Genomic DNA, 72,089 nt, shown 5'->3' with positions numbered 1-72,089 from the left:
TTTCTGTGTTTCATCAACACTATGGTAGTCGACAGACTACAGAATGCCTCCAGAGGTGCATCGGAGACTACTACTGGTCTTCCAGGAAACGATCAAAGCGTAGACTGTATGAGACATTACTCCCACGGAGGAATGTGCGCATGGTGACTGTTGTATTCAATCGCGATGCAATTTCTGTGTTTCATCAACACTCTGATAGTCCACAGACTACAGAATGACTCCAGATGTGCATCGGAAACTACTACTGGTCTTCCAGGGAACGATGAAAGCGTATACTGTTTGAGACATTACTCCCATGGAGGTAAGGGCGCATGGTGACTGTTGTATTCAATCCCGATGCAATTTTGTTTTCATCAACACTCTGATAGTCCACAGATTACAGAATGCCTCCAGATGTGCATCGGAAACTACTACTGGTCTTTCAGGAAACGACCAAAGCGTAAACTGTTTGAGACATTACTCCCATGGAGGAAAGTGCGCATGGTGACTGTTGTATTCAATCCCGATGCAACTTCGGTGTTTCATCAACACTCTGATAGTCCACAGATTACAGAATGCCACCAGATGTGCATCGGAAACTACTACTGGTCTTCCAGGGAACGATCAAAGCGTAAACTCTTTGAGACATTACTCCCATGCAGGGCAGTGCGCATAGTGACTGTTGTATTCAATCCCGATTCGATTTCTGTGTTTCATCAACACTCTGATAGTCCACAGATTACAGAATGCCTCCAGATGTGCATCGGAAACTACTACTGGTCTTCCAGGGAACGATCAAAGAGTAAAGTGTTTGAGACATTACTTTCATGGAGGAAAGTGCGCATAATGACTGTTGTGTTCAATCCCGAAGCAATTTCTGTGTTTCATCAACACTCTGATAGTCCACAGATTATATAATGCCTCCAGATGTGCATCGGAAACTACTACTGGTCTTACAGGGAACGATCAAAGCGTGGACAATTAGAGACATTAATCCCATGGAGGAAAGTGCGCATGGTGACTGTTGTATTCAATCCCGAAGCAATTTCTGTGTTTCATCAACACTCTGATAGTCCACAGATTACAGAATGCCTCCAGATGTGCATCGGAAACTACTACTGGTCCCCCAGGGAACGATCAAAGCATAGACTGTTTGAGACATTACTCCCATGTTGGAAAATGCGCATGGTGACTGTTGTATTCAATCCCGATTAGATTTCTGTGTTTCATCAACACTCTGATAGTCCGCAGATTACAGAATTCTTCCAGATGTGCATCGGAAACTACTACTGGTCTTCCAGGGAACGATCAAAGCGTAAACTGTTTGAGACATTACTCCCATGGAGGAAAGTGCGCATGGTGACTGTTGTATTCAATCCCGAAGCAATTTCTGTGTTTCGTCAACACTCTGATAGTCCACAGATTAAAGAAAGCTCCAGATGAGCATCGGAAACTACTACTGGTCTTCCAGGGAACGATCAAAGCGTAGACTGTTTGAGACATTACTCCCTTGGAGGAAAGTGCGCATGGTGACTGTTGTATTCAATTCCGATGCAAATTCTGTTCTTGAACAACACTCTGATAGTCCACAGATTACAGAATGGCTCCAGATGTGCAATGGAAACTACCACTGGTCTTCTAGGAAACGATCAAAGCGTAGACTGTTTGAGACATTACTCCCATGGAGGAAAGTGCGCATGGTGACTGTTGTATTCAATCCCGATTCGATTTCTGTGTTTCATCAACACTCTGATAGTCCACAGATTACACAATTCCTTCAGATGTGCATCGGAAACTACTACTTGTCTTCCAGGGAACGATCAATGCGTAAACTCTTTGAGACATTACTCCCATGGAGGGAAGTGCGCATGGTGACTTTTGTATTCAATCTTGATGCAATTTCTGTGTTTCATCAACAATCTAATAGTCAACAGATTACAGAATGCCCCCAGATGTGCATCGGAAACTGCTACTGGTCTTCCAGGAAACGATCAAAGCGTAGACTGTTTGAGACATTACTCCCATGGAGGAAAGTGCGCATGGTGACTGTTGTATTCAATCCCGATGCAATTTCTGTGTTTCATCAACACTATGGTAGTCGACAGACTACAGAATGCCTCCAGATGTGCATCGGAGACTACTACTGGTCTTCCAGGAAACGATCAAAGCGTAGACTGTATGAGACATTACTCCCACGGAGGAATGTGCGCATGGTGACTGTTGTATTCAATCGCGATGCAATTTCTGTGTTTCATCAACACTCTGATAGTCCACAGACTACAGAATGACTCCAGATGTGCATCGGAAACTACTACTGGTCTTCCAGGGAACGATGAAAGCGTATACTGTTTGAGACATTACTCCCATGGAGGTAAGGGCGCATGGTGACTGTTGTATTCAATCCCGATGCAATTTTGTTTTCATCAACACTCTGATAGTCCACAGATTACAGAATGCCTCCAGATGTGCATCGGAAACTACTACTGGTCTTTCAGGAAATGACCAAAGCGTAAACTGTTTGAGACATTACTCCCATGGAGGAAAGTGCGCATGGTGACTGTTGTATTCAATCCCGATGCAATTTCGGTGTTTCATCAACACTCTGATAGTCCACAGATTACAGAATGCCACCAGATGTGCATCGGAAACTACTACTGGTCTTCCAGGGAACGATCAAAGCGTAAACTCTTTGAGACATTACTCCCATGCAGGGAAGTGCGCATAGTGACTGTTGTATTCAATCCCGATGCAATTTCGGTGTTTCATCAACACTCTGATAGTCCACAGATTACAGAATGACTCCAGATGTGCATCGGAAACTACTACTGGTCTTCTTGGGAACCATCAGAGCGTAGACTGTTTGAGACATTACTCCCATGGAGGAAAGTGAGCATGGTGACTGTTGTATTCAATCCCAACGCAATATCTGTGTTTCTTCAAGACTCCGATAGTCCACAGATTACAGAATGCCTCCAGATGGGCATCGGAACGTACTACTGGTCTTCCAGGGAACGATCAAAGCGTAAACTCTTTGTGACATTACTCCCATGGAGGAAAGTGCATATGGTGACTGTTGTATTCCATCCCGATGCAATTTCTGTGTTTCATCAACACTCTGATAGTCCACAGATTACAGAATGCCTCAAGATGTGCATCGGAAACTGCTACTGGACTTTCAGGACACGATAAAAGCGTAGACTGTTTGAGACATTACTCCCATGGAGGAAAGTGCGCATGGTGACTGTTGTATTCAATCCCGATGCAATTTCTGTGTTTCATCAACCCTCAGATAGTCCACAGATTACAGAATGCCTCCAGATGTGCATCGGAAACTACTACTGGTCTTCCAGGGAGCGATCAAAGCGTAGACTGTTTGCGACATTACTCCCATGGAGGAAAGTGGGCATGTTGACTGTTGTATTCAACCCCGATGCAATTTCTGTGTTTCATCAACACTCTGATAGTAGACAGATTACAGAATGCCTCCAGATGTGCATCGGAAACTACTACTGGTCTACCAGGGAACGATCAAAGCGTAGACTGTTTGATACATTACTCCCATGGAGGAAAGTGCGCATGTTGAAAGTTGTATTCAATCCCGATGCAATTTCTGTGTTTCATGAACACTCTGATAGTCCACAGTTTACAGAATGCTCCAAATGTGAATCGGATCCTACTACTGGTCTTCCAGGGAACCATCAAAGCGTAGACTTTTTGAGACAATACTCCCATGGAGGTAACTGCACATGGTGACTCTTGTATTCAATCCCAATGCAATTTTTGTGTTTCATCAACACTCAGATAGTCCACAGATTACAGAATGCCTCCAGATGTGCATCGGAAACTACTACTGGCCTTCCAGGAAGCGATCAAAGCGTAGACTGTTTGCGACATTACTCCCATGGAGGAAAGTGGGCATGATGACTGTTGTATTCAACCCCGATGCAATTTCTGTGTTTCATCAACACTCTGATAGTCCACAGATTACAGAATGCCTCCAGATGTGCATCGGAAACTACTACTGGTATTCTTGGGAACCATCAGAGCGTAGACTGTTTGAGACATTACTCCCATGGAGGAAAGTGCGCATGGTGACTGTTGTATTCAATCCCGAAGCAATTTCTGTGTTTCATCAACACTCTGATAGTCCACAGATTACAGAATGCCTCCAGATGTGCATCGGAAATTACTACTGGTCTTCCAGGGAACGATCAAAGCGTAGACTGTTTGATACATTACTCCCATGGAGGAAAGTGTGCATGTTGACGGTTGTATTCAATCCCGATGCAATTTCTGTGTTTCATCAACACTCTGATAGTCCACAGATTACAGAATGCTCCAAATGTGAATCGGATACTACTACTGGTCTTCCAGGGAACCATCAAAGCGTAGACTGTTTGAGACAATACTCCCATGGAGGTAACTGCACATGGTGACTGTTGTATTCAATCCCAACGCAATTTCTGTGTTTCTTCAAGACCCCGATAGTCCACAGATTACAGAATGCCTCCAGATGGGCATCGGAAAGTACTACTGGTCTTCCAGGGAACGATCAAAGCGTAAACTCTTTGTGACATTACTCCCATGGAGGAAAGTGTGCATGGTGACTGTTGTATTCAATCCCGATGCAATTTCTGTGTTTCATCAACACTCTGATAGTCCACAGTTTACAGAATGCCTCCAGATGTGCATCGGAAACTGCTACTGCTCTTTCAGGACACGATCAAAGCGTAGACTCTTTGAGACATTACTCCCATGGAGGAAAGTGCGCATGGTGACTGTTGTATTGAATCCCGATGCAATTTTGGTTTCATCAACACTCTGATAGTCCACAGATTACAGAATGCCTCCAGATGTGCATCGGAAACAACTACTGGTCTTCCAGGAAACGATCAAAGCGTAGACTGTTTGAGACATTACTCCCATGGAGGTAAGTGCGTATGGTGACTGTTTTATTCAATCCCGATGCAATTTCTGTGTTTCATCAACACTCAGATAATCCACAGATTACAGAATGCCTCCTGATGTGCATCGGAAATTACTACTGGTCTTCCAGGGAACGATCAAAGCGTAGACTGTTTGAGACATTACTCCCATGGAGGTAAGTGCGCATGGTGACTGTTGTATTAAATCCCGATGCAAATTCTGTGTTTAATCAACACTCTGATAATTAACAGACTACAGAATGCCTCCAGATGTGCATCGGAGACTACTACTGGTCTTCCAGGAAACGATCAAAGCGTAGACTGTATGAGACATTACTCCCACGGAGGAATGTGCGCATGGTGACTGTTTTATTCAATCCCGATGCAATTTCTGTGTTTCATCAACACTCAGATAATCCACAGACTACAGAATGACTCCAGATGTGCATCGGAAACTACTACTGGTCTTCCAGGGAACGATGAAAGCGTATACTGTTTGAGACATTACTCCCATGGAGGTAAGGGAGCATGGTGACTGTTGTATTCAATCCCGATGCAATTTTGTTTTCATCAACACTCTGATAGTCCACAGATTACAGAATGCCTCCAGATGTGCATCGGAAACTACTACTGGTCTTCCAGGAAACGACCAAAGCGTAAACTGTTTGAGACATTACTCCCATGGAGGAAAGTGCGCATGGTGACTGTTGTATTCAATCCCGATGCAATTTCGGTGTTTCATCAACACTCTGATAGTCCACAGATTACAGAATGCCACCAGATGTGCATCGGAAACTACTACTGGTCTTCCAGGGAACGATCAAAGCGTAAACTCTTTGAGACATTACTCCCATGCAGGGAAGTGCGCATAGTGACTGTTGTATTCAATCCCGATGCAATTTCGGTGTTTCATCAACGCTCTGATAGTCCACAGATTACAGAATGCCTCAAGATGTGCATCGGAAACTGCTACTGGAGTTACAGGACACGAGAAAAGCGTAGACTCTTTGAGACATTACTCCCATGGAGGAAAGTGCGCATGGTGACTGTTGTATTCAATCCCGATGCAATTTCTGTGTTTCATCAACACTCAGATAGTCCACAGATTACAGAATGCCTCCAGATGTGCATCGGAAACTACTACTGGTCTTCCAGGGAGCGATCAAAGCGTAGACTGTTTGCGACATTACTCCCATGGAGGAAAGTGGGCATGTTGACTGTTGTATTCAACCCCGATGCAATTTCTGTGTTTCATCAACACTCTGATAGTAGACAGATTACAGAATGCCTCCAGATGTGCATCGGAAACTACTACTGGTCTACCAGGGAACGATCAAAGCGTAGACTGTTTGATACATTACTCCCATGGAGGAAAGTGCGCATGTTGACGGTTGTATTCAATCCCGATGCAATTTCTGTGTTTCATCAACACTCTGATAGTCCACAGGTTACAGAATGCTCCAAATGTGAATCGGATCCTACTACTGGTCTTCCAGGGAACCATCAAAGCGTAGACTTTTTGAGACAATACTCCCATGGAGGTAACTGCACATGGTGACTGTTGTATTCAATCCCAACGCAATTTCTGTGTTTCTTCAAGACCCCGATAGTCCACAGATTACGGAATGCCTCCAGATGGGCATCGGAAAGTACTACTGGTCTTCCAGGGAACGATCAAAGCGTAAACTCTTTGTGACATTACTCCCATGGAGGAAAGTGTGCATGGTGACTGTTGTATTCAATCCCGATGCAAATTCTGTTCTTGAACAACACTCTGATAGTCCACAGATTACAGAATGGCTCCAGATGTGCAATGGAAACTACCACTGGTCTTCCAGGGAACGATCAAAGCGTAGACTGTTTGAGACATTACTCCCTTGGAGGAAAGTGCGCATGGTGACTGTTGTATTCAATCCCGATGCAAATTCTGTTCTTGAACAACACTCTGATAGTCCACAGATTACAGAATGGCTCCAGATGTGCAATGGAAACTACCACTGGTCTTCCAGGAAACGATCAAAGCGTAGACTGTTTGAGACATTACTCCCATGGAGGAAAGTGCGCATGGTGACTTTTGTATTCAATCCCGATTCGATTTCTGTGTTTCATCAACACTCTGATAGTCCACAGATTACACAATTCCTTCAGATGTGCATCGGAAACTACTACTTGTCTTCCAGGGAACGATCAAAGCGTAAACTCTTTGAGACATTACTCCCATGGAGGGAAGTGCGCATGGTGACTTTTGTATTCAATCTTGATGCAATTTCTGTGTTTCATCAACACTCTGATAGTCAACAGATTACAGAATGCCCCCAGATGTGCATCGGAAACTGCTACTGGTCTTCCAGGAAACGATCAAAGCGTAGACTGTTTGAGACATTACTCCCATGGAGGAAAGTGCGCATGGTGACTGTTGTATTCAATCCCGATGCAATTTCTGTGTTTCAACAACACTCTGGTAGTCGACAGATTACAGAATGCCTCCAGATGTGCATCGGAGACTACTACTGGTCTTCCAGGAAACGATCAAAGCGTAGACTGTATGAGACATTACTCCCACGGAGGAATGTGCGCATGGTGACTGTTGTATTAAATCGCGATGCAATTTCTGTGTTTCATCAACACTCTGATAGTCCACAGACTACAGAATGACTCCAGATGTGCATCGGAAACTACTACTGGTCTTCCAGGGAACGATGAAAGCGTATACTGTTTGAGACATTACTCCCATGGAGGTAAGGGCGCATGGTGACTGTTGTATTCAATCCCGATGCAATTTTGTTTTCATCAACACTCTGATAGTCCACAGATTACAGAATGCCTCCAGATGTGCATCGGAAACTACTACTGGTCTTCCAGGAAACGACCAAAGCGTAAACTGTTTGAGACATTACTCCCATGGAGGAAAGTGCGCATGGTGACTGTTGTATTCAATCCCGATGCAATTTCGGTGTTTCATCAACACTCTGATAGTCCACAGATTACAGAATGCCACCAGATGTGCATCGGAAACTACTACTGGTCTTCCAGGGAACGATCAAAGCGTAAACTCTTTGAGACATTACTCCCATGCAGGGAAGTGCGCATAGTGACTGTTGTATTCAATCCCGATGCAATTTCGGTGTTTCATCAACGCTCTGATAGTCCACAGATTACAGAATGCCTCAAGATGTGCATCGGAAACTGCTACTGGAGTTTCAGGACACGAGAAAAGCGTAGACTCTTTGAGACATTACTCCCATGGAGGAAAGTGCGCATGGTGACTGTTGTATTCAATCCCGATGCAATTTCTGTGTTTCATCAACACTCAGATAGTCCACAGATTACAGAATGCCTCCAGATGTGCATCGGAAACTACTACTGGTCTTCCAGGGAGCGATCAAAGCGTAGACTGTTTGCGACATTACTCCCATGGAGGAAAGTGGGCATGTTGACTGTTGTATTCAACCCCGATGCAATTTCTGTGTTTCATCAACACTCTGATAGTAGACAGATTACAGAATGCCTCCAGATGTGCATCGGAAACTACTACTGGTCTACCAGGGAACGATCAAAGCGTAGACTGTTTGATACATTACTCCCATGGAGGAAAGTGCGCATGTTGACGGTTGTATTCAATCCCGATGCAATTTCTGTGTTTCATCAACACTGTGATAGTCCACAGGTTACAGAATGCTCCAAATGTGAATCGGATCCTACTACTGGTCTTCCAGGGAACCATCAAAGCGTAGACTTTTTGAGACAATACTCCCATGGAGGTAACTGCACATGGTGACTGTTGTATTCAATCCCAACGCAATTTCTGTGTTTCTTCAAGACCCCGATAGTCCACAGATTACGGAATGCCTCCAGATGGGCATCGGAAAGTACTACTGGTCTTCCAGGGAACGATCAAAGCGTAAACTCTTTGTGACATTACTCCCATGGAGGAAAGTGTGCATGGTGACTGTTGTATTCAATCCCGATGCAAATTCTGTTCTTGAACAACACTCTGATAGTCCACAGATTACAGAATGGCTCCAGATGTGCAATGGAAACTACCACTGGTCTTCCAGGGAACGATCAAAGCGTAGACTGTTTGAGACATTACTCCCTTGGAGGAAAGTGCGCATGGTGACTGTTGTATTCAATCCCGATGCAAATTCTGTTCTTGAACAACACTCTGATAGTCCACAGATTACAGAATGGCTCCAGATGTGCAATGGAAACTACCACTGGTCTTCCAGGAAACGATCAAAGCGTAGACTGTTTGAGACATTACTCCCATGGAGGAAAGTGCGCATGGTGACTGTTGTATTCAATCCCGATTCGATTTCTGTGTTTCATCAACACTCTGATAGTCCACAGATTACACAATTCCTTCAGATGTGCATCGGAAACTACTACTTGTCTTCCAGGGAACGATCAAAGCGTAAACTCTTTGAGACATTACTCCCATGGAGGGAAGTGCGCATGGTGACTTTTGTATTCAATCTTGATGCAATTTCTGTGTTTCATCAACACTCTGATAGTCAACAGATTACAGAATGCCCCCAGATGTGCATCGGAAACTGCTACTGGTCTTCCAGGAAACGATCAAAGCGTAGACTGTTTGAGACATTACTCCCATGGAGGAAAGTGCGCATGGTGACTGTTGTATTCAATCCCGATGCAATTTCTGTGTTTCAACAACACTCTGGTAGTCGACAGATTACAGAATGCCTCCAGATGTGCATCGGAGACTACTACTGGTCTTCCAGGAAACGATCAAAGCGTAGACTGTATGAGACATTACTCCCACGGAGGTATGTGCGCATGGTGACTGTTGTATTAAATCGCGATGCAATTTCTGTGTTTCATCAACACTCTGATAGTCCACAGACTACAGAATGACTCCAGATGTGCATCGGAAACTACTACTGGTCTTCCAGGGAACGATGAAAGCGTATACTGTTTGAGACATTACTCCCATGGAGGTAAGGGCGCATGGTGACTGTTGTATTCAATCCCGATGCAATTTTGTTTTCATCAACACTCTGATAGTCCACAGATTTCAGAATGCCTCCAGATGTGCATCGGAAACTACTACTGGTCTTCCAGGAAACGACCAAAGCGTAAACTGTTTGAGACATTACTCCCATGGAGGAAAGTGCGCATGGTGACTGTTGTATTCAATCCCGATGCAATTTCGGTGTTTCATCAACACTCTGATAGTGCACAGATTACAGAATGCCACCAGATGTGCATCGGAAACTACTACTGGTCTTCCAGGGAACGATCAAAGCGTAAACTCTTTGAGACATTACTCCCATGCAGGGAAGTGCGCATAGTGACAGTTGTATTCAATCCCGATGCAATTTCGATGTTTCATCAACATTCTGATAGTCCACAGATTACAGAATGACTCCAGATGTGCATCGGAAACTACTACTGGTCTACCAGGAAGCGATCAAAGCATAACTCTTTGAGACATTACTCCCATGCAGGGAAGTGCGCATGGTGACTGTTGTATTCAATCCCGATGCAATTTCGGTGTTTCATCAACACTCTGATAGTCCACAGATTACGGAATGCCTCCAGATTTGCATCGGAAACTGCTACTGGTCTTCCAGGAAACGATCAAAGCGTAGACTGTTTGAGACATTACTCCCATGGAGGAAAGTGCGCATGGTGACTGTTGTATTCAATCCCGATGCAATTTTGGTTTCATCAACACTCTGATAGTCCACAGATTACAGAATGCCTCCAGATGTGCATCGGAAACTACTACTGGTCTTCCAGGAAACAATCAAAGCGTAGACTGTTTGAGACATTACTCCCATGGAGGAAAGTGCGCATGGTGACTGTTGTATTCAATCCCGATGCAATTTCGGTGTTTCATCAACACTCTGATAGTCCACAGATTACAGAATGCCACCAGATGTGCATCGGAAACTACTACTGGTCTTCCAGGGAACGATCAAAGCGTAAACTCTTTGAGACATTACTCCCATGCAGGGAAGTGCGCATAGTGACTGTTGTATTCAATCCCGATGCAATTTCGGTGTTTCATCAACACTCTGATAGTCCACAGATTACAGAATGCCTCAAGATGTGCATCGGAAACTGCTAATGGACTTTCAGGACACGATAAAAGCGTAGACTGTTTGAGACATTACTCCCATGGAGGAAAGTGCGCATGGTGACTGTTGTATTCAATCCCGATGCAATTTCTGTGTTTCATCAACACTCAGATAGTCCACAGATTACAGAATGCCTCCAGATGTGCATCGGAAACTACTACTGGTCTTCCAGGGAGCGATCAAAGCGTAGACTGTTTGCGACATTACTCCCATGGAGGAAAGTGGGCATGTTGACTGTTGTATTCAACCCCGATGCAATTTCTGTGTTTCATCAACACTCTGATAGTAGACAGATTACAGAATGCCTCCAGATGTGCATCGGAAACTACTACTGGTCTACCAGGGAACGATCAAAGCGTAGACTGTTTGATACATTACTCCCATGGAGGAAAGTGCGCATGTTGACGGTTGTATTCAATCCCGATGCAATTTCTGTGTTTCATCAACACTCTGATAGTCCACAGATTACAGAATGCTCCAAATGTGAATCGGATCCTACTACTGGTCTTCCAGGGAACCATCAAAGCGTAGACTTTTTGAGACAATACTCCCATGGAGGTAACTGCACATGGTGACTCTTGTATTCAATCCCGATGCAATTTTTGTGTTTCATCAACACTCAGATAGTCCACAGATTACAGAATGCCTCCAGATGTGCATCGGAAACTCCTACTGGCCTTCCAGGAAGCGATCAAAGCGTAGACTGTTTGCGACATTACTCCCATGGAGGAAAGTGGGCATGATGACTGTTGTATTCAACCCCGATGCAATTTCTCTGTTTCATCAACACTCTGATAGTCCACAGATTACAGAATGCCTCCAGATGTGCATCGGAAACTACTACTGGTATTCTTGGGAACCATCAGAGCGTAGACTGTTTGAGACATTACTCCCATGGAGGAAAGTGCGCATGGTGACTGTTGTATTCAATCCCGATGCAATTTCGGTGTTTCATCAACACTCTGATAGTCCACAGATTACAGAATGCCACCAGATGTGCATCGGAAACTACTACTGGTCTTCCAGGGAACGATCAAAGCGTAAACTCTTTGAGACATTACTCCCATGCAGGGAAGTGCGCATAGTGACTGTTGTATTCAATCCCGATGCAATTTCGGTGTTTCATCAACACTCTGATAGTCCACAGAGTACAGAATGCCTCAAGATGTGCATCGGAAACTGCTAATGGACTTTCAGGACACGATAAAAGCGTAGACTGTTTGAGACATTACTCCCATGGAGGAAAGTGCGCATGGTGACTGTTGTTTTCAATCCCGATGCAATTTCTGTGTTTCATCAACACTCAGATAGTCCACAGATTACAGAATGCCTCCAGATGTGCATCGGAAACTACTACTGGTCTTCCAGGGAGCGATCAAAGCGTAGACTGTTTGCGACATTACTCCCATGGAGGAAAGTGGGCATGTTGACTGTTGTATTCAACCCCGATGCAATTTCTGTGTTTCATCAACACTCTGATAGTAGACAGATTACAGAATGCCTCCAGATGTGCATCGGAAACTACTACTGGTCTACCAGGGAACGATCAAAGAGTAGACTGTTTGATACATTACTCCCATGGAGGAAAGTGCGCATGTTGACGGTTGTATTCAATCCCGATGCAATTTCTGTGTTTCATCAACACTCTGATAGTCCACAGATTACAGAATGCTCCAAATGTGAATCGGATCCTACTACTGGTCTTCCAGGGAACCATCAAAGCGTAGACTTTTTGAGACTATACTCCCATGGAGGTAACTGCACATGGTGACTCTTGTATTCAATCCCGATGCAATTTTTGTGTTTCATCAACACTCAGATAGTCCACAGATTACAGAATGCCTCCAGATGTGCATCGGAAACTCCTACTGGCCCTCCAGGAAGCGATCAAAGCGTAGACTGTTTGCGACATTACTCCCATGGAGGAAAGTGGGCATGATGACTGTTGTATTCAACCCCGATGCAATTTCTGTGTTTCATCAACACTCTGATAGTCCACAGATTACAGAATGCCTCCAGATGTGCATCGGAAACTACTACTGGTATTCTTGGGAACCATCAGAGCGTAGACTGTTTGAGACATTACTCCCATGGAGGAAAGTGCGCATGGTGACTGTTGTATTCAATCCCGAAGCAATTTCTGTGTTTCATCAACACTCTGATAGTCCACAGATTACAGAATGCCTCCAGATGTGCATCGGAAACTACTACTGGTCTTCCAGGGAACGATCAAAGCGTAGATTGTTTGATACATTACTCCCATGGAGGAAAGTGCGCATGTTGACGGTTGTATTCAATCCCGATGCAATTTCTGTGTTTCATCAACACTCTGATAGTCCACAGATTACAGAATGCTCCAAATGTGAATCAGATACTACTACAGGTCTTCCAGGGAACGATCAAAGCGTAAACTGTTTGAGACAATACTCCCATGGAGGTAACTGCACATGGTGACTGTTGTATTCAATCCCAACGCAATTTCTGTGTTTCTTCAAGACCCCGATAGTCCACAGATTACAGAATGCCTCCAGATGGGCATCGGAAAGTACTACTGGTCTTCCAGGGAACGATCAAAGCGTAAACTCTTTGTGACATTACTCCCATGGAGGAAAGTGTGCATGGTGACTGTTGTATTCAATCCCGATGCAATTTCTGTGTTTCATCAACACTCTGATAGTCCACAGATTACAGAATGCTCCAAATGTGAATCGGATCCTACTACTGGTCTTCCAGGGAACCATCAAAGCGTAGACTTTTTGAGACAATACTCCCATGGAGGTAACTGCACATGGTGACTCTTGTATTCAATCCCGATGCAATTTTTGTGTTTCATCAACACTCAGATAGTCCACAGATTACAGAATGCCTCCAGATGTGCATCGGAAACTCCTACTGGCCTTCCAGGAAGCGATCAAAGCGTAGACTGTTTGCGACATTACTCCCATGGAGGAAAGTGGGCATGATGACTGTTGTATTCAACCCCGATGCAATTTCTCTGTTTCATCAACACTCTGATAGTCCACAGATTACAGAATGCCTCCAGATGTGCATCGGAAACTACTACTGGTATTCTTGGGAACCATCAGAGCGTAGACTGTTTGAGACATTACTCCCATGGAGGAAAGTGCGCATGGTGACTGTTGTATTCAATCCCGATGCAATTTCGGTGTTTCATCAACACTCTGATAGTCCACAGATTACAGAATGCCACCAGATGTGCATCGGAAACTACTACTGGTCTTCCAGGGAACGATCAAAGCGTAAACTCTTTGAGACATTACTCCCATGCAGGGAAGTGCGCATAGTGACTGTTGTATTCAATCCCGATGCAATTTCGGTGTTTCATCAACACTCTGATAGTCCACAGAGTACAGAATGCCTCAAGATGTGCATCGGAAACTGCTAATGGACTTTCAGGACACGATAAAAGCGTAGACTGTTTGAGACATTACTCCCATGGAGGAAAGTGCGCATGGTGACTGTTGTTTTCAATCCCGATGCAATTTCTGTGTTTCATCAACACTCAGATAGTCCACAGATTACAGAATGCCTCCAGATGTGCATCGGAAACTACTACTGGTCTTCCAGGGAGCGATCAAAGCGTAGACTGTTTGCGACATTACTCCCATGGAGGAAAGTGGGCATGTTGACTGTTGTATTCAACCCCGATGCAATTTCTGTGTTTCATCAACACTCTGATAGTAGACAGATTACAGAATGCCTCCAGATGTGCATCGGAAACTACTACTGGTCTACCAGGGAACGATCAAAGAGTAGACTGTTTGATACATTACTCCCATGGAGGAAAGTGCGCATGTTGACGGTTGTATTCAATCCCGATGCAATTTCTGTGTTTCATCAACACTCTGATAGTCCACAGATTACAGAATGCTCCAAATGTGAATCGGATCCTACTACTGGTCTTCCAGGGAACCATCAAAGCGTAGACTTTTTGAGACTATACTCCCATGGAGGTAACTGCACATGGTGACTCTTGTATTCAATCCCGATGCAATTTTTGTGTTTCATCAACACTCAGATAGTCCACAGATTACAGAATGCCTCCAGATGTGCATCGGAAACTCCTACTGGCCCTCCAGGAAGCGATCAAAGCGTAGACTGTTTGCGACATTACTCCCATGGAGGAAAGTGGGCATGATGACTGTTGTATTCAACCCCGATGCAATTTCTGTGTTTCATCAACACTCTGATAGTCCACAGATTACAGAATGCCTCCAGATGTGCATCGGAAACTACTACTGGTATTCTTGGGAACCATCAGAGCGTAGACTGTTTGAGACATTACTCCCATGGAGGAAAGTGCGCATGGTGACTGTTGTATTCAATCCCGAAGCAATTTCTGTGTTTCATCAACACTCTGATAGTCCACAGATTACAGAATGCCTCCAGATGTGCATCGGAAACTACTACTGGTCTTCCAGGGAACGATCAAAGCGTAGATTGTTTGATACATTACTCCCATGGAGGAAAGTGCGCATGTTGACGGTTGTATTCAATCCCGATGCAATTTCTGTGTTTCATCAACACTCTGATAGTCCACAGATTACAGAATGCTCCAAATGTGAATCAGATACTACTACCGGTCTTCCAGGGAACGATCAAAGCGTAAACTGTTTGAGACAATACTCCCATGGAGGTAACTGCACATGGTGACTGTTGTATTCAATCCCAACGCAATTTCTGTGTTTCTTCAAGACCCCGATAGTCCACAGATTACAGAATGCCTCCAGATGGGCATCGGAAAGTACTACTGGTCTTCCAGGGAACGATCAAAGCGTAAACTCTTTGTGACATTACTCCCATGGAGGAAAGTGTGCATGGTGACTGTTGTATTCAATCCCGATGCAATTTCTGTGTTTCATCAACACTCTGATAGTCCACAGTTTACAGAATGCCTCCAGATGTGCATCGGAAACTGCTACTGCTCTTTCAGGACACGATCAAAGCGTAGACTGTTTGAGACATTACTCCCATGGAGGAAAGTGCGCATGGTGACTGTTGTATTCAATCCCGAAGCAATTTCTGTGTTTCGTCAACACTCTGATAGTCCACAGATTAAAGAATGCTCCAGATGTGCATCGGAAACTACTACAGGTCTTCCAGGGAACGATCAAAGCGTAGACTGTTTGAGACATTACTCCCTTGGAGGAAAGTGCGCATGGTGACTGTTGTATTCAATCCCGATGCAATTTCGGTGTTTCATCAACATTCTGATAGTCCACAGATTACAGAATGACTCCAGATGTGCATCGGAAACTACTACTGGTCTACCAGGAAGCGATCAAAGCATAACTCTTTGAGACATTACTCCCATGCAGGGAAGTGCGCATGGTGACTGTTGTATTCAATCCCGATGCAATTTCGGTGTTTCATCAACACTCTGATAGTCCACAGATTACGGAATGCCTCCAGATTTGCATCGGAAACTGCTACTGGTCTTCCAGGAAACGATCAAAGCGTAGACTGTTTGAGACATTACTCCCATGGAGGAAAGTGCGCATGGTGACTGTTGTATTCAATCCCGATGCAATTTTGGTTTCATCAACACCTTGATAGTCCACAGATTACAGAATGCCTCCAGATGTGCATCGGAAACTACTACTGGTCTTCCAGGAAACAATCAAAGCGTAGACTGTTTGAGACATTACTCCCATGGAGGAAAGTGCGCATGGTGACTGTTGTATTCAATCCCGATGCAATTTCGGTGTTTCATCAACACTCTGATAGTCCACAGATTACAGAATGCCACCAGATGTGCATCGGAAACTACTACTGGTCTTCCAGGGAACGATCAAAGCGTAAACTCTTTGAGACATTACTCCCATGCAGGGAAGTGCGCATAGTGACTGTTGTATTCAATCCCGATGCAATTTCGGTGTTTCATCAACACTCTGATAGTCCACAGATTACAGAATGCCTCAAGATGTGCATCGGAAACTGCTAATGGACTTTCAGGACACGATAAAAGCGTAGACTGTTTGAGACATTACTCCCATGGAGGAAAGTGCGCATGGTGACTGTTGTATTCAATCCCGATGCAATTTCTGTGTTTCATCAACACTCAGATAGTCCACAGATTACAGAATGCCTCCAGATGTGCATCGGAAACTACTACTGGTCTTCCAGGGAGCGATCAAAGCGTAGACTGTTTGCGACATTACTCCCATGGAGGAAAGTGGGCATGTTGACTGTTGTATTCAACCCCGATGCAATTTCTGTGTTTCATCAACACTCTGATAGTAGACAGATTACAGAATGCCTCCAGATGTGCATCGGAAACTACTACTGGTCTACCAGGGAACGATCAAAGCGTAGACTGTTTGATACATTACTCCCATGGAGGAAAGTGCGCATGTTGACGGTTGTATTCAATCCCGATGCAATTTCTGTGTTTCATCAACACTCTGATAGTCCACAGATTACAGAATGCTCCAAATGTGAATCGGATCCTACTACTGGTCTTCCAGGGAACCATCAAAGCGTAGACTTTTTGAGACAATACTCCCATGGAGGTAACTGCACATGGTGACTCTTGTATTCAATACCGATGCAATTTTTGTGTTTCATCAACACTCAGATAGTCCACAGATTACAGAATGCCTCCAGATGTGCATCGGAAACTCCTACTGGCCTTCCAGGAAGCGATCAAAGCGTAGACTGTTTGCGACATTACTCCCATGGAGGAAAGTGGGCATGATGACTGTTGTATTCAACCCCGATGCAATTTCTCTGTTTCATCAACACTCTGATAGTCCACAGATTACAGAATGCCTCCAGATGTGCATCGGAAACTACTACTGGTATTCTTGGGAACCATCAGAGCGTAGACTGTTTGAGACATTACTCCCATGGAGGAAAGTGCGCATGGTGACTGTTGTATTCAATCCCAATGCAATTTCGGTGTTTCATCAACACTCTGATAGTCCACAGATTACAGAATGCCACCAGATGTGCATCGGAAGCTACTACTGGTCTTCCAGGGAACGATCAAAGCGTAAACTCTTTGAGACATTACTCCCATGCAGGGAAGTGCGCATAGTGACTGTTGTATTCAATCCCGATGCAATTTCGGTGTTTCATCAACACTCTGATAGTCCACAGAGTACAGAATGCCTCAAGATGTGCATCGGAAACTGCTAATGGACTTTCAGGACACGATAAAAGCGTAGACTGTTTGAGACATTACTCCCATGGAGGAAAGTGCGCATGGTGACTGTTGTATTCAATCCCGATGCAATTTCTGTGTTTCATCAACACTCAGATAGTCCACAGATTACAGAATGCCTCCAGATGTGCATCGGAAACTACTACTGGTCTTCCAGGGAGCGATCAAAGCGTAGACTGTTTGCGACATTACTCCCATGGAGGAAAGTGGGCATGTTGACTGTTGTATTCAACCCCGATGCAATTTCTGTGTTTCATCAACACTCTGATAGTAGACAGATTACAGAATGCCTCCAGATGTGCATCGGAAACTACTACTGGTCTACCAGGGAACGATCAAAGAGTAGACTGTTTGATACATTACTCCCATGGAGGAAAGTGCGCATGTTGACGGTTGTATTCAATCCCGATGCAATTTCTGTGTTTCATCAACACTCTGATAGTCCACAGATTACAGAATGCTCCAAATGTGAATCGGATCCTACTACTGGTCTTCCAGGGAACCATCAAAGCGTAGACTTTTTGAGACTATACTCCCATGGAGGTAACTGCACATGGTGACTCTTGTATTCAATCCCGATGCAATTTTTGTGTTTCATCAACACTCAGATAGTCCACAGATTACAGAATGCCTCCAGATGTGCATCGGAAACTCCTACTGGCCCTCCAGGAAGCGATCAAAGCGTAGACTGTTTGCGACATTACTCCCATGGAGGAAAGTGGGCATGATGACTGTTGTATTCAACCCCGATGCAATTTCTGTGTTTCATCAACACTCTGATAGTCCACAGATTACAGAATGCCTCCAGATGTGCATCGGAAACTACTACTGGTATTCTTGGGAACCATCAGAGCGTAGACTGTTTGAGACATTACTCCCATGGAGGAAAGTGCGCATGGTGACTGTTGTATTCAATCCCGAAGCAATTTCTGTGTTTCATCAACACTCTGATAGTCCACAGATTACAGAATGCCTCCAGATGTGCATCGGAAACTACTACTGGTCTTCCAGGGAACGATCAAAGCGTAGATTGTTTGATACATTACTCCCATGGAGGAAAGTGCGCATGTTGACGGTTGTATTCAATCCCGATGCAATTTCTGTGTTTCATCAACACTCTGATAGTCCACAGATTACAGAATGCTCCAAATGTGAATCAGATACTACTACTGGTCTTCCAGGGAACGATCAAAGCGTAAACTGTTTGAGACAATACTCCCATGGAGGTAACTGCACATGGTGACTGTTGTATTCAATCCCAACGCAATTTCTGTGTTTCTTCAAGACCCCGATAGTCCACAGATTACAGAATGCCTCCAGATGGGCATCGGAAAGTACTACTGGTCTTCCAGGGAACGATCAAAGCGTAAACTCTTTGTGACATTACTCCCATGGAGGAAAGTGTGCATGGTGACTGTTGTATTCAATCCCGATGCAATTTCTGTGTTTCATCAACACTCTGATAGTCCACAGTTTACAGAATGCCTCCAGATGTGCATCGGAAACTGCTACTGCTCTTTCAGGACACGATCAAAGCGTAGACTGTTTGAGACATTACTCCCATGGAGGAAAGTGCGCATGGTGACTGTTGTATTCAATCCCGAAGCAATTTCTGTGTTTCGTCAACACTCTGATAGTCCACAGATTAAAGAATGCTCCAGATGTGCATCGGAAACTACTACAGGTCTTCCAGGGAACGATCAAAGCGTAGACTGTTTGAGACATTACTCCCTTGGAGGAAAGTGCGCATGGTGACTGTTGTATTCAATCCCGATGCAAATTCTGTTCTTGAACAACACTCTGATAGTCCACAGATTACAGAATGGCTCCAGATGTGCAATGGAAACTACCACTGGTCTTCCAGGAAAAGATCAAAGCGTAGACTGTTTGAGACATTACTCCCATGGAGGAAAGTGCGCATGGTGACTGTTGTATTCAATCCCGATTCGATTTCTGTGTTTCATCAACACTCTGATAGTCCACAGATTACACAATTCCTTCAGATGTGCATCGGAAACTACTACTTGTCTTCCAGGGAACGATCAAAGCGTAAACTCTTTGAGACATTACTCCCATGGAGGGAAGTGCGCATGGTGACTTTTGTATTCAATCTTGATGCAATTTCTGTGTTTCATCAACACTCTGATAGTCAACGGATTACAGAATGCCCCCAGATGTGCATCGGAAACTGCTACTGGTCTTCCAGGAAACGATCAAAGCGTAGCCTGTTTGAGACATTACTCCCATGGAGGAAAGTGCGCATGGTGACTGTTGTATTCAATCCCGATGCAATTTCTGTGTTTCATCAACACTCTGGTAGTCGACAGATTACAGAATGCCTCCAGATGTGCATCGGAGACTACTACTGGTCTTCCAGGAAACGATCAAAGCGTAGACTGTATGAGACATTACTCCCACGGAGGAATGTGCGCATGGTGACTGTTGTATTCAATCGCGATGCAATTTCTGTGTTTCATCAACACTCTGATAGTCCACAGACTACAGAATGACTCCAGATGTGCATCGGAAACTACTACTGGTCTTCCAGGGAACGATGAAAGCGTATACTGTTTGAGACATTACTCCCATGGAGGTAAGGGCGCATGGTGACTGTTGTATTCAATCCCGATGCAATTTTGTTTTCATCAACACTCTGATAGTCCACAGATTACAGAATGCCTCCAGATGTGCATCGGAAACTACTACTGGTCTTCCAGGAAACGACCAAAGCGTAAACTGTTTGAGACATTACTCCCATGGAGGAAAGTGCGCATGGTGACTGTTGTATTCAATCCCGATGCAATTTCGGTGTTTCAACAACACTCTGATAGTCCACAGATTACAGAATGCCACCAGATGTGCATCGGAAACTACTACTGGTCTTCCAGGGAACGATCAAAGCGTAAACTCTTTGAGACATTACTCCCATGCAGGGAAGTGCGCATAGTGACTGTTGTATTCAATCCCGATGCAATTTCGGGGTTTCATCAACACTCTGATAGTCCACAGATTACAGAATGACTCCAGATGTGCATCGGAAACTACTACTGGTCTACCAGGAAGCGATCAAAGTGTAACTCTTTGAGACATTACTCCCATGCAGGGAAGTGCGCATGGTGACTGTTGTATTCAATCCCGATGCAATTTCGGTGTTTCATCAACACTCTGATAGTCCACAGATTACGGAATGCCTCCAGATTTGCATCGGAAACTGCTACTGGTCTTCCAGGAAACGATCAAAGCGTAGACTGTTTGAGACATTACTCCCATGGAGGAAAGTGCGCATGGTGACTGTTGTATTCAATCCCGATGCAATTTTGGTTTCATCAACACTCTGATAGTCCACCGATTACAGAATGCCTCCAGATGTGCATCGGAAACTACTACTGGTCTTCCAGGAAACGATCAAAGCGTAGACTGTTTGAGACATTACTCCCATGGAGGTAAGTGCACATGGTGACTGTTGTATTCAATCCCGATGCAAATTCTGTGTTTAATCAACACTCTGATAGTCCACAGATTACAGAATGTTTTCAGATGTGCAATGGAAACTGCCACTGGTCTTCCAGGAAACGATCAAAGCGTAGACTGTTTGAGACATTACTCCCATGGAGGAAAGTGCGCATGGTGACTGTAGTATTCAATCCCGATTCGATTTCTGTGTTTCATCAACACTATGATAGTCCACAGATTAGAGAATTCCTCCAGATGTGCATCGGAAACTACTACTGGTCTTCCAGGGAACGATCAAAGCGTAAAGTGTTTGAGACATTAATCCCATGGAGGAAAGTGCGCATGGTGACTGTTGTGTTCAATCCTGATGCAATTTCTGTGTTTCATCAACACTCTGACAGTCCGCAGATTACAGAATGCCTCCAGATGTGCATCGGAAACTACTACTGGTCCCCCAGGGAACGATCAAAGCATAGACTGTTTGAGACATTACTCCCATGTTGGAAAATGCGCATGGTGACTGTTGTATTCAATCCCGATTCGATTTCTGTGTTTCATCAACACTCTGATAGTCCGCAGATTAAAGAATTCTTCCAGATGTGCATCGGAAACTACTACTGGTCTTCCAGGGAACGATCAAAGCGTAAACTGTTTGAGACATTACTCCCATGGAGGAAAGTGCGCATGGTGACTGTTGTATTCAATCCAGAAGCAATTTCTGTGTTTCGTCAACACTCTGATAGTCCACAGATTACAGAATGCTCCAGATGTGCATCGGAAACTACTACTGGTCTTCCAGGGAACGATCAAAGCGTAGACTGTTTGAGACATTACTCCCTTGGAGGAAAGTGTGCATGGTGACTGTTGTATTCAATCCCGATGCAAATTCTGTTTTTGAACAACACTCTGATAGTCCACAGATTACAGAATGGCTCCAGATGTGCAATGGAAACTACCACTGGTCTTCCAGGAAACGATCAAAGCGTAGAGTGTTTGAGACATTACTCCCATGGAGGAAAAAGCGCATGGTGACTGTTGTATTCAATCCCGATTCGATTTCTGTGTTTCATCAACACTCTGATAGTCCACAGATTAGACAATTCCTTCAGATGTGCATCGGAAACTACTACTTCTCTTCCAGGGAACGATCAAAGCGTAAACTCTTTGAGACATTACTCCCATTTAGGGGAGTGCGCATGGTGACTGTTGTATTCAATCCCGATGCAATTTCGGTGTTTCATCAACACTCTGATAGTCCACAGATTACAGAATGCCACCAGATGTGCATCGGAAACAACTACTGGTCATCCAGGGAACGATCAAAGCGTAAACTCTTTGAGACATTACTCCCATGCAGGGAAGTGCGCATAGTGACTGTTGTATTCAATCTTGATGCAATATCTGTGTTTCATCAACACTCTGATAGTCAACAGATTACAGAATGCCCCCAGATGTGCATCGAAAACTGCTACTGGTCTTCCAGGAAACGATCAAAGCGTAGACTGTTTGAGACATTACTCCCATGGAGGAAAGTGCGCATGGTGACTGTTGTATTCAATCCCGATTCCATTTCTGTGTTTCATCAACACTCGGATAGTCCGCAGATTACGGAATTCTTCCAGATGTGCATCGGAAACTACTACTGGTCTTCCAGGGAACGATCAAAGCGTAAACTGTTTGAGACATTACTCCCATGGAGGAAAGTGCGCATGGTGACTGTTGTATTCAATCCCGAAGCAATTTCTGTGTTTCGTCAACACTCTGATAGTCCGCAGATTACAGAATGCTCCAGATGTGCATCGGAAACTACTACTGGTCTTCCAGGGAACGATCAAAGCGTTGACTGTTTCAGACATTACTCCCATGGAGGAAAGTGCGCATGGTGACTTTTCTATTCAATCCCGATGCAAATTCTGTTTTTGAACAACACTCTGATAGTCCACAGATTACTGAATGGCTCCAGGGGTGCAATGGAAACTACCACTGGTCTTCCAGGAAAAGATCAAAGCGTAGACTGTTTGAGACATTACTCCCATGGAGGAAAGTGCGCATGGTGACTGTTGTATTCAATCCCGATGCAATTTCTGTGTTTCATCAACACTCTGGTAGTCGACAGATTACAGAATGCCTCCAGATGTGCATCGGAAACTACTACTGGTCTTCCAGGAAACGGTCAAAGCGTAGACTGTATGAGACATTACTCCCACGGAGGAATGTGCGCATGGTGACTGTTGTATTCAATCGCGATGCAATTTCTGTGTTTCATCAACACTCTGATAGTCCACAGACTACAGAATGACTCCAGATGTGCATCGGAAACTACTACTGGTCTTCCAGGGAACGATGAAAGCGAATACTGTTTGAGACATTACTCCCATGGATGTAAGGGCGCATGGTGACTGTTGTATTCAATCCCGATGCAATTTTGGTTTCATCAACACTCTGATAGTCCACAGATTACAGAATGTCACCAGATGTGCATCGGAAACTACTACTGGTCTTCCAGGGAACGATCAAAGCGTAAACTCTTTGAGACATTACTCCCATGCACGGAAGTGCGCATGGTGAATGTTGTATTCAATCCCGATGCAATTTCGGTGATTCATCAACACTCTGATAGTCCACAGATTACAGAATGCCTCCAGATTTGCATCGGAAAACTGCTACTGGTCTTCCAGGAAACGATCAAAGCGTAGACTGTTTGAGACATTACTCCCTTGGAGGAAAGTGCGCATGGTGACTGTTGTATTCAATCCCGATGCAATTTTGGTTTCATCAACACTCTGATAGTCCACAGATTACAGAATGCCTCCAGATGTGCATCTGAAACAACTACTGGTCTTCCAGGAAACGATCAAAGCGTAGACTGTTTGAGACATTACTCCCATGGAGGTAAGTGCGCATGGTGACTGTTGTATTCAATCCCGATGCAATTTCTGTGTTTCATCAACACTATGGTAGTCGACAGACTACAGAATGCCTCCAGAGGTGCATCGGAGACTACTACTGGTCTTCCAGGAAACGATCAAAGCGTAGACTGTATGAGACATTACTCCCACGGAGGAATGTGCGCATGGTGACTGTTGTATTCAATCGCGATGCAATTTCTGTGTTTCATCAACACTCTGATAGTCCACAGACTACAGAATGACTCCAGATGTGCATCGGAAACTACTACTGGTCTTCCAGGGAACGATGAAAGCGTATACTGTTTGAGACATTACTCCCATGGAGGTAAGGGCGCATGGTGACTGTTGTATTCAATCCCGATGCAATTTTGTTTTCATCAACACTCTGATAGTCCACAGATTACAGAATGCCTCCAGATGTGCATCGGAAACTACTACTGGTCTTCCAGGAAACGACCAAAGCGTAAACTGTTTGAGACATTACTCCCATGGAGGAAAGTGCGCATGGTGACTGTTGTATTCAATCCCGATGCAATTTCGGTGTTTCAACAACACTCTGATAGTCCACAGATTACAGAATGCCACCAGATGTGCATCGGAAACTACTACTGGTCTTCCAGGGAACGATCAAAGCGTAAACTCTTTGAGACATTACTCCCATGCAGGGAAGTGCGCATAGTGACTGTTGTATTCAATCCCGATGCAATTTCGGGGTTTCATCAACACTCTGATAGTCCACAGATTACAGAATGACTCCAGATGTGCATCGGAAACTACTACTGGTCTACCAGGAAGCGATCAAAGTGTAACTCTTTGAGACATTACTCCCATGCAGGGAAGTGCGCATGGTGACTGTTGTATTCAATCCCGATGCAATTTCGGTGTTTCATCAACACTCTGATAGTCCACAGATTACGGAATGCCTCCAGATTTGCATCGGAAACTGCTACTGGTCTTCCAGGAAACGATCAAAGCGTAGACTGTTTGAGACATTACTCCCATGGAGGAAAGTGCGCATGGTGACTGTTGTATTCAATCCCGATGCAATTTTGGTTTCATCAACACTCTGATAGTCCACAGATTACAGAATGCCTCCAGATGTGCATCGGAAACTACTACTGGTCTTCCAGGAAACGATCAAAGCGTAGACTGTTTGAGACATTACTCCCATGGAGGTAAGTGCACATGGTGACTGTTGTATTCAATCCCGATGCAAATTCTGTGTTTAATCAACACTCTGATAGTCCACACATTACAGAATGTTTTCAGATGTGCAATGGAAACTGCCACTGGTCTTCCAGGAAACGATCAAAGCGTAGACTGTTTGAGACATTACTCCCATGGAGGAAAGTGCGCATGGTGACTGTAGTATTCAATCCCGATTCGATTTCTGTGTTTCATCAACACTATGATAGTCCACAGATTAGAGAATTCCTCCAGATGTGCATCGGAAACTACTACTGGTCTTCCAGGGAACGATCAAAGCGTAAAGTGTTTGAGACATTAATCCCATGGAGGAAAGTGCGCATGGTGACTGTTGTGTTCAATCCTGATGCAATTTCTGTGTTTCATCAACACTCTGACAGTCCGCAGATTACAGAATGCCTCCAGATGTGCATCGGAAACTACTACTGGTCCCCCAGGGAACGATCAAAGCATAGACTGTTTGAGACATTACTCCCATGTTGGAAAATGCGCATGGTGACTGTTGTATTCAATCCCGATTCGATTTCTGTGTTTCATCAACACTCTGATAGTCCGCAGATTAAAGAATTCTTCCAGATGTGCATCGGAAACTACTACTGGTCTTCCAGGGAACGATCAAAGCGTAAACTGTTTGAGACATTACTCCCATGGAGGAAAGTGCGCATGGTGACTGTTGTATTCAATCCCGAAGCAATTTCTGTGTTTCGTCAACACTCTGATAGTCCACAGATTACAGAATGCTCCAGATGTGCATCGGAAACTACTACTGGTCTTCCAGGGAACGATCAAAGCGTAGACTGTTTGAGACATTACTCCCTTGGAGGAAAGTGTGCATGGTGACTGTTGTATTCAATCCCGATGCAAATTCTGTTTTTGAACAACACTCTGATAGTCCACAGATTACAGAATGGCTCCAGATGTGCAATGGAAACTACCACTGGTCTTCCAGGAAACGATCAAAGCGTAGAGTGTTTGAGACATTACTCCCATGGAGGAAAAAGCGCATGGTGACTGTTGTATTCAATCCCGATTCGATTTCTGTGTTTCATCAACACTCTGATAGTCCACAGATTAGACAATTCCTTCAGATGTGCATCGGAAACTACTACTTGTCTTCCAGGGAACGATCAAAGCGTAAACTCTTTGAGACATTACTCCCATTTAGGGAAGTGCGCATGGTGACTGTTGTATTCAATCCCGATGCAATTTCGGTGTTTCATCAACACTCTGATAGTCCACAGATTACAGAATGCCACCAGATGTGCATCGGAAACAACTACTGGTCATCCAGGGAACGATCAAAGCGTAAACTCTTTGAGACATTACTCCCATGCAGGGAAGTGCGCATAGTGACTGTTGTATTCAATCTTGATGCAATATCTGTGTTTCATCAACACTCTGATAGTCAACAGATTACAGAATGCCCCCAGATGTGCATCGAAAACTGCTACTGGTCTTCCAGGAAACGATCAAAGCGTAGACTGTTTGAGACATTACTCCCATGGAGGAAAGTGCGCATGGTGACTGTTGTATTCAATCCCGATTCCATTTCTGTGTTTCATCAACACTCGGATAGTCCGCAGATTACAGAATTCTTCCAGATGTGCATCGGAAACTACTACTGGTCTTCCAGGGAACGATCAAAGCGTAAACTGTTTGAGACATTACTCCCATGGAGGAAAGTGCGCATGGTGACTGTTGTATTCAATCCCGAAGCAATTTCTGTGTTTCGTCAACACTCTGATAGTCCGCAGATTACAGAATGCTCCAGATGTGCATCGGAAACTACTACTGGTCTTCCAGGGAACGATCAAAGCGTTGACTGTTTCAGACATTACTCCCATGGAGGAAAGTGCGCATGGTGACTTTTCTATTCAATCCCGATGCAAATTCTGTTTTTGAACAACACTCTGATAGTCCACAGATTACTGAATGGCTCCAGGGGTGCAATGGAAACTACCACTGGTCTTCCAGGAAAAGATCAAAGCGTAGACTGTTTGAGACATTACTCCCATGGAGGAAAGTGCGCATGGTGACTGTTGTATTCAATCCCGATGCAATTTCTGTGTTTCATCAACACTCTGGTAGTCGACAGATTACAGAATGCCTCCAGATGTGCATCGGAAACTACTACTGGTCTTCCAGGAAACGGTCAAAGCGTAGACTGTATGAGACATTACTCCCACGGAGGAATGTGCGCATGGTGACTGTTGTATTCAATCGCGATGCAATTTCTGTGTTTCATCAACACTCTGATAGTCCACAGACTACAGAATGACTCCAGATGTGCATCGGAAACTACTACTGGTCTTCCAGGGAACGATGAAAGCGAATACTGTTTGAGACATTACTCCCATGGATGTAAGGGCGCATGGTGACTGTTGTATTCAATCCCGATGCAATTTTGGTTTCATCAACACTCTGATAGTCCACAGATTACAGAATGTCACCAGATGTGCATCGGAAACTACTACTGGTCTTCCAGGGAACGATCAAAGCGTAACCTCTTTGAGACATTACTCCCATGCACGGAAGTGCGCATGGTGAATGTTGTATTCAATCCCGATGCAATTTCGGTGATTCATCAACACTCTGATAGTCCACAGATTACAGAATGCCTCCAGATTTGCATCGGAAAACTGCTACTGGTCTTCCAGGAAACGATCAAAGCGTAGACTGTTTGAGACATTACTCCCTTGGAGGAAAGTGCGCATGGTGACTGTTGTATTCAATCCCGATGCAATTTTGGTTTCATCAACACTCTGATAGTCCACAGATTACAGAATGCCTCCAGATGTGCATCTGAAACAACTACTGGTCTTCCAGGAAACGATCAAAGCGTAGACTGTTTGAGACATTACTCCCATGGAGGTAAGTGCGCATGGTGACTGTTGTATTCAATCCCGATGCAATTTCTGTGTTTCATCAACACTCAGATAATCCACAGATTACAGAATGCCTCCAGATGTGCAACGGAAATTACTACTGGTCTTCCAGGGAACGATCAAAGCGTAGACTGTTTGAGACATTACTCCCATGGAGGTAAGTGCGCATGGTGACTGTTGTATTAAATCCCGATGCAAATTCTGTGTTTAATCAACACTCTGATAGTCCACAGATTACAGAATGCCTTCAGATGTGCAATGGAAACTCTCACTGGTCTTGCAGGAAACGATCAAAGCGTTGACTGTTTAAGACATTACTCCCATGGAGGAAAGCGCGCATGGTGACTGTTGTATTCATTCCCGATTCGATTTCAGTGTTTCATCAACACTATGATAGTCCACAAATTACAGAATTCCTCGAGATGTGCATCGGAAACTACTACTGGTCTTCCAGGGAACGATCAAAGCGTAAACTGTTTGAGACATTAAACCCATGGAGGAAAGTGCGCATGGTGACTGTTGTGTTCAATCCCGATGCAATTTTGGTTTCATCAACACTCTGATAGTCCACAGATTACAGAATGTCACCAGATGTGCATCGGAAACTACTACTGGTCTTCCAGGGAACGATCAAAGCGTAAACTCTTTGAGACATTACTCCCATGCACGGAAGTGCGCATGGTGAATGTTGTATTCAATCCCGATGCAATTTCGGTGATTCATCAACACTCTGATAGTCCACAGATTACAGACTGCCTCCAGATGTGAATCGGAAACCACTACTGGTCTTCCAGGGTACGATCAAAGCGTAGACTGTTTGCGACATTACTCCCATGGAGGAATGTGGGCATGTTGACTGTTGTATTCAATCCCCATTCGATTTCTGTGTTTCATCAACACTCTGATAGTCCGGAGATTACAGAATGCCTCCAGATGTGCATCGGAAACTACTACTGGTCCCCCAGGGAACGATCAAAGCATAGACTGTTTGAGACATTACTCCCATGTTGGAAAATGCGCATGGTGACTGTTGTATACAATCCCGATTCGATTTCTGTGTTTCATCAACACTCTGATAGTCCGCAGATTACAGAATTCTTCCAGATGTGCATCGGAAACTACTACTGGTCTTCCAGGGAACGATCAAAGCGTAAACTGTTTGAGACATTACTCCCATGGAGGAAAGTGCGCATGGTGACTGTTGTATTCAATCCTGAAGCAATTTCTATGTTTCGTCAACACTCTGATAGTCCACAGATTACAGAATGCTCCAGATGTGCATCGGAAACTACTACTGGTCTTCCAGGGAACGATCAGAGCGTAGACTGTTTGAGACATTACTCCCTTGGAGGAAAGTGCGCATGGTGACTGTTGTATTCAATCCCGATGCAAATTCTGTTTTTGAACAACACTCTGATAGTCCACAGATTACAGAATGGCTCCAGATGTGCAATGGAAACTACCACTGGTCTTCCAGGAAACGATCAAAGCGTAGACTGTTTGAGACATTACTCCCATGGAGGAAAGTGCGCATGGTGACTGATGTATTCAATCCCGATTCGATTTCTGTGTTTCATCAACACTCTGATAGTCCACAGATTACACAATTCCTTCAGATGTGCATCGGAAACTACTACTTGTCTTCCAGGGAACGATCAAAGCGTAAACTCTTTGAGACATTACTCCCATTTAGGGAAGTGCGCATGGTGACTTTTGTATTCAATCCCGATGCAATTTCTGTGTTTCATCAACACTCTGATAGTCAACAGATTACAGAAGGCCCCCAGATGTGCATCGGAAACTGCTACTGGTCTTCCAGGAAACGATCAAAGCGTAGACTGTTTGAGACATTACTCCCATGGAGGAAAGTATGCATGGTGACAGTTGTATTCAATCCCGATGAAATTTCTGTGTTTCATCAACACTCTGGTAGTCGACAGATTACAGAACGCCTCCAGATGTGCATCGGAAACTACTACTGTTCTTCCAGGAAACGATCAAAGGGTAGACTGTATGAGACATTACTCCCACGGAGGATTGTGCGCATGGTGACTGTTGTATTCATTCGCGATGCAATTTCTGTGTTTCATCAACACTCTGATAGTCCACAGACTACAGAATGACTCCAGATGTGCATCGGAAACTACTACTGGTCTTCCAGGGAACGATGAAAGCGTATACTGTTTGAGACATTACTCCCATGGAGGAAAGTGCGCATGGTGACTGTTGTATTCAATCCCGATTCGATTTCTGTGTTTCATCAACACTCGGATAGTCCGCAGATTACAGAATTCTTCCAGATGTGCATCGGAAACTAGTACTGGTCTTCCAGGGAACGATCAAAGCGTAAACTGTTTGAGACATTACTCCCATGGAGGAAAGTGCGCATGGTGACTGTTGTATTCAATCCCGAAGCAATTTCTGTGTTTCGTCAACACTCTGATAGTCCACAGATTACAGAATGCTCCAGATGTGCATCGGAAACTACTACTGGTCTTCCAGGGAACGATCAAAGCGTTGACTGTGTGAGACATTACTCCCATGGAGGAAAATGCGCATGGTTACTGTTCTATTCTATCCCGATGCAAATTCTGTTTTTGAACAACACTCTGATAGTCCACAGATTACTGAATGGCTCCAGATGTGCTATGGAAACTACCACTGGTCTTCCAGGAAAAGATCAAAGCGTAGACTATTTGAGACATTACTCCCATGGAGGAAAGTGCGCATGGTGACTGTTGTATTCAATCCCGATTCGATTTCTGTGTTTCATCAACACTCTGATAGTCCACAGATTACACAATTCCTTCAGATGTGCATCGGAAACTACTACTTGTCTTCCAGGTAACGATCAAAGCGTAAACTCTTTGAAACATTACTCCCATGGTGGGAAGTGCGCATGGTGACTTTTGTATTCAATCTTGATGCAATTTCAGTGTTTCATCAACACTCTGATAGTCAACAGATTACAGAATGCCACCAGATGTGCATCGGAAACTTCTACTGGTCTTCCAGGAAACGATCAAAGCGTAGACTGTTTGAGACATTACTCCCATGGAGGAAAGTGCGCATGGTGACTGTTGTATTCAATCCCGATGCAATTTCTGTGTTTCATCAACACTCTGGTAGTCGACAGATTACAGAATGCCTCCAGATGTGCATCGGAAACTACTACTGGTCTTCCAGGAAACGATCAAAGGGTAGACTGTATGAGACATTAGTCCCACGGAGGAATGTGCGCATGGTGACTGTTGTATTCAATCGCGATGCAATTTCTGTGTTTCATCAACACTCTGATAGTCCACAGACTACAGAATGACTCCAGATGTGCATCGGAAACATCTACTGGTCTTCCAGGGAACGATGAAAGCGTATACTGTTTGAGACATTACTCCCATGGTGGTAAGGGCGCATGGTGACTGTTGTATTCAATCCCGATGCAATTTTGGTTTCATCAACACTCTGATAGTCCACAGATTACAGAATGCCTCCAGATGTGCATCGGAAACTACTACTGGTCTTCCAGGAAACGACCAAAGCGTAAACTGTTTGAGACATTACTCCCATGGAGGAAAGTGCGCATGGTGACTGTTGTATTCAATCCCGATGCAATTTCGGTGTTTCATCAACACTCTGATAGTCCACAGATTACAGAATGCCACCAGATGTGCATCGGAAACTACTACTGGTCTTCCAGGGAACGATCAAAGCGTAAACTCTTTGAGACATTACTCCCATGCAGGGAAGTGCGCATGGTGACTGTTGTATTCAATCCCGATGCAATTTCGGTGTTTCATCAACACTGTGATAGTCCACAGATTACAGAATGCATCCAGATTTGCATCGGAAACTGCTACTGGTCTTCCAGGAAACGATCAAAGCGTAGACTGTTTGAGACATTACTCCCTTGGAGGAAAGTGCGCATGGTGACTGTTGTATTCAATCCCGATGCAATTTTGGTTTCATCAACACTCTGATAGTCCAAAGATTACAGAATGCCTCCAGATGTGCATCGGAAAAAACTACTGGTCTTCCAGGAAACGATCAAAGCGTAGACTGTTTGAGACATTACTCCCATGGAGGTAAGTGCGCATGGTGACTGTTATATTCAATCCCGATGCAATTTCTGTGTTTCATAAACACTCAGATAATCCACAGATTACAGAATGCCTCCAGATGTGCAACGGAAATTACTACTGGTCTTCCAGGGAACGATCAAAGCGTAGACTGTTTCAGACATTACTCCCATTGAGGTAAGTGCGCATGGTGACTGTTGTGTTCAATCCCGATGCAATTTCTGTGTTTCATCAACACTCTGATAGTCCGCAGATTACAGAATGCCTCCAGATGTGCATCGGAAACTACTACTGGTCCCCCAGGGAACGATCAAAGCATAGACTGTTTGAGACATTACTCCCATGTTGGAAAATGCGCATGGTGACTGTTGTATACAATCCCGATTCGATTTCTGTGTTTCATCAACACTCTGATAGTCCGCAGATTACAGAATTCTTCCAGATGTGCATCGGAAACTACTACTGGTCTCCCAGGGAACGATCAAAGCGTAAACTGTTGGAGACATTACTCCCATGGAGTAAAGTGCGCATGGTGACTGTTGTATTCAATCCCGAAGCAATTTCTGTGTTTCGTCAACACTCTGATAGTCCACAGATTACAGAATGCTCCAGATGTGCATCGGAAACTACTACTGGTCTTCCAGGGAACGATCAGAGCGTAGACTGTTTGAGACATTACTCCCTTGGAGGAAAGTGCGCATGATGACTGTTGTATTCAATCCCGATGCAAATTCTGTTTTTGAACAACACTCTGATAGTCCGCAGATTACAGAATTCTTCCAGATGTGCATCGGAAACTACTACTTGTCTTCCAGGGAACGATCAAAGCGTAAACTCTTTGAGACATTACTCCCATTTAGGGAAGTGCGCATGGTGACTTTTGTATTAAATCCCGATGCAATTTCTGTGTTTCATCAACACTCTGATAGTCAACAGATTACAGAAGGCCCCCAGATGTGCATCGGAAACTGCTACTGGTCTTCCAGGAAACGATCAAAGCGTAGACTGTTTGAGACATTACTCCCATGGAGGAAAGTGCGCATGGTGACTGTTGTAATCAATCCCGATGCAATTTCTGTGTTTCATCAACACTCTGGTAGTCGACAGATTACAGAATGCCTCCAGATGTGCATCGGAAACTACTACTGTTCTTCCAGGAATCGATCAAAGGGTAGACTGTATGAGACATTACTCCCACGGAGGAATGTGCGCATGGTGACTGTTATATTCATTCGCGATGCAATTTCTGTGTTTCATCAACACTCTGATAGTCCACAGATTACAGAATGACTCCAGATGTGCATCGGAAACTACTACTGGTCTTCCAGGGAACGATGAATGCGTATACTGTTTGAGACATTACTCCCATGGAGGTAAGGGCGCATGGTGACTGTTGTATTCAATCCCGATGAAATTTTGGTTTCATCAACACTCTGATAGTCCACAGATTACAGAATGACTCCAGATGTGCATCAGAAACTACTACTGGTCTTCCAGGAAACGACCAAAGCGTAAACTGTTTGAGACATTACTCCCATGGAGGAAAGTGTGCATGGTGACTGTTGTATTCAATCCCGATGCAATTTCGGTGTTTCATCAACACTCTGATAGTCCACAGATTACAGAATGCCACCAGTTGTGCATCGGAAACTACTACTGGTCTTCCAGGGAACGATCAAAGCGTAAACTCTTTGAGACATATTGACTGTTGTATTCAATCCCGATGCAATTTCGGTGTTTCATCAACACTCTGATAGTCCACAGATTACAGAATGACTCCAGATGTGCTTCGGAAACCACTACTGGTCTACCAGGAAACGATCAAAGCGTAAACCCTTTGAGACATTACTCCCATGCTGGGAAGTGCGCATGGTGACTGTTGTATTCAATCCCGATGCAATTTCGGTGTTTCATCAACTCTCTGATAGTCCACAGATTACAGAATGCCTCCAGATTTGCATCGGAAACTGCTACTGGTCTTCCAGGAAACGATCAAAGCGTAGACTGTTTGAGACATTACTCCCAAGGAGGAAAGTGCGCATGGTGACTGTTGTATTCAATCAGGATGCAGTTTTGGTTTCATCAACACTCTGATAGTCCACAGATTACAGAATGCCTCCAGATGTGCATCGGAAACTACTACTGGTCTTCCAGAAAACGATCAAAGCGTAGACTGTTTGAGACATAAACCCCATGGAGGAAAGTGCGCATGGTGACTGTTGTATTAAATCCCGATGCAATTTCTGTGTTTCATCAACACTCTGATAGTCAACAGATTACAGAAGGCCCCCAGATGTGCATCGGAAACTGCTACTGGTCTTCCAGGAAACGATCAAAGCGTAGACTGTTTGAGACATTACTCCCATGGAGGAAAGTGCGCATGGTGACTGTTGTAATCAATCCCGATGCAATTTCTGTGTTTCATCAACACTCTGGTAGTCGACAGATTACAGAATGCCTCCAGATGTGCATCGGAAACTACTAGTGTTCTTCCAGGAATCGATCAAAGGGTAGACTGTATGAGACATTACTCCCACGGAGGAATGTGCGCATGGTGACTGTTATATTCATTCGCGATGCAATTTCTGTGTTTCATCAACACTCTGATAGTCCACAGATTACAGAATGACTCCAGATGTGCATCGGAAACTACTACTGGTCTTCCAGGGAACGATGAATGCGTATACTGTTTGAGACATTACTCCCATGGAGGTAAGGGCGCATGGTGACTGTTGTATTCAATCCCGATGAAATTTTGGTTTCATCAACACTCTGATAGTCCACAGATTACAGAATGACTCCAGATGTGCATCAGAAACTACTACTGGTCTTCCAGGAAACGACCAAAGCGTAAACTGTTTGAGACATTACTCCCATGGAGGAAAGTGCGCATGGTGACTGTTGTATTCAATCCCGATGCAATTTCGGTGTTTCATCAACACTCTGATAGTCCACAGATTACAGAATGCCACCAGTTGTGCATCGGAAACTACTACTGGTCTTCCAGGGAACGATCAAAGCGTAAACTCTTTGAGACATTACTCCCATGCAGGGAAGTGCGCATATTGACTGTTGTATTCAATCCCGATGCAATTTCGGTGTTTCATCAACACTCTGATAGTCCACAGATTACAGAATGACTCCAGATGTGCATCGGAAACCACTACTGGTCTACCAGGAAACGATCAAAGCGTAAACCCTTTGAGACATTACTCCCATGCTGGGAAGTGCGCATGGTGACTGTTGTATTCAATCCCGATGCAATTTCGGTGTTTCATCAACTCTCTGATAGTCCACAGATTACAGAATGCCTCCAGATTTGCATCGGAAACTGCTACTGGTCTTCCAGGAAACGATCAAAGCGTAGACTGTTTGAGACATTACTCCCAAGGAGGAAAGTGCGCATGGTGACTGTTGTATTCAATCAGGATGCAGTTTTGGTTTCATCAACACTCTGATAGTCCACAGATTACAGAATGCCTCCAGATGTGCATCGGAAACTACTACTGGTCTTCCAGAAAACGATCAAAGCGTAGACTGTTTGAGACATAAATCCCATGGAGGAAAGTGCGCATGGTGACTGTTGTATTCAATCGCGATGCAATTTCTGTGTTTCATCAACACTCAGATAATCCACAGATTACAGAATGCCTCCAGATGTGCAACGGAAATTACTACTGGTCTTCCAGGGAACGATCAAAGCGTAGACTGTTTGAGACATTACTCCCATTGAGGTAAGTGCGCATGGTGACTGTTGTATTAAATCCCGATGCAAATTCTGTGTTTAATCATCACTCTGATAGTCCACAGATTACAGAATGCCTTCAGATGTGCAATGGAAACTGCCACTGGTCTTCCAGGAAACGATCAAAGCGTTGACTGTTTAAGACATTACTCCCATGGAGGAAAGCGCGCATGGTGACTGTTGTATTCATTCCCGATTCGATTTCTGTGTTTCATCAACACTATGATAGTCCACATATTACAGAATTCCTCCAGATGTGCATCGGAAACTACTACTGGTCTTCCAGGGAACGATCAAAGCGAAAACTGTTTGAGACATTAATCCCATGGAGGAAAGTGCGCATGGGGACTGTTGTGTTCAATCCCGATGCAATTTCTGTGTTTCATCAACACTCTGATAGTCCGCAGATTACAGAATGCCTCCAGATGTGCATCGGAAACTACTACTGTTCTTCCAGGAAACGATCAAAGGGTAGACTGTATGAGACATTACTCCCACGGAGGAATGTGCGCATGGTGACTGTTGTATTCATTCGCGATGCAATTTCTGTGTTTCATCAACACTCTGATAGTCCACAGACTACAGAATGACTCCAGATGTGCATCGGAAACTACTACTGGTCTTAAAGGGAACGATGAAATCGTATACTGTTTGAGACATTACTCCCATGGAGGAAAGTGCGCATGGTGACTGTTGTATTCAATCCCGATTCGATTTCTGTGTTTCATCAACACTCGGATAGTCCGCAGATTACAGAATTCTTCCAGATGTGCATCGGAAACTACCACTGGTCTTCCAGGGAACGATCAAAGCGTAAACTGTTTGAGACATTACTCCCATGGAGGAAAGTGCGCATGGTGACTGTTGTATTCAATCCCGAAGCAATTTCTGTGTTTCGTCAACACTCTGGTAGTCGACAGATTACAGAATGCCTCCAGATGTGCATCGGAAACTACTACTGGTCTTCCAGGAAACGATCAAAGCGTAGACTGTTTGAGACATTACTCCCATTGAGGTAAGTGCGCATGGTGACTGTTGTATTAAATCCCGATGCAAATTCTGTGTTTAATCATCACTCTGATAGTCCACAGATTACAGAATGCTCCAGATGTGCATCGGAAACTACTACTGGTCTTCCAGGGAACGATCAAAGCGTTGACTGTTTGAGACATTACTCCCATGGAGGAAAGTGCGCATGTTGACTGTTCTATTCAATCCCGATGCAAATTCTGTTTTTGAACAACACTCTGATAGTCCACAGATTACTGAATGGCTCCAGATGTGCAATGGAAACTACCACTGGTCTTCCAGGAAAAGATCAAAGCGTAGACTGTTTGAGACATTACTCCCATGGAGGAAAGTGCGCATGGTGACTGTTGTATTCAATCCCGATTCGTTTTCTGTGTTTCATCAACACTCTGATAGTCCACAGATTACACAATTCCTTCAGATGTGCATCGGAAACTACTACTTGTCTTCCAGGGAACGATCAAAGCGTAAACTCTTTGAGACATTACTCCCATGGAGGGAAGTGCGCATGGTGACTTTTGTATTCAACCTTGATGCAATTTCTGTGTTTCATCAACACTCTGATAGTCAACAGATTACAGAATGCCATCAGATGTGCATCGGAAACTGCTACTGGTCTTCCAGGAAACGATCAAAGCGTAGACTGTTTGAGACATTACTCCCATGGAGGAAAGTGCGCATGGTGACTGTTGTATTCAATCCCGATGCAATTTCTGTGTTTTATCAACACTCTGGTAGTCGACAGATTACAGAATGCCTCCAGATGTGCATCGGAAACTACTACTGGTCTTCCAGGAAACGATCAAAGCGTAGACTGTATGAGACATTACTCCCACGGAGGAATTTGGCATGGTGACTGTTGTATTCAATCGCGATGCAATTTCTGTGTTTCATCAACACTCTGATAGTCCACAGACTACAGAATGACTCCAGATGTGCATCGGAAACTACTACTGGTCTTCCAGGGAACGATGAAAGCGTATACTGTTTGAGACATTACTCCCATGGAGGTAAGGGCGCATGGTGACTGTTGTATTCAATCCCGATGCAATTTTGGTTTCATCAACACTCTGATCGTCCACAGATTACAGAATGCCTCCAGATGTGCATCGGAAACTACTACTGGTCTTCCAGGAAACGACCAAAGCGTAAACTGTTTGAGACACTACTCCCATGGAGGAAAGTGCGCATGGTGACTGTTGTATTCAATCCCGATGCAATTTCGGTGTTTCATCAACACTCTGATAGTCCACAGATTACAGAATGACACCAGATGCGCATCGGAAACTACTACTGGTCTTCCAGGGAACGATCAAAGCGTAAACTCTTTGAGACATTACTCCCATGCAGGGAAGTGCGCATGGTGACTGTTGTATTCAATCCCGATGCAATTTCGGTGTTTCATCAACACTCTGATAGTCCACAGATTACAGAATGCATCCAGATTTGCATCGGAAACTGCTACTGGTCTTCCAGGAAACGATCAAAGCGTAGACTGTTTGAGACATTACTCCCTTGGAGGAAAGTGCGCATGGTGACTGTTGTATTCAATCCCGATGCATTTTTGGTTTCATCAACACTCTGATAGTCCACAGATTACAGAATGCCTCCAGATGTGCATCGGAAACAACTACTGGTCTTCCAGGAAACGATCAAAGCGTAGACTGTTTGAGACATTTCTCCCATGGAGGTAAGTGCGCATGGTGACTGTTGTATTCAATCCCGATGCAATTTCTGTGTTTCATCAACACGCAGATAATCCACAGATTACAGAATGCCTCCAGATGTGCAACGGAAATTACTACTGGTCTTCCAGGGAACGATCAAAGCGTAGACTGTTTGAGACATTACTCCCATTGAGGTACGTGCGCATGGTGACTGTTGTATTAAATCCCGATGCAAATTCAGTGTTTAATCAACACTCTGATAGTCCACAGATTACAGAATGCCTTCAGATGTGCAATGGAAACTGCCACTGGTCTTCCAGGAAACGATCAAAGCGTTGACTGTTTAAGACATTACTCCCATGGAGGAAAGCGCGCATGGTGACTGTTGTATTCATTCCCGATTCGATTGCTGTGTTTCATCAACTCTATGATAGTCCACAAATTACAGAATTCTTCCAGATGTGCATCGGAAACTACTACTGGTCTTCCAGGGAACGATCAAAGCGTAAACTGTTTGAGACATTACTCCCATGGAGTAAAGTGCGCATGGTGACTGTTGCATTCAATCCCGAAGCAATTTCTGTGTTTCATCAACACTCGGATAGTCCGCAGATTACAGAATTCTTCCAGATGTGCATCGGAAACTAGTACTGGTCTTCCAGGGAACGATCAAAGCGTAAACTGTTTGAGACATTACTCCCATGGAGGAAAGTGCGCATGGTGACTGTTGTATTCAATCCCGAAGCAATTTCTGTGTTTCGTCAACACTCTGATAGTCCACAGATTACAGAATGCTCCAGATGTGCATCGGAAACTACTACTGGTCTTCCAGGGAACGATCAAAGCGTTGACTGTGTGAGACATTACTCCCATGGAGGAAAATGCGCATGGTTACTGTTCTATTCTATCCCGATGCAAATTCTGTTTTTGAACAACACTCTGATAGTCCACAGATTACTGAATGGCTCCAGATGTGCTATGGAAACTACCACTGGTCTTCCAGGAAACGATCAAAGCGTAGACTGTTTGAGACATTACTCCCATGGAGGAAAGTGCGCATGGTGACTGTTGTAATCAATCCCGATGCAATTTCTGTGTTTCATCAACACTCTGGTAGTCGACAGATTACAGAATGCCTCCAGATGTGCATCGGAAACTACTACTGTTCTTCCAGGAATCGATCAAAGGGTAGACTGTATGAGACATTACTCCCACGGAGGAATGTGCGCATGGTGACTGTTATATTCATTCGCGATGCAATTTCTGTGTTTCATCAACACTCTGATAGTCCACAGATTACAGAATGACTCCAGATGTGCATCGGAAACTACTACTGGTCTTCCAGGGAACGATGAATGCGTATACTGTTTGAGACATTACTCCCATGGAGGTAAGGGCGCATGGTGACTGTTGTATTCAATCCCGATGAAATTTTGGTTTCATCAACACTCTGATAGTCCACAGATTACAGAATGACTCCAGATGTGCATCAGAAACTACTACTGGTCTTCCAGGAAACGACCAAAGCGTAAACTGTTTGAGACATTACTCCCATGGAGGAAAGTGCGCATGGTGACTGTTGTATTCAATCCCGATGCAATTTCGGTGTTTCATCAACACTCTGATAGTCCACAGATTACAGAATGCCACCAGTTGTGCATCGGAAACTACTACTGGTCTTCCAGGGAACGATCAAAGCGTAAACTCTTTGAGACATTACTCCCATGCAGGGAAGTGCGCATATTGACTGTTGTATTCAATCCCGATGCAATTTCGGTGTTTCATCAACACTCTGATAGTCCACAGATTACAGAATGACTCCAGATGTGCATCGGAAACCACTACTGGTCTACCAGGAAACGATCAAAGCGTAAACCCTTTGAGACATTACTCCCATGCTGGGAAGTGCGCATGGTGACTGTTGTATTCAATCCCGATGCAATTTCGGTGTTTCATCAACTCTCTGATAGTCCACAGATTACAGAATGCCTCCAGATTTGCATCGGAAACTGCTACTGGTCTTCCAGGAAACGATCAAAGCGTAGACTGTTTGAGACATTACTCCCAAGGAGGAAAGTGCGCATGGTGACTGTTGTATTCAATCAGGATGCAGTTTTGGTTTCATCAACACTCTGATAGTCCACAGATTACAGAATGCCTCCAGATGTGCATCGGAAACTACTACTGGTCTTCCAGAAAACGATCAAAGCGTAGACTGTTTGAGACATAAATCCCATGGAGGAAAGTGCGCATGGTGACTGTTGTATTCAATCGCGATGCAATTTCTGTGTTTCATCAACACTCAGATAATCCACAGATTACAGAATGCCTCCAGATGTGCAACGGAAATTACTACTGGTCTTCCAGGGAACGATCAAAGCGTAGACTGTTTGAGACATTACTCCCATTGAGGTAAGTGCGCATGGTGACTGTTGTATTAAATCCCGATGCAAATTCTGTGTTTAATCATCACTCTGATAGTCCACAGATTACAGAATGCCTTCAGATGTGCAATGGAAACTGCCACTGGTCTTCCAGGAAACGATCAAAGCGTTGACTGTTTAAGACATTACTCCCATGGAGGAAGGCGCGCATGGTGACTGTTGTATTCATTCCCGATTCGATTTCTGTGTTTCATCAACACTATGATAGTCCACATATTACAGAATTCCTCCAGATGTGCATCGGAAACTACTACTGGTCTTCCAGGGAACGATCAAAGCGAAAACTGTTTGAGACATTAATCCCATGGAGGAAAGTGCGCATGGGGACTGTTGTGTTCAATCCCGATGCAATTTCTGTGTTTCATCAACACTCTGATAGTCCGCAGATTACAGAATGCCTCCAGATGTGCATCGGAAACTACTACTGTTCTTCCAGGAAACGATCAAAGGGTAGACTGTATGAGACATTACTCCCACGGAGGAATGTGCGCATGGTGACTGTTGTATTCATTCGCGATGCAATTTCTGTGTTTCATCAACACTCTGATAGTCCACAGACTACAGAATGACTCCAGATGTGCATCGGAAACTACTACTGGTCTTAAAGGGAACGATGAAAGCGTATACTGTTTGAGACATTACTCCCATGGAGGAAAGTGCGCATGGTGACTGTTGTATTCAATCCCGATTCGATTTCTGTGTTTCATCAACACTCGGATAGTCCGCAGATTACAGAATTCTTCCAGATGTGCATCGGAAACTACCACTGGTCTTCCAGGGAACGATCAAAGCGTAAACTGTTTGAGACATTACTCCCATGGAGGAAAGTGCGCATGGTGACTGTTGTATTCAATCCCGAAGCAATTTCTGTGTTTCGTCAACACTCTGGTAGTCGACAGATTACAGAATGCCTCCAGATGTGCATCGGAAACTACTACTGGTCTTCCAGGAAACGATCAAAGCGTAGACTGTTTGAGACATTACTCCCATTGAGGTAAGTGCGCATGGTGACTGTTGTATTAAATCCCGATGCAAATTCTGTGTTTAATCATCACTCTGATAGTCCACAGATTACAGAATGCTCCAGATGTGCATCGGAAACTACTACTGGTCTTCCAGGGAACGATCAAAGCGTTGACTGTTTGAGACATTACTCCCATGGAGGAAAGTGCGCATGTTGACTGTTCTATTCAATCCCGATGCAAATTCTGTTTTTGAACAACACTCTGATAGTCCACAGATTACTGAATGGCTCCAGATGTGCAATGGAAACTACCACTGGTCTTCCAGGAAAAGATCAAAGCGTAGACTGTTTGAGACATTACTCCCATGGAGGAAAGTGCGCATGGTGACTGTTGTATTCAATCCCGATTCGTTTTCTGTGTTTCATCAACACTCTGATAGTCCACAGATTACACAATTCCTTCAGATGTGCATCGGAAACTACTACTTGTCTTCCAGGGAACGATCAAAGCGTAAACTCTTTGAGACATTACTCCCATGGAGGGAAGTGCGCATGGTGACTTTTGTATTCAACCTTGATGCAATTTCTGTGTTTCATCAACACTCTGATAGTCAACAGATTACAGAATGCCATCAGATGTGCATCGGAAACTGCTACTGGTCTTCCAGGAAACGATCAAAGCGTAGACTGTTTGAGACATTACTCCCATGGAGGAAAGTGCGCATGGTGACTGTTGTATTCAATCCCGATGCAATTTCTGTGTTTTATCAACACTCTGGTAGTCGACAGATTACAGAATGCCTCCAGATGTGCATCGGAAACTACTACTGGTCTTCCAGGAAACGATCAAAGCGTAGACTGTATGAGACATTACTCCCACGGAGGAATTTGGCATGGTGACTGTTGTATTCAATCGCGATGCAATTTCTGTGTTTCATCAACACTCTGATAGTCCACAGACTACAGAATGACTCCAGATGTGCATCGGAAACTACTACTGGTCTTCCAGGGAACGATGAAAGCGTATACTGTTTGAGACATTACTCCCATGGAGGTAAGGGCGCATGGTGACTGTTGTATTCAATCCCGATGCAATTTTGGTTTCATCAACACTCTGATCGTCCACAGATTACAGAATGCCTCCAGATGTGCATCGGAAACTACTACTGGTCTTCCAGGAAACGACCAAAGCGTAAACTGTTTGAGACACTACTCCCATGGAGGAAAGTGCGCATGGTGACTGTTGTATTCAATCCCGATGCAATTTCGGAGTTTCATCAACACTCTGATAGTCCACAGATTACAGAATGACACCAGATGCGCATCGGAAACTACTACTGGTCTTCCAGGGAACGATCAAAGCGTAAACTCTTTGAGACATTACTCCCATGCAGGGAAGTGCGCATGGTGACTGTTGTATTCAATCCCGATGCAATTTCGGTGTTTCATCAACACTCTGATAGTCCACAGATTACAGAATGCATCCAGATTTGCATCGGAAACTGCTACTGGTCTTCCAGGAAACGATCAAAGCGTAGACTGTTTGAGACATTACTCCCTTGGAGGAAAGTGCGCATGGTGACTGTTGTATTCAATCCCGATGCATTTTTGGTTTCATCAACACTCTGATAGTCCACAGATTACAGAATGCCTCCAGATGTGCATCGGAAACAACTACTGGTCTTCCAGGAAACGATCAAAGCGTAGACTGTTTGAGACATTTCTCCCATGGAGGTAAGTGCGCATGGTGACTGTTGTATTCAATCCCGATGCAATTTCTGTGTTTCATCAACACGCAGATAATCCACAGATTACAGAATGCCTCCAGATGTGCAACGGAAATTACTACTGGTCTTCCAGGGAACGATCAAAGCGTAGACTGTTTGAGACATTACTCCCATTGAGGTACGTGCGCATGGTGACTGTTGTATTAAATCCCGATGCAAATTCAGTGTTTAATCAACACTCTGATAGTCCACAGATTACAGAATGCCTTCAGATGTGCAATGGAAACTGCCACTGGTCTTCCAGGAAACGATCAAAGCGTTGACTGTTTAAGACATTACTCCCATGGAGGAAAGCGCGCATGGTGACTGTTGTATTCATTCCCGATTCGATTGCTGTGTTTCATCAACTCTATGATAGTCCACAAATTACAGAATTCTTCCAGATGTGCATCGGAAACTACTACTGGTCTTCCAGGGAACGATCAAAGCGTAAACTGTTTGAGACATTACTCCCATGGAGTAAAGTGCGCATGGTGACTGTTGCATTCAATCCCGAAGCAATTTCTGTGTTTCATCAACACTCGGATAGTCCGCAGATTACAGAATTCTTCCAGATGTGCATCGGAAACTAGTACTGGTCTTCCAGGGAACGATCAAAGCGTAAACTGTTTGAGACATTACTCCCATGGAGGAAAGTGCGCATGGTGACTGTTGTATTCAATCCCGAAGCAATTTCTGTGTTTCGTCAACACTCTGATAGTCCACAGATTACAGAATGCTCCAGATGTGCATCGGAAACTACTACTGGTCTTCCAGGGAACGATCAAAGCGTTGACTGTGTGAGACATTACTCCCATGGAGGAAAATGCGCATGGTTACTGTTCTATTCTATCCCGATGCAAATTCTGTTTTTGAACAACACTCTGATAGTCCACAGATTACTGAATGGCTCCAGATGTGCTATGGAAACTACCACTGGTCTTCAAGGAAAAGATCAAAGCGTAGACTATTTGAGACATTACTCCCATGGAGGAAAGTGCGCATGGTGACTGTTGTATTCAATCCCGATTCGATTTCTGTGTTTCATCAACACTCTGATAGTCCACAGATTACACAATTCCTTCAGATGTGCATCGGAAACTACTACTTGTCTTCCAGGTAACGATCAAAGCGTAAACTCTTTGAAACATTACTCCCATGGTGGGAAGTGCGCATGGTGACTTTTGTATTCAATCTTGATGCAATTTCAGTGTTTCATCAACACTCTGATAGTCAACAGATTACAGAATGCCACCAGATGTGCATCGGAAACTTCTACTGGTCTTCCAGGAAACGATCAAAGCGTAGACTGTTTGAGACATTACTCCCATGGAGGAAAGTGCGCATGGTGACTGTTGTATTCAATCCCGATGCAATTTCTGTGTTTCATCAACACTCTGGTAGTCGACAGATTACAGAATGCATCCAGATTTGCATCGGAAACTGCTACTGGTCTTCCAGGAAACGATCAAAGCGTAGACTGTTTGAGACATTACTCCCATGGAGGAAAGTGCGCATGGTGACTGTTGTATTCAATCCCGATGCAATTTCGGTGTTTCATCAACACTCTGATAGTCCACAGATTACAGAATGACACCAGATGCGCATCGGAAACTACTACTGGTCTTCCAGGGAACGATCAAAGCGTAAACTCTTTGAGACATTACTCCCATGCAGGGAAGTGCGCATGGTGACTGTTGTATTCAATCCCGATGCAATTTTGGTGTTTCATCAACACTCTGATAGTCCACAGATTACAGAATGCATCCAGATTTGCATCGGAAACTGCTACTGGTCTTCCAGGAAACGATCAAAGCGTAGACTGTTTGAGACATTACTCCCTTGGAGGAAAGTGCGCATGGTGACTGTTGTATTCAATCCCGATGCATTTTTGGTTTCATCAACACTCTGATAGTCCACAGATTACAGAATGCCTCCAGATGTGCATCGGAAACAACTACTGGTCTTCCAGGAAACGATCAAAGCGTAGACTGTTTGAGACATTACTCCCATGGAGGTAAGTGCGCATGGTGACTGTTGTATTCAATCCCGATGCAATTTCTGTGTTTCATCAACACTCAGATAATCCACAGATTACAGAATGCCTCCAGATGTGCAACGGAAATTACTACTGGTCTTCCAGGGAACGATCAAAGCGTAGACTGTTTGAGACATTACTCCCATTGAGGTACGTGCGCATGGTGACTGTTGTATTAAATCCCGATGCAAATTCAGTTTTTAATCAACACTCTGATAGTCCACAGATTACAGAATGCCTTCAGATGTGCAATGGAAACTGCCACTGGTCTTCCAGGAAACGATCAAAGCGTTGACTGTTTAAGACATTACTCCCATGGAGGAAAGCGCGCATGGTGACTGTTGTATTCATTCCCGATTCGATTTCTGTGTTTCATCAACTCTATGATAGTCCACAAATTACAGAATTCTTCCAGATGTGCATCGGAAACTACTACTGGTCTTCCAGGGAACGATCAAAGCGTAAACTGTTTGAGACATTACTCCCATGGAGTAAAGTGCGCATGGTGACTGTTGTATTCAATCCCGAAGCAATTTCTGTGTTTCATCAACACTCGGATAGTCCGCAGATTACAGAATTCTTCCAGATGTGCATCGGAAACTAGTACTGGTCTTCCAGGGAACGATCAAAGCGTAAACTGTTTGAGACATTACTCCCATGGAGGAAAGTGCGCATGGTGACTGTTGTATTCAATCCCGAAGCAATTTCTGTGTTTCGTCAACACTCTGATAGTCCACAGATTACAGAATGCTCCAGATGTGCATCGGAAACTACTACTGGTCTTCCAGGGAACGATCAAAGCGTTGACTGTGTGAGACATTACTCCCATGGAGGAAAATGCGCATGGTTACTGTTCTATTCTATCCCGATGCAAATTCTGTTTTTGAACAACACTCTGATAGTCCACAGATTACTGAATGGCTCCAGATGTGCTATGGAAACTACCACTGGTCTTCCAGGAAAAGATCAAAGCGTAGACTATTTGAGACATTACTCCCATGGAGGAAAGTGCGCATGGTGACTGTTGTATTCAATCCCGATTCGATTTCTATGTTTCATCAACACTCTGATAGTCCACAGATTACACAATTCCTTCAGATGTGCATCGGAAACTACTACTTGTCTTCCAGGTAACGATCAAAGCGTAAACTCTTTGAAACATTACTCCCATGGTGGGAAGTGCGCATGGTGACTTTTGTATTCAATCTTGATGCAATTTCAGTGTTTCATCAACACTCTGATAGTCAACAGATTACAGAATGCCACCAGATGTGCATCGGAAACTTCTACTGGTCTTCCAGGAAACGATCAAAGCGTAGACTGTTTGAGACATTACTCCCATGGAGGAAAGTGCGCATGGTGACTGTTGTATTCAATCCCGATGCAATTTCTGTGTTTCATCAACACTCTGGTAGTCGACAGATTACAGAATGCCTCCAGATGTGCATCGGAAACTACTACTGGTCTTCCAGGAAACGATCAAAGCGTAGACTGTATGAGACATTAGTCCCACGGAGGAATGTGCGCATGGTGACTGTTGTATTCAATCGCGATGCAATTTCTGTGTTTCATCAACACTCTGATAGTCCACAGACTACAGAATGACTCCAGATGTGCATCGGAAACATCTACTGGTCTTCCAGGGAACGATGAAAGCGTATACTGTTTGAGACATTACTCCCATGGTGGTAAGGGCGCATGGTGACTGTTGTATTCAATCCCGATGCAATTTTGGTTTCATCAACACTCTGATAGTCCACAGATTACAGAATGCCTCCAGATGTGCATCGGAAACTACTACTGGTCTTCCAGGAAACGACCAAAGCGTAAACTGTTTGAGACATTACTCCCATGGAGGAAAGTGCGCATGGTGACTGTTGTATTCAATCCCGATGCAATTTCGGTGTTTCATCAACACTCTGATAGTCCACAGATTACAGAATGCCACCAGATGTGCATCGGAAACTACTACTGGTCTTCCAGGGAACGATCAAAGCGTAAACTCTTTGAGACATTACTCCCATGCAGGGAAGTGCGCATGGTGACTGTTGTATTCAATCCCGATGCAATTTCGGTGTTTCATCAACACTGTGATAGTCCACAGATTACAGAATGCATCCAGATTTGCATCGGAAACTGCTACTGGTCTTCCAGGAAACGATCAAAGCGTAGACTGTTTGAGACATTACTCCCTTGGAGGAAAGTGCGCATGGTGACTGTTGTATTCAATCCCGATGCAATTTTGGTTTCATCAACACTCTGATAGTCCAAAGATTACAGAATGCCTCCAGATGTGCATCGGAAAAAACTACTGGTCTTCCAGGAAACGATCAAAGCGTAGACTGCTTGAGACATTACTCCCATGGAGGTAAGTGCGCATGGTGACTGTTATATTCAATCCCGATGCAATTTCTGTGTTTCATCAACACTCAGATAATCCACAGATTACAGAATGCCTCCAGATGTGCAACGGAAATTACTACTGGTCTTCCAGGGAACGATCAAAGCGTAGACTGTTTGAGACATTACTCCCATTGAGGTAAGTGCGCATGGTGACTGTTGTGTTCAATCCCGATGCAATTTCTGTGTTTCATCAACACTCTGATAGTCCGCAGATTACAGAATGCCTCCAGATGTGCATCGGAAACTACTACTGGTCCCCCAGGGAACGATCAAAGCATAGACTGTTTGAGACATTACTCCCATGTTGGAAAATGCGCATGGTGACTGTTGTATACAATCCCGATTCGATTTCTGTGTTTCATCAACACTCTGATAGTCCGCAGATTACAGAATTCTTCCAGATGTGCATCGGAAACTACTACTGGTCTTCCAGGGAACGATCAAAGCGTAAACTGTTTGAGACATTACTCCCATGGAGTAAAGTGCGCATGGTGACTGTTGTATTCAATCCCGAAGCAATTTCTGTGTTTCGTCAACACTCTGATAGTCCACAGATTACAGAATGCTCCAGATGTGCATCGGAAACTACTACTGGTCTTCCAGGGAACGATCAGAGCGTAGACTGTTTGAGACATTACTCCCTTGGAGGAAAGTGCGCATGATGACTGTTGTATTCAATCCCGATGCAAATTCTGTTTTTGAACAACACTCTGATAGTCCGCAGATTACAGAATTCTTCCAGATGTGCATCGGAAACTACTACTTGTCTTCCAGGGAACGATCAAAGCGTAAACTCTTTGAGACATTACTCCCATTTAGGGAAGTGCGCATGGTGACTTTTGTATTAAATCCCGATGCAATTTCTGTGTTTCATCAACACTCTGATAGTCAACAGATTACAGAAGGCCCCCAGATGTGCATCGGAAACTGCTACTGGTCTTCCAGGAAACGATCAAAGCGTAGACTGTTTGAGACATTACTCCCATGGAGGAAAGTGCGCATGGTGACTGTTGTAATCAATCCCGATGCAATTTCTGTGTTTCATCAACACTCTGGTAGTCGACAGATTACAGAATGCCTCCAGATGTGCATCGGAAACTACTACTGTTCTTCCAGGAATCGATCAAAGGGTAGACTGTATGAGACATTACTCCCACGGAGGAATGTGCGCATGGTGACTGTTATATTCATTCGCGATGCAATTTCTGTGTTTCATCAACACTCTGATAGTCCACAGATTACAGAATGACTCCAGATGTGCATCGGAAACTACTACTGGTCTTCCAGGGAACGATGAATGCGTATACTGTTTGAGACATTACCCCCATGGAGGTAAGGGCGCATGGTGACTGTTGTATTCAATCCCGATGAAATTTTGGTTTCATCAACACTCTGATAGTCCACAGATTACAGAATGACTCCAGATGTGCATCAGAAACTACTACTGGTCTTCCAGGAAACAACCAAAGCGTAAACTGTTTGAGACATTACTCCCATGGAGGAAAGTGCGCATGGTGACTGTTGTATTCAATCCCGATGCAATTTCGGTGTTTCATCAACACTCTGATAGTCCACAGATTACAGAATGACTCCAGATGTGCATCGGAAACCACTACTGGTCTACCAGGAAACGATCAAAGCGTAAACCCTTTGAGACATTACTCCCATGCTGGGAAGTGCGCATGGTGACTGTTGTATTCAATCCCGATGCAATTTCGGTGTTTCATCAACTCTCTGATAGTCCACAGATTACAGAATGCCTCCAGATTTGCATCGGAAACTGCTACTGGTCTTCCAGGAAACGATCAAAGCGTAGACTGTTTGAGACATTACTCCCAAGGAGGAAAGTGCGCATGGTGACTGTTGTATTCAATCAGGATGCAGTTTTGGTTTCATCAACACTCTGATAGTCCACAGATTACAGAATGCCTTCAGATGTGCAATGGAAACTGCCACTGGTCTTCCAGGAAACGATCAAAGCGTTGACTGTTTAAGACATTACTCCCATGGAGGAAAGCGCGCATGGTGACTGTTGTATTCATTCCCGATTCGATTTCTGTGTTTCATCAACACTATGATAGTCCACATATTACAGAATTCCTCCAGATGTGCATCGGAAACTACTACTGGTCTTCCAGGGAACGATCAAAGCGTAAACTGTTTGAGACATTAATCCCATGGAGGAAAGTGCGCATGGGGACTGTTGTGTTCAATCCCGATGCAATTTCTGTGTTTCATCAACACTCTGATAGTCCGCAGATTACAGAATGCCTCCAGATGTGCATCGGAAACTACTACTGTTCTTCCAGGAAACGATCAAAGGGTAGACTGTATGAGACATTACTCCCACGGAGGAATGTGCGCATGGTGACTGTTGTATTCATTCGCGATGCAATTTCTGTGTTTCATCAACACTCTGATAGTCCACAGACTACAGAATGACTCCAGATGTGCATCGGAAACTACTACTGGTCTTAAAGGGAACGATGAAAGCGTATACTGTTTGAGACATTACTCCCATGGAGGAAAGTGCGCATGGTGACTGTTGTATTCAATCCCGATTCGATTTCTGTGTTTCATCAACACTCGGATAGTCCGCAGATTACAGAATTCTTCCAGATGTGCATCGGAAACTACCACTGGTCTTCCAGGGAACGATCAAAGCGTAAACTGTTTGAGACATTACTCCCATGGAGGAAAGTGCGCATGGTGACTGTTGTATTCAATCCCGAAGCAATTTCTGTGTTTCGTCAACACTCTGGTAGTCGACAGATTACAGAATGCCTCCAGATGTGCATCGGAAACTACTACTGGTCTTCCAGGAAACGATCAAAGCGTAGACTGTTTGAGACATTACTCCCATTGAGGTAAGTGCGCATGGTGACTGTTGTATTAAATCCCGATGCAAATTCTGTGTTTAATCATCACTCTGATAGTCCACAGATTACAGAATGCTCCAGATGTGCATCGGAAACTACTACTGGTCTTCCAGGGAACGATCAAAGCGTTGACTGTTTGAGACATTACTCCCATGGAGGAAAGTGCGCATGGTGACTGTTCTATTCAATCCCGATGCAAATTCTGTTTTTGAACAACACTCTGATAGTCCACAGATTACTGAATGGCTCCAGATGTGCAATGGAAACTACCACTGGTCTTCCAGGAAAAGATCAAAGCGTAGACTGTTTGAGACATTACTCCCATGGAGGAAAGTGCGCATGGTGACTGTTGTATTCAATCCCGATTCGTTTTCTGTGTTTCATCAACACTCTGATAGTCCACAGATTACACAATTCCTTCAGATGTGCATCGGAAACTACTACTTGTCTTCCAGGGAACGATCAAAGCGTAAACTCTTTGAGACATTACTCCCATGGAGGGAAGTGCGCATGGTGACTTTTGTATTCAACCTTGATGCAATTTCTGTGTTTCATCAACACTCTGATAGTCAACAGATTACAGAATGCCATCAGATGTGCATCGGAAACTGCTACTGGTCTTCCAGGAAACGATCAAAGCGTAGACTGTTTGAGACATTACTCCCATGGAGGAAAGTGCGCATGGTGACTGTTGTATTCAATCCCGATGCAATTTCTGTGTTTTATCAACACTCTGGTAGTCGACAGATTACAGAATGCCTCCAGATGTGCATCGGAAACTACTACTGGTCTTCCAGGAAACGATCAAAGCGTAGACTGTATGAGACATTACTCCCACGGAGGAATTTGCGCATGGTGACTGTTGTATTCAATCGCGATGCAATTTCTGTGTTTCATCAACACTCTGATAGTCCACAGACTACAGAATGACTCCAGATGTGCATCGGAAACTACTACTGGTCTTCCAGGGAACGATGAAAGCGTATACTGTTTGAGACATTACTCCCATGGAGGTAAGGGCGCATGGTGACTGTTGTATTCAATCCCGATGCAATTTTGGTTTCATCAACACTCTGATAGTCCACAGATTACAGAATGCCTCCAGATGTGCATCGGAAACTACTACTGGTCTTCCAGGAAACGACCAAAGCGTAAACTGTTTGAGACATTACTCCCATGGAGGAAAGTGCGCATGGTGACTGTTGTATTCAATCCCGATGCAATTTCGGTGTTTCATCAACACTCTGATAGTCCACAGATTACAGAATGACACCAGATGCGCATCGGAAACTACTACTGGTCTTCCAGGGAACGATCAAAGCGTAAACTCTTTGAGACATTACTCCCATGCAGGGAAGTGCGCATGGTGACTGTTGTATTCAATCCCGATGCAATTTCGGTGTTTCATCAACACTCTGATAGTCCACAGATTACAGAATGCATCCAGATTTGCATCGGAAACTGCTACTGGTCTTCCAGGAAACGATCAAAGCGTAGACTGTTTGAGACATTACTCCCTTGGAGGAAAGTGCGCATGGTGACTGTTGTATTCAATCCCGATGCATTTTTGGTTTCATCAACACTCTGATAGTCCACAGATTACAGAATGCCTCCAGATGTGCATCGGAAACAACTACTGGTCTTCCAGGAAACGATCAAAGCGTAGACTGTTTGAGACATTACTCCCATGTAGGTAAGTGCGCATGGTGACTGTTGTATTCAATCCCGATGCAATTTCTGTGTTTCATCAACACTCAGATAATCCACAGATTACAGAATGCCTCCAGATGTGCAACGGAAATTACTACTGGTCTTCCAGGGAACGATCAAAGCGTAGACTGTTTGAGACATTACTCCCATTGAGGTACGTGCGCATGGTGACTGTTGTATTAAATCCCGATGCAAATTCAGTGTTTAATCAACACTCTGATAGTCCACAGATTACAGAATGCCTTCAGATGTGCAATGGAAACTGCCACTGGTCTTCCAGGAAACGATCAAAGCGTTGACTGTTTAAGACATTACTCCCATGGAGGAAAGCGCGCATGGTGACTGTTGTATTCATTCCCGATTCGATTTCTGTGTTTCATCAACTCTATGATAGTCCACAAATTACAGAATTCTTCCAGATGTGCATCGGAAACTACTACTGGTCTTCCAGGGAACGATCAAAGCGTATACTGTTTGAGACATTACTCCCATGGAGGAAAGTGCGCATGGTGACTGTTGTATTCAATCCCGAAGCAATTTCTGTGTTTCGTCAACACTCTGATAGTCCACAGATTACAGAATGCTCCAGATGTGCATCGGAAACTACTACTGGTCTTCCAGGGAACGATCAGAGCGTAGACTGTTTGAGACATTACTCCCTTGGAGGAAAGTGCGCATGGTGACTGTTGTATTCAATCCCGATGCAAATTCTGTTTTTGAACAACACACTGATAGTCCACAGATTACAGAATGGCTCCAGATGTGCAATGGAATTTACCACTGGTCTTCCAGGAAACGATAAAAGCGTAGACTGTTTGAGACATTACTCCCATGGAGGAAAGTGCGCATGGTGACTGTTGTATTCAATCCCGATTCGATTTCTGTGTTTCATCAACACTCTGATAGTCCACAGATTACACAATTCCTTCAGATGTGCATCGGAAACTACTACTTGTCTTCCAGGGAACGATCAAAGCGAAAACTCTTTGAGACATTACTCCCATTTAGGGAAGTGCGCATGGTGACTTTTGTATTCAATCCCGATGCAATTTCTGTGTTTCATCAACACTCTGATAGTCAACAGATTACAGAAGGCCCCCAGATGTGCATCGGAAACTGCTACTGGTCTTCCAGGAAACGATCAAAGCGTAGACTGTTTGAGACATTACTCCCATGGAGGAAAGTGCGCATGGTGACTGTTGTATTCAATCCCGATGCAATTTCTGTGTTTCATCAACACTCTGGTAGTCGACAGATTACAGAATGCCTCCAGATGTGCATCGGAAACTACTACTGTTCTTCCAGGAAACGATCAAAGGGTAGACTGTATGAGACATTACTCCCACGGAGGAATGTGCGCATGGTGACTGTTGTATTCATTCGCGATGCAATTTCTGTGTTTCATCAACACTCTGATAGTTTACAGACTTCAGAATGACTCCAGATGTGCATCGGAAACTACTACTGGTCTTCCAGGGAACGATGAAAGCGTATACTGTTTGAGACATTACTCCCATGGAGGTAAGGGCGCATGGTGACTGTTGTATTCAATCCCGATGCAATTTTGGTTTCATCAACACTCTGATTGTCCACAGATTACAGAATGACTCCAGATGTGCATCGGAAACTACTACTGGTCTTCCAGGAAACGACCAAAGCGTAAACTGTTTGAGACATTACTCCCATGCAGGGAAGTGCGCATAGTGACTGTTGTATTCAATCCCGATGCAATTTCGGTGTTTCATCAACACTCTGATAGTCCACAGATTACAGAATGACTCCAGATGTGCATCGGAAACCACTACTGGTCTACCAGGAAACGATCAAAGCGTAAACTCTTTGAGACATTACTCCCATGCTGGGAAGTGCGCATGTTGACTGTTGTATTCAATCCCGATGCAATTTCGGTGTTTCATCAACACTCTGATAGTCCACAGATTACAGAATGCCTCCAGATTTGCATCGGAAACTGCTACTGGTCTTCCAGGAAACGATCAAAGCGTAGACTGTTTGAGACATTACTCCCAAGGAGGAAAGTGCGCATGGTGACTGTTGTATTCAATCAGGATGCAAATTTGGTTTCATCAACACTCTGATAGTCCACAGATTACAGAATGCCTCCAGATGTGCATCGGAAACTACTACTGGTCTTCCAGAAAACGATCAAAGCGTAGACTGTTTGAGACATAAATCCCATGGAGGAAAGTGCGCATGGTGACTGTTGTATTCAATCCCGATGCAATTTCTGTGTTTCATCAACACTCTGATAATCCACAGATTACAGAATGCCTCCAGATGTGCATCGGACACTACTACTGGTCTTCCAGGGAAAGATCAAAGTGTAGACTGTTTGAGACATTACTCCCACAGAGGTAATTGCGCATGGTGACTGTTGTATTCAAACCCGATGCAAATTCTCTGTTTAATCAACACTCTGATAGTCCACAGATTACAGGATGCCTCCAGATGTGCAATGGAAAATACCACTGGTCTTCCAGGAATCGATCAAAGCGTAGACTGTTTGAGACATTTCTCCCATGGAGGAAAGTGCGCATGGTGACTGTTGTATTCAATCAGGATGCAATTTTGGTTTCATCAACACTCTGATAGTCCACAGATTACAGAATGCCTCCAAATGTGCATCGGAAACTACTACTGGTCTTCCAGAAAACGATCAAAGCGTAGACTGTTTGAGACATAAATCCCATGGAGGAAAGTGCGCATGGTGACTGTTGTATTCAATCCCGATTCGATTTCTGTGTTTCATCAACACTCTGATAGTCCACAGATTACAGAATTCTTCCAGATGTGCATCGGAAACTACTACTGGTGTTCCAGGGAACGATCAAAGCGTAAACTGTTTGAGACATTACTCCCATGGAGGAAAGTGCGCATGGTGACTGTTGTATTCAATCGCGATGCAATTTCTGTGTTTCATCAACACTCTGAGAGTCCACAGATTACAGAATGCCTCCAGATGTGCATCGGAAACTACTACTGGTCTTCCAGGGAACGATCAAAGCGTAGACTGTTTGAGACATTACTCCCATGGAGGAAAGTGCGCATGGTGACTGTTGTATTCAATCCCGATTCGATTTCTGTGTTTCATCAACACTCTGATAGTCCACAGATTACAGAATTCCTCCAGATATGCATCTGAAACTACTACTGGTCTTCCAGTTAACGATCAAAGCGTAAACTGTTTGAGACATTACTCCCATGAAGGAAAGTGCGTATGGTGACTGTTGTATTCAATCCCGAAGCAATTTCTGTGTTTCATCAACACTCTGATAGTCCACAGATTACAGAATTGCTCCAGATGTGCATCGGAAACTACTACTTGTCTTCCAGGGAACGATCAAAGCGTAAACTTTTTGAGACATTACTCCCATGGAGGGAAGTGCGCATTCTGACTGTTGTATTCAATCGCGATGCAATTTCTGTGTTTCATCAACACTCTGATAGTCAACAGATTACAGAATGCCTCCAGATGTGCATCGGAAATTGCTACTGGTCTTCCAGGAAACGATCAAAGCGTAGACTGTATGAGACATTACTCGCACGGAGGAATTTGCGCATGGTGACTGTTGTATTCAATCGCGATGCAATTAATGTGTTTTATCAACACTCTGATAGTCCACAGACGACAGAATGACTCCAGATGTGCATCGGAAACTACTACTGGTCTTCCAGGGAACGATGAAAGCGTATACTGTTTGAGACATTACTCCCATGGAGGTAAGTGCGCATGGTGACTGTTGTATTCAATCCCGATGCATTTTTGGTTTCATCAACACTCTGATAGTCCACAGATTACAGAATGCCTCCAGATGTGCATCGGAAACTACTACTGGTCTTCCAGGAAACTACCAAAGCGTAAACTGTTTGAGACATTACTCCCATGGAGGAAAGTGCGCATGGTGACTGTTGTATTCAATCCCGAAGCAATTTCTGTGTTTCGTCAACACTCTGATAGTCCACAGATTACAGAATGCTCCAGATGTGCATCGGAAACTACTACTGGTCTTCCAGGGAACGATCAGAGCGTAGACTGTTTGAGACATTACTCCCTTGGAGGAAAGTGCGCATGGTGACTGTTGTATTCAATCCCGATGCAAATTCTGTTTTTGAACAACACTCTGATAGTCCACAGATTACAGAATGGCTCCAGATGTGCAATGGAAACTACCACTGGTCTTCCAGGAAACGATCAAAGCGTAGACTGTTTGAGACATTACTCCCATGGAGGAAAGTGCGCATGGTGACTGTTGTATTCAATCCCGATGCAATTTCGGTGTTTCATCAACACTCTGATAGTCCACAGATTACAGAATGACACCAGATGCGCATCGGAAACTACTACTGGTCTTCCAGGGAACGATCAAAGCGTAAACTCTTTGAGACATTACTCCCATGCAGGGAAGTGCGCATGGTGACTGTTGTATTCAATCCCGATGCAATTTCGGTGTTTCATCAACACTCTGATAGTCCACAGATTACAGAATGCATCCAGATTTGCATCGGAAACTGCTACTGGTCTTCCAGGAAACGATCAAAGCGTAGACTGTTTGAGACATTACTCCCTTGGAGGAAAGTGCGCATGGTGACTGTTGTATTCAATCCCGATGCATTTTTGGTTTCATCAACACTCTGATAGTCCACAGATTACAGAATGCCTCCAGATGTGCATCGGAAACAACTACTGGTCTTCCAGGAAACGATCAAAGCGTAGACTGTTTGAGACATTACCCTATGGAGGTAAGTGCGCATGGTGACTGTTGTATTCAATCCCGATGCAATTTCTGTGTTTCATCAACACTCAGATAATCCACAGATTACAGAATGCCTCCAGATGTGCAACGGAAATTACTACTGGTCTTCCAGGGAACGATCAAAGCGTAGACTGTTTGAGACATTACTCCCATTGAGGTACGTGCGCATGGTGACTGTTGTATTAAATCCCGATGCAAATTCAGTGTTTAATCAACACTCTGATAGTCCACAGATTACAGAATGCCTTCAGATGTGCAATGGAAACTGCCACTGGTCTTCCAGGAAACGATCAAAGCGTTGACTGTTTAAGACATTACTCCCATGGAGGAAAGCGCGCATGGTGACTGTTGTATTCATTCCCGATTCGATTTCTGTGTTTCATCAACTCTATGATAGTCCACAAATTACAGAATTCTTCCAGATGTGCATCGGAAACTACTACTGGTCTTCCAGGGAACGATCAAAGCGTATACTGTTTGAGACATTACTCCCATGGAGGAAAGTGCGCATGGTGACTGTTGTATTCAATCCCGAAGCAATTTCTGTGTTTCGTCAACACTCTGATAGTCCACAGATTACAGAATGCTCCAGATGTGCATCGGAAACTACTACTGGTCTTCCAGGGAACGATCAGAGCGTAGACTGTTTGAGACATTACTCCCTTGGAGGAAAGTGCGCATGGTGACTGTTGTATTCAATCCCGATGCAAATTCTGTTTTTGAACAACACACTGATAGTCCACAGATTACAGAATGGCTCCAGATGTGCAATGGAAACTACCACTGGTCTTCCAGGAAACGATAAAAGCGTAGACTGTTTGAGACATTACTCCCATGGAGGAAAGTGCGCATGGTGACTGTTGTATTCAATCCCGATTCGATTTCTGTGTTTCATCAACACTCTGATAGTTTACAGACTTCAGAATGACTCCAGATGTGCATCGGAAACTACTACTGGTCTTCCAGGGAACGATGAAAGCGTATACTGTTTGAGACATTACTCCCATGGAGGTAAGGGCGCATGGTGACTGTTGTATTCAATCCCGATGCAATTTTGGTTTCATCAACACTCTGATTGTCCACAGATTACAGAATGACTCCAGATGTGCATCGGAAACTACTACTGGTCTTCCAGGAAACGACCAAAGCGTAAACTGTTTGAGACATTACTCCCATGGAGGAAAGTGCGCATGGTGACTGTTGTATTCAATCCCGATGCAATTTCGGTGTTTCATCAACACTCTGATAGTCCACAGATTACAGAATGCCACCAGATGTTCATCGGAAACTACTACTGGTCTTCCAGTGAACGATCAAAGCGTAAACTCTTTGAGACATTACTCCCATGCAGGGAAGTGCGCATAGTGACTGTTGTATTCAATCCCGATGCAATTTCGGTGTTTCATCAACACTCTGATAGTCCACAGATTACAGAATGACTCCAGATGTGCATCGGAAACCACTACTGGTCTACCAGGAAACGATCAAAGCGTAAACTCTTTGAGACATTACTCCCATGCTGGGAAGTGCGCATGTTGACTGTTGTATTCAATCCCGATGCAATTTCGGTGTTTCATCAACACTCTGATAGTCCACAGATTACAGAATGCCTCCAGATTTGCATCGGAAACTGCTACTGGTCTTCCAGGAAACGATCAAAGCGTAGACTGTTTGAGACATTACTCCCAAGGAGGAAAGTGCGCATGGTGACTGTTGTATTCAATCAGGATGCAAATTTGGTTTCATCAACACTCTGATAGTCCACAGATTACAGAATGCCTCCAGATGTGCATCGGAAACTACTACTGGTCTTCCAGAAAACGATCAAAGCGTAGACTGTTTGAGACATAAATCCCATGGAGGAAAGTGCGCATGGTGAGTGTTGTATTCAATCCCGATGCAATTTCTGTGTTTCATCAACACTCTGATAATCCACAGATTACAGAATGCCTCCAGATGTGCATCGGAAACTACTACTGGTCTTCCAGGGAAAGATCAAAGTGTAGACTGTTTGAGACATTACTCCCACGGAGGTAAGTGCGCATGGTGACTGTTGTATTCAAACCCGATGCAAATTCTCTGTTTAATCAACACTCTGATAGTCCACAGATTACAGAATGCCTCCAGATGTGCAATGGAAAATACCACTGGTCTTCCAGGAATCGATCAAAGCGTAGACAGTTTGAGACATTTCTCCCATGGAGGAAAGTGCGCATGGTGACTGTTGTATTCAATCAGGATGCAATTTTGGTTTCATCAACACTCTGATAGTCCACAGATTACAGAATGCCTCCAGATGTGCATCGGAAACTACTACTGGTCTTCCAGAAAACGATCAAAGCGTAGACTGTTTGAGACATAAATCCCATGGAGGAAAGTGCGCATGGTGACTGTTGTATTCAATCCCGATTCGATTTCTGTGTTTCATCAACACTCTGATAGTCCACAGATTACAGAATTCTTCCAGATGTGCATCGGAAACTACTACTGGTGTTCCAGGGAACGATCAAAGCGTAAACTGTTTGAGACATTACTCCCATGGAGGAAAGTGCGCATGGTGACTGTTGTATTCAATCGCGATGCAATTTCTGTGTTTCATCAACACTCTGATAGTCCACAGATTACAGAATGCCTCCAGATGTGCATCGGAAACTACTACTGGTCTTCCAGGGAACGATCAAAGCGTAGACTGTTTGAGACATTACTCCCATGGAGGAAAGTGCGCATGGTGACTGTTGTATTCAATCCCGATTCGATTTCTGTGTTTCATCAACACTCTGATAGTCCACAGATTACAGAATTCCTCCAGATATGCATCTGAAACTACTACTGGTCTTCCAGGGAACGATCAAAGCGTAAACTGTTTGAGACATTACTCCCATGAAGGAAAGTGCGTATGGTGACTGTTGTATTCAATCCCGAAGCAATTTCTGTGTTTCATCAACACTCTGATAGTCCACAGATTACAGAATTGCTCCAGATGTGCATCGGAAACTACTACTTGTCTTCCAGGGAACGATCAAAGCGTAAACTCTTTGAGACATTACTCCCATGGAGGGAAGTGCGCATTCTGACTGTTGTATTCAATCGCGATGCAATTTCTGTGTTTCATCAACACTCTGATAGTCAACAGATTACAGAATGCCTCCAGATGTGCATCGGAAATTGCTACTGGTCTTCCAGGAAACGATCAAAGCGTAGACTGTATGAGACATTACTCGCACGGAGGAATTTGCGCATGGTGACTGTTGTATTCAATCGCGATGCAATTAATGTGTTTTATCAACACTCTGATAGTCCACAGACGACAGAATGACTCCAGATGTGCATCGGAAACTACTACTGGTCTTCCAGGGAACGATGAAAGCGTATACTGTTTGAGACATTACTCCCATGGAGGTAAGTGCGCATGGTGACTGTTGTATTCAATCCCGGTGCATTTTTGGTTTCATCAACACTCTGATAGTCCACAGATTACAGAATGCCTCCAGATGTGCATCGGAAACTACTACTGGTCTTCCAGGAAACTACCAAAGCGTAAACTGTTTGAGACATTACTCCCATGGAGGAAAGTGCGCATGGTGACTGTTGTATTCAATCCCGAAGCAATTTCTGTGTTTCGTCAACACTCTGATAGTCCACAGATTACAGAATGCTCCAGATGTGCATCGGAAACTACTACTGGTCTTCCAGGGAACGATCAGAGCGTAGACTGTTTGAGACATTACTCCCTTGGAGGAAAGTGCGCATGGTGACTGTTGTATTCAATCCCGATGCAAATTCTGTTTTTGAACAACACTCTGATAGTCCACAGATTACAGAATGGCTCCAGATGTGCAATGGAAACTACCACTGGTCTTCCAGGAAACGATCAAAGCGTAGACTGTTTGAGACATTACTCCCATGGAGGAAAGTGCGCATGGTGACTGTTGTATTCAATCCCGATGCAATTTCGGTGTTTCATCAACACTCTGATAGTCCACAGATTACAGAATGACACCAGATGCGCATCGGAAACTACTACTGGTCTTCCAGGGAACGATCAAAGCGTAAACTCTTTGAGACATTACTCCCATGCAGGGAAGTGCGCATGGTGACTGTTGTATTCAATCCCGATGCAATTTCGGTGTTTCATCAACACTCTGATAGTCCACAGATTACAGAATGCATCCAGATTTGCATCGGAAACTGCTACTGGTCTTCCAGGAAACGATCAAAGCGTAGACTGTTTGAGACATTACTCCCTTGGAGGAAAGTGCGCATGGTGACTGTTGTATTCAATCCCGATGCATTTTTGGTTTCATCAACACTCTGATAGTCCACAGATTACAGAATGCCTCCAGATGTGCATCGGAAACAACTACTGGTCTTCCAGGAACCGATCAAAGCGTAGACTGTTTGAGACATTACTCCCATGGAGGTAAGTGCGCATGGTGACTGTTGTATTCAATCCCGATGCAATTTCTGTGTTTCATCAACACTCAGATAATCCACAGATTACAGAACGCCTCCAGATGTGCAACGGAAATTACTACTGGTCTTCCAGGGAACGATCAAAGCGTAGACTGTTTGAGACATTACTCCCATTGAGGTACGTGCGCATGGTGACTGTTGTATTAAATCCCGATGCAAATTCAGTGTTTAATCAACACTCTGATAGTCCACAGATTACAGAATGCCTTCAGATGTGCAATGGAAACTGCCACTGGTCTTCCAGGAAACGATCAAAGCGTTGACTGTTTAAGACATTACTCCCATGGAGGAAAGCGCGCATGGTGACTGTTGTATTCATTCCCGATTCGATTTCTGTGTTTCATCAACTCTATGATAGTCCACAAATTACAGAATTCTTCCAGATGTGCATCGGAAACTACTACTGGTCTTCCAGGGAACGATCAAAGCGTATACTGTTTGAGACATTACTCCCATGGAGGAAAGTGCGCATGGTGACTGTTGTATTCAATCCCGATGCAATTTCTGTGTTTCGTCAACACTCTGATAGTCCACAGATTACAGAATGCTCCAGATGTGCATCGGAAACTACTACTGGTCTTCCAGGGAACGATCAGAGCGTAGACTGTTTGAGACATTACTCCCTTGGAGGAAAGTGCGCATGGTGACTGTTGTATTCAATCCCGATGCAAATTCTGTTTTTGAACAACACACTGATAGTCCACAGATTACAGAATGGCTCCAGATGTGCAATGGAAACTACCACTGGTCTTCCAGGAAACGATAAAAGCGTAGACTGTTTGAGACATTACTCCCATGGAGGAAAGTGCGCATGGTGACTGTTGTATTCAATCCCGATTCGATTTCTGTGTTTCATCAACACTCTGATAGTTTACAGACTTCAGAATGACTCCAGATGTGCATCGGAAACTACTACTGGTCTTCCAGGGAACGATGAAAGCGTATACTGTTTGAGACATTACTCCCATGGAGGTAAGGGCGCATGGTGACTGTTGTATTCAATCCCGATGCAATTTTGGTTTCATCAACACTCTGATTGTCCACAGATTACAGAATGACTCCAGATGTGCATCGGAAACTACTACTGGTCTTCCAGGAAACGACCAAAGCGTAAACTGTTTGAGACATTACTCCCATGGAGGAAAGTGCGCATGGTGACTGTTGTATTCAATCCCGATGCAATTTCGGTGTTTCATCAACACTCTGATAGTCCACAGATTACAGAATGCCACCAGATGTTCATCGGAAACTACTACTGGTCTTCCAGTGAACGATCAAAGCGTAAACTCTTTGAGACATTACTCCCATGCAGGGAAGTGCGCATAGTGACTGTTGTATTCAATCCCGATGCAATTTCGGTGTTTCATCAACACTCTGATAGTCCACAGATTACAGAATGACTCCAGATGTGCATCGGAAACCACTACTGGTCTACCAGGAAACGATCAAAGCGTAAACTCTTTGAGACATTACTCCCATGCTGGGAAGTGCGCATGTTGACTGTTGTATTCAATCCCGATGCAATTTCGGTGTTTCATCAACACTCTGATAGTCCACAGATTACAGAATGCCTCCAGATTTGCATCGGAAACTGCTACTGGTCTTCCAGGAAACGATCAAAGCGTAGACTGTTTGAGACATTACTCCCAAGGAGGAAAGTGCGCATGGTGACTGTTGTATTCAATCAGGATGCAAATTTGGTTTCATCAACACTCTGATAGTCCACAGATTACAGAATGCCTCCAGATGTGCATCGGAAACTACTACTGGTCTTCCAGAAAACGATCAAAGCGTAGACTGTTTGAGACATAAATCCCATGGAGGAAAGTGCGCATGGTGAGTGTTGTATTCAATCCCGATGCAATTTCTGTGTTTCATCAACACTCTGATAATCCACAGATTACAGAATGCCTCCAGATGTGCATCGGAAACTACTACTGGTCTTCCAGGGAAAGATCAAAGTGTAGACTGTTTGAGACATTACTCCCACGGAGGTAAGTGCGCATGGTGACTGTTGTATTCAAACCCGATGCAAATTCTCTGTTTAATCAACACTCTGATAGTCCACAGATTACAGAATGCCTCCAGATGTGCAATGGAAAATACCACTGGTCTTCCAGGAATCGATCAAAGCGTAGACAGTTTGAGACATTTCTCCCATGGAGGAAAGTGCGCATGGTGACTGTTGTATTCAATCAGGATGCAATTTTGGTTTCATCAACACTCTGATAGTCCACAGATTACAGAATGCCTCCAGATGTGCATCGGAAACTACTACTGGTCTTCCAGAAAACGATCAAAGCGTAGACTGTTTGAGACATAAATCCCATGGAGGAAAGTGCGCATGGTGACTGTTGTATTCAATCCCGATGCGATTTCTGTGTTTCATCAACACTCTGATAGTCCACAGATTACAGAATTCTTCCAGATGTGCATCGGAAACTACTACTGGTGTTCCAGGGAACGATCAAAGCGTAAACTGTTTGAGACATTACTCCCATGGAGGAAAGTGCGCATGGTGACTGTTGTATTCAATCGCGATGCAATTTCTGTGTTTCATCAACACTCTGATAGTCCACAGATTACAGAATGCCTCCAGATGTGCATCGGAAACTACTACTGGTCTTCCAGGGAACGATCAAAGCGTAGACTGTTTGAGACATTACTCCCATGGAGGAAAGTGCGCATGGTGACTGTTGTATTCAATCCCGATTCGATTTCTGTGTTTCATCAACACTCTGATAGTCCACAGATTACAGAATTCCTCCAGATATGCATCTGAAACTACTACTGGTCTTCCAGGGAACGATCAAAGCGTAAACTGTTTGAGACATTACTCCCATGAAGGAAAGTGCGTATGGTGACTGTTGTATTCAATCCCGAAGCAATTTCTGTGTTTCATCAACACTCTGATAGTCCACAGATTACAGAATTGCTCCAGATGTGCATCGGAAACTACTACTTGTCTTCCAGGGAACGATCAAAGCGTAAACTCTTTGAGACATTACTCCCATGGAGGGAAGTGCGCATTCTGACTGTTGTATTCAATCGCGATGCAATTTCTGTGTTTCATCAACACTCTGATAGTCAACAGATTACAGAATGCCTCCAGATGTGCATCGGAAATTGCTACTGGTCTTCCAGGAAACGATCAAAGCGTAGACTGTATGAGACATTACTCGCACGGAGGAAAGTGCGCATGGTGACTGTTGTATTCAATCGCGATGCAATTAATGTGTTTTATCAACACTCTGATAGTCCACAGACGACAGAATGACTCCAGATGTGCATCGGAAACTACTACTGGTCTTCCAGGGAACGATGAAAGCGTATACTGTTTGAGACATTACTCCCATGGAGGTAAGTGCGCATGGTGACTGTTGTATTCAATCCCGATGCATTTTTGGTTTCATCAACACTCTGATAGTCCACAGATTACAGAATGCCTCCAGATGTGCATCGGAAACTACTACTGGTCTTCCAGGAAACTACCAAAGCGTAAACTGTTTGAGACATTACTCCCATGGAGGAAAGTGCGCATGGTGACTGTTGTATTCAATCCCGAAGCAATTTCTGTGTTTCGTCAACACTCTGATAGTCCACAGATTACAGAATGCTCCAGATGTGCATCGGAAACTACTACTGGTCTTCCAGGGAACGATCAGAGCGTAGACTGTTTGAGACATTACTCCCTTGGAGGAAAGTGCGCATGGTGACTGTTGTATTCAATCCCGATGCAAATTCTGTTTTTGAACAACACTCTGATAGTCCACAGATTACAGAATGGCTCCAGATGTGCAATGGAAACTACCACTGGTCTTCCAGGAAACGATCAAAGCGTAGACTGTTTGAGACATTACTCCCATGGAGGAAAGTGCGCATGGTGACTGTTGTATTCAATCCCGATGCAATTTCGGTGTTTCATCAACACTCTGATAGTCCACAGATTACAGAATGACACCAGATGCGCATCGGAAACTACTACTGGTCTTCCAGGGAACGATCAAAGCGTAAACTCTTTGAGACATTACTCCCATGCAGGGAAGTGCGCATGGTGACTGTTGTATTCAATCCCGATGCAATTTCGGTGTTTCATCAACACTCTGATAGTCCACAGATTACAGAATGCATCCAGATTTGCATCGGAAACTGCTACTGGTCTTCCAGGAAACGATCAAAGCGTAGACTGTTTGAGACATTACTACCTTGGAGGAAAGTGCGCATGGTGACTGTTGTATTCAATCCCGATGCATTTTTGGTTTCATCAACACTCTGATAGTCCACAGATTACAGAATGCCTCCAGATGTGCATCGGAAACAACTACTGGTCATCCAGGAAACGATCAAAGCGTAGACTGTTTGAGACATTACTCCCATGGAGGTAAGTGCGCATGGTGACTGTTGTATTCAATCCCGATGCAATTTCTGTGTTTCATCAACACTCAGATAATCCACAGATTACAGAATGCCTCCAGATGTGCAACGGAAATTACTACTGGTCTTCTAGGGAACGATCAAAGCGTAGACTGTTTGAGACATTACTCCCATTGAGGTACGTGCGCATGGTGACTGTTGTATTAAATCCCGATGCAAATTCAGTGTTTAATCAACACTCTGATAGTCCACAGATTACAGAATGCCTTCAGATGTGCAATGGAAACTGCCACTGGTCTTCCAGGAAACGATCAAAGCGTTAACTGTTTAAGACATTACTCCCATGGAGGAAAGCGCGCATGGTGACTGTTGTATTCATTCCCGATTCGATTTCTGTGTTTCATCAACTCTATGATAGTCCACAAATTACAGAATTCTTCCAGATGTGCATCGGAAACTACTACTGGTCTTCCAGGGAACGATCAAAGCGTATACTGTTTGAGACATTACTCCCATGGAGGAAAGTGCGCATGGTGACTGTTGTATTCAATCCCGAAGCAATTTCTGTGTTTCGTCAACACTCTGATAGTCCACAGATTACAGAATGCTCCAGATGTGCATCGGAAACTACTACTGGTCTTCCAGGGAACGATCAGAGCGTAGACTGTTTGAGACATTACTCCCTTGGAGGAAAGTGCGCATGGTGACTGTTGTATTCAATCCCGATGCAAATTCTGTTTTTGAACAACACACTGATAGTCCACAGATTACAGAATGGCTCCAGATGTGCAATGGAAACTACCACTGGTCTTCCAGGAAACGATAAAAGCGTAGACTGTTTGAGACATTACTCCCATGGAGGAAAGTGCGCATGGTGACTGTTGTATTCAATCCCGATTCGATTTCTGTGTTTCATCAACACTCTGATAGTTTACAGACTTCAGAATGACTCCAGATGTGCATCGGAAACTACTACTGGTCTTCCAGGGAACGATGAAAGCGTATACTGTTTGAGACATTACTCCCATGGAGGTAAGGGCGCATGGTGACTGTTGTATTCAATCCCGATGCAATTTTGGTTTCATCAACACTCTGATTGTCCACAGATTACAGAATGACTCCAGATGTGCATCGGAAACTACTACTGGTCTTCCAGGAAACGACCAAAGCGTAAACTGTTTGAGACATTACTCCCATGGAGGAAAGTGCGCATGGTGACTGTTGTATTCAATCCCGATGCAATTTCGGTGTTTCATCAACACTCTGATAGTCCACAGATTGCAGAATGCCACCAGATGTTCATCGGAAACTACTACTGGTCTTCCAGTGAACGATCAAAGCGTAAACTCTTTGAGACATTACTCCCATGGAGGTAAGTGCGCATGGTGACTGTTGTATTCAATCCCGATGCATTTTTGGTTTCATCAACACTCTGATAGTCCACAGATTACAGAATGCCTCCAGATGTGCATCGGAAACCACTACTGGTCTACCAGGAAACGATCAAAGCGTAAACTCTTTGAGACATTACTCCCATGCTGGGAAGTGCGCATGTTGACTGTTGTATTCAATCCCGATGCAATTTCGGTGTTTCATCAACACTCTGATAGTCCACAGATTACAGAATGCCTCCAGATTTGCATCGGAAACTGCTACTGGTCTTCCAGGAAACGATCAAAGCGTAGACTGTTTGAGACATTACTCCCAAGGAGGAAAGTGCGCATGGTGACTGTTGTATTCAATCAGGATGCAAATTTGGTTTCATCAACACTCTGATAGTCCACAGATTACAGAATGCCTCCAGATGTGCATCGGAAACTACTACTGGTCTTCCAGAAAACGATCAAAGCGTAGACTGTTTGAGACATAAATCCCATGGAGGAAAGTGCGCATGGTGACTGTTGTATTCAATCCCGATGCAATTTCTGTGTTTCATCAACACTCTGATAATCCACAGATTACAGAATGCCTCCAGATGTGCATCGGAAACTACTACTGGTCTTCCAGGGAAAGATCAAAGTGTAGACTGTTTGAGACATTACTCCCACGGAGGTAAGTGCGCATGGTGACTGTTGTATTCAAACCCGATGCAAATTCTCTGTTTAATCAACACTCTGATAGTCCACAGATTACAGAATGCCTCCAGATGTGCAATGGAAAATACCACTGGTCTTCCAGGAATCGATCAAAGCGTAGACTGTTTGAGACATTTCTCCCATGGAGGAAAGTGCGCATGGTGACTGTTGTATTCAATCAGGATGCAATTTTGGTTTCATCAACACTCTGATAGTCCACAGATTACAGAATGCCTCCAGATGTGCATCGGAAACTACTACTGGTCTTCCAGAAAACGATCAAAGCGTAGACTGTTTGAGACATAAATCCCATGGAGGAAAGTGCGCATGGTGACTGTTGTAATCAATCCCGATTCGATTTCTGTGTTTCATCAACACTCTGATAGTCCACAGATTACAGAATTCTTCCAGATGTGCATCGGAAACTACTACTGGTGTTCCAGGGAACGATCAAAGCGTAAACTGTTTGAGACATTACTCCCATGGAGGAAAATGCGCATGGTGACTGTTGTATTCAATCGCGATGCAATTTCTGTGTTTCATCAACACTCTGATAGTCCACAGATTACAGAATGCCTCCAGATGTGCATCGGAAACTACTACTGGTCTTCCAGGGAACGATCAAAGCGTAGACTGTTTGAGACATTACTCCCATGGAGGAAAGTGCGCATGGTGACTGTTGTATTCAATCCCGATTCGATTTCTGTGTTTCATCAACACTCTGATAGTCCACAGATTACAGAATTCCTCCAGATATGCATCTGAAACTACTACTGGTCTTCCAGGGAACGATCAAAGCGTAAACTGTTTGAGACATTACTCCCATGAAGGAAAGTGCGTATGGTGACTGTTGCATTCAATCCCGAAGCAATTTCTGTGTTTCATCAACACTCTGATAGTCCACAGATTACAGAATTGCTCCAGATGTGCATCGGAAACTACTACTTGTCTTCCAGGGAACGATCAAAGCGTAAACTCTTTGAGACATTACTCCCATGGAGGGAAGTGAGCATTCTGACTGTTGTATTCAATCGCGATGCAATTTCTGTGTTTCATCAACACTCTGATAGTCAACAGATTACAGAATGCCTCCAGATGTGCATCGGAAATTGCTACTGGTCTTCCAGGAAACGATCAAAGCGTAGACTGTATGAGACATTACTCGCACGGAGGAATTTGCGCATGGTGACTGTTGTATTCAATCGCGATGCAATTAATGTGTTTTATCAACACTCTGATAGTCCACAGACGACAGAATGACTCCAGATGTGCATCGGAAACTACTACTTGTCTTCCAGGGAACGATGAAAGCGTATACTGTTTGAGACATTACTCCCATGGAGGTAAGTGCGCATGGTGACTGTTGTATTCAATCCCGATGCAATTTTGGTTTCATCAACACTCTGATAGTCCACAGATTACAGAATGCCTCCAGATGTGCATCGGAAACTACTACTGGTCTTCCAGGAAACTACCAAAGCGTAAACTGTTTGAGACATTACTCCCATGGAGGAAAGTGCGCATGGTGACTGTTGTATTCAATCCCGAAGCAATTTCTGTGTTTCGTCAACACTCTGATAGTCCACAGATTACAGAATGCTCCAGATGTGCATCGGAAACCACTACTGGTCTTCCAGGGAACGATCAGAGCGTAGACTGTTTGAGACATTACTCCCTTGGAGGAAAGTGCGCATGGTGACTGTTGTATTCAATCCCGATGCAAATTCTGTTTTTGAACAACACTCTGATAGTCCACAGATTACAGAATGGCTCCAGATGTGCAATGGAAACTACCACTGGTCTTCCAGGAAACGATCAAAGCGTAGACTGTTTGAGACATTACTCCCATGGAGGAAAGTGCGCATGGTGACTGTTGTATTCAATCCCGATTCGATTTCTGTGTTTCATCAACACTCTGATAGTCCACAGATTACACAATTCCTTCAGATGTGCATCGGAAACTACTACTTGTCTTCCAGGGAACGATCAAAGCGTAAACTCTTTGAGACATTACTCCCATTTAGGGAAGTGCGCATGGTGACTTTTGTATTCAATCCCGATGCAATTTCTGTGTTTCATCAACACTCTGATAGTCAACAGATTACAGAAGGCCCCCAGATGTGCATCGGAAACTGCTACTGGTCTTCCAGGAAACGATCAAAGCGTAGACTGTTTGAGACATTACTCCCTTGGAGGAAAGTGCGCATGGTGACTGTTGTATTCAATCCCGATGCAATTTTGGTTTCATCAACACTCTGATAGTCCACAGATTACAGAATGCCTCCAGATGTGCATCGGAAACAACTACTGGTCTTCCAGGAAACGATCAAAGCGTAGACTGTTTGAGACATTACTCCCATGGAGGTAAGTGCGCATGGTGACTGTTGTATTCAATCCCGATGCAATTTCTGTGTTTCATCAACACTCAGATAATCCACAGATTACAGAATGACTCCAGATGTGCAACGGAAATTACTACTGGACTTACAGGGAACGATCAAAGCGTAGACTGTTTGAGACATTACTCCCATTGAGGTAAGTGCGCATGGTGACTGTTGTATTAAATCCCGATGCAAATTCTGTGTTTAATCAACACTCTGATAGTCCACAGATTACAGAATGCCTTCAGATGTGCAATGGAAACTGCCACTGGTCTTCCAGGAAACGATCAAAGCGTTGACTGTTTAAGACATTACTCCCATGGAGGAAAGCGCGCATGGTGACTGTTGTATTCATTCCCGATTCGATTTCTGTGTTTCATCAACACTATGATAGTCCACAAATTACAGAATTCCTCCAGATGTGCATCGGAAACTACTACTGGTCTTCCAGGGAACGATCAAAGCGTAAAGTGTTTGAGACATTAATCCCATGGAGGAAAGTGCGCATGGTGACTGTTGTGTTCAATCCCGTTGCAATTTCTGTGTTTCATCAACACTCTGATAGTCCGCAGATTACAGAATGCCTCCAGATGTGCATCGGAAACTACTACTGGTCCCCCAGGGAACGATCAAAGCATAGACTGTT

This window comes from Schistocerca gregaria, chromosome 9, assembly GCF_023897955.1.
Source record: "Schistocerca gregaria isolate iqSchGreg1 chromosome 9, iqSchGreg1.2, whole genome shotgun sequence".
Taxonomy (NCBI): domain Eukaryota; kingdom Metazoa; phylum Arthropoda; class Insecta; order Orthoptera; family Acrididae; genus Schistocerca; species Schistocerca gregaria.
The sequence above is the reverse complement of the archived record's forward strand: the minus strand, read 5'-3'. Positions refer to the sequence as shown.